The sequence below is a fragment of the Notothenia rossii genome (assembly GCF_949606895.1).
Source record: "Notothenia rossii genome assembly, chromosome: 5".
NCBI classification, from domain to species: domain Eukaryota; kingdom Metazoa; phylum Chordata; class Actinopteri; order Perciformes; family Nototheniidae; genus Notothenia; species Notothenia rossii.
This window is the reverse complement of record NC_136903.1, coordinates 93341278-93413366: the sequence shown is the minus strand read 5'-3', so window position 1 is coordinate 93413366 and position 72089 is coordinate 93341278. Positions and strand designations below refer to the sequence as shown.

The following is a 72089-nucleotide window of genomic DNA, read 5'->3' as shown; positions in this document are numbered from 1 at the left end:
TAGCGAGAGACCACGGCCTCTATAGGACACTTCCACGTGAAATACACACACACACGCACACACACACATATATACACACACGCGTGCACACACACACACACACACACACACACACACACACACACACACAGAGACACACGCACACACACACACATAGCGAGAGACCACGGCCTCTATAGGACGCTTCCACGCACACACACACACTTTACAGTTCGTACACAGTCAGATATTTAAATCACATGGAGTGTGTGGAACGTTGACAAAGCTGTCACCAAAGCCGTTTTTATTAAAGTTGCTGTTCAACAAAACATGTGCTCAAACGTGTGTGTGTGTGTGTGTGTGTGTGTGTGTGTGTGTGTGTGTGTGTGTGTGTGTGTGTGTGTGTGTGTGTGTGTGTGTGTGTGTGTGTGTGTGTGTGTGTGTGTGTGTGTGTGTGTGTGTGTGTGTGTGTGTGTGTGTGTGTGTGTGTGTGTCCTCAGGTGGATGGATGCTATGACATCAACCTTCTCTCTCTGACGTGACTCCGCTGAGTTTCTATCTGCTCATCACTCTGGAGGAGAGAAGCATCTGAGAGATCAGAGGAATACACACATTAGATATAAACACTGCATACAGGTGTCCAGGTTGTATCCTTCAGAACATGAAAGCATGACCTGCTATTTGTTGATCTTAAGTTACATAATAAATGTTCCCATGGTCACCCAAATACATTTTGTTTGTAGAACCTTTATTGACTCCATATGATTGACATGTGAACAGTCTGGGGATTAGAGCCAGATCCTGAGATGGATCTATAGAGACAGGAACCCCTTCAGCAGCTTCCTCTCTCACACCTTGTTAGATATAGGAAACTGTTGCGGCCCCTACACACGGTGGCGTGCGTTGAAGCTTGCCGGCGGGCATGTCTCACGCTCGACCAACAACCAATCACATCAATCTCCCGCCCCAGACACACAAGCAGCGGTTTGATTGGCTAGAGCAGGGGTGCCCAACATTTTTAAAACCAAGAGCTACTTTTAAAGTTGTCAGTCTGCCGAGATCTACCGGTCCAAATAAAGAGGCGTAGCCATTACTGACAGCCTCCTACCAGGTACATACACACTTCTACTTGTATAAAACTGACCTTTGAACGATGAATACTTCATGAAATACTGCAGATCCTTTATCTGACCTCTTTCTAATCTACACACACACAAGTATTTCACTGAAGCTACACAACAGTGTAGTTGATACAGAGTTGGAGTGTATTCACACATCACATACTACAGTGGGTCATGTTTTCAAGAAACATTGAACAGTGCTGCCACACATGACACAGAAAAAAAGAAAAGACTCTGAACCCTTTCTTTGCCATTATATAAAAATAGTGTTGCTACAAAAGTATAAATCAGGCTTACTAATAAGACAACTCAGATCTGAATAAAAGACAAAATTAATAGAATCAATCCTCAAAAGAATCGCCTTTCAAATAGGATGCAAGCAGCACTAGTTTCTTAACCTGAATTAATAATAGACTATAATCAATTCAAACAGAACAGATCTGAATGTTTGCATTCTTATACCATTTTGTACAATAATTATAATGAATAAGTTCAAACTAAAACTTAGAGCTGATTAATAACGGTATCTAACTTGAGTTTTTATTATATCAAAAACCTGTTGAAATGCTACTGTTATTTTTACTGTCCCCCAAAAAGCGCATCGGCAGCCTCCAGGAACACTTCTTTCACAACTTCGCCGTCTTTGAACGACTTCATGTGTTTCTCAAGAACGTGACTGACAGCTTTGATGCGTTCAAGTGCATTATTCTGGCACAGGAAGATTATGTTACAGGACATTAACGATAAAACTGAATATTGTTGTTCTATTTTTAGACACATCTAAACATTCCCAGATCGACGGGTTGGGCCCCCCTGGGCTAGAGCTTGTACTGGCATATGATTTGATTGGCTGATTCCGTCGAAGCTTCAAAAGTAGAACATCGCTCTACTTTCGAAGCGAGCAACGCTTTGCTCCCACAATGCAGTTTGGCGAAGCATGACGTCACCCCATTCAAAGTGAATGGGCAGAAGCATTGAAGCTTCAACGCACGCCGCCGTGTGTAGGGGCCGTAGATTTATGACAAAAAGTCTGAATTTTTATAAAAAGTCAACATTTTTAGGAAAATACCAACAAATTCATTTTGACGACTTCCATTGTTGAGAGGATCAGAAATACATCGATCCTGAGATTCTGTCAGGACCGAGGGTCGGAGCAGCTCATTTGCTTTACAGAATATTACACCAGGAAGTAAGTATTCTCTCCGCTTCGCTTGACAAACCCCGTGATAGTCCTCAAGCTCTGTGATTGGAGAGTGTGCTCCGAGGGTTACGCCGAGCGTCGAGCAGCACTTTGAAATGGGATGGAACCACGGCAGACTGTCCAAAACTGGATTTGAACGGGTCCACCCCGTCCCCCCCTCCCCCACCCCGTCCCCAGAACTACACATGCTGGCTATTGTGTGTTTTGAAACATGTTCTCTATCTATGGCACGTCTCTACTGGGAGTTGTAGTTTTAAAAGACGTGTTCGTATTTCCCATAATAAGAAGTTGCCAGTATTAAACTGTGAACATCCCTGGAGGTTTAGGGGATAGGAAACACTCACATTTAAAACATATCATTAATAAATGGGTGAAATTGCTTGTGTCCATAATGGGCAGCATTAATATATACCCACATGCCAGCTAAGGTCAGAAGAGCTTTATTTAACAGCTGCTCTTATGTCTGTGAACCCTCCTGTTGTTCATTGATAAGCCTGAAACATGCTCAAGGTTCAGAGGCACATTCTGCAAATCTGGCAGTAGCCATCGATCATCTTCAGATAAGATATACTTTATTGATCCCAAGTTGGAAACACTTGCGTTACAGCAGCATGTGTAACAGTTGTAAATATTCAGTGGTGTTTATTTGTAAATCATTTAGTATAATCACACAAATTCTGTGTTTTATATTTAATAATTCTGTGTTCTTTATTTATTTATAAATGTACGGTAAGGGCCCCCCCTTACGTTGGAAAAAGTCCACATGGCCGCCCCCCACCCCCCCTTGCATTGGAAAAAGCAAGGGCTCAACATAGGCTGGCCTGGGAGTGAGGATGTGTTGGCGAGAGACAGCCCCCTATGGAAAGCCCAATGTACCACTATTCATTTATGGAAAGCCCAATGTGCCACGAGTCACCCGTTTATTTCGCCCGTTTTTCGCGCGTTTTGAATCGGCGTCAAAAACGGACAAAAAACGTGCCAATATACGCCCCAATTTTTGCACGTTTTTTTAATATGATAATGAGCCCCTCCTTCTGATTTCCATAGCAACTGATCTCAAAGTGTCTGTAACCAATCAGTGAAGAGTAAAGCCAGACCAAAGCAATCTGTTGATGAAAAGTTCCTGACATTGTGAGGCTGTGCAGTGAATTGTACATTATTCCAGATAGGTACATGTAAATAGTAAAATTGAATCAAATCAAGTTTTATTTATATAGCACATTTTTAAAACGATTTTTGGTCAAGCCAAAGTGCTGTATATACAATAAAAATAATATACAATAAAAACACTTTACAACAAATACAACAGCACAAATGAAAGATCACATGCAGGCAGTGTTTCCGCCAGAACAGGGCTGAGAGGGCGTCCACCCGAGAGAGAGAGAGTCACGTGACTTGAATTTTGAATTGAGCCGTCCCTTATAGTAGATATCTCTTTACGTTAGTGATGGGAATTATGGCTCTTTTTAGTGAGCCGGATCGTTTGGCTCGGCTCACTAACAAGAAGAGCTGGCTCTTTTTGCCACAGTTTAACACGGAGCCTCAGTTTCGAGGCTCCGGCGCTTGCAGTTCACGCGCATGCTCCACCGCTCATCGCGTCCAAATCGTGCACGTTCCGTGTTGTCCTGTGGCACCGTGGGTTCAATACTCCGAAAATAATCCCAATAGGTTCCTTTGCCCCTCCAACAGAGGGATGTCCTTGTCCTTTTTCTTTTCGTCATTTCAAGGGATGTCTTTTCTTTTGGGCGCCCGCGGCTCGAGTTCAGGCCGTTCCGAGCTGAATAAGGCCGTCAAATGACGGCGAGGCGCCCCCTTGGCGGAAACGCTGCATACAGGGAAAAGTCAGGAGTCATGCTCCGCTCATACTAGAAGGCCAGGGAGAAGAAATGAGTCTTTAGTGTAGATTTAAAACCCCTAGGGTCTGGGCCGACCTCACATGGAGGGGCAGAGTGTTCCAGAGCCTGGGGCCAGCTGCTGCGAAGGCTCGGTGCCCTCAGGTTTAGAGCCTGGTCTTGGGCACTATCAGCAGAGGCTGGTCAGCAGACCTTAAAGCTCTGGCTGGGGTGTAGCGATGGAGGAGTTCAGCTATATATGCCGGAGCCAGCCCATTTAGGGCTTTGAAAACAAATAAAAGGATTTTAAAATCAATTCTGAACCGAACTGGAAGCCGGTGCAGTGAGGCCAGAGTTGGGGTGATGTGGTCACGCTTTTTGTGGCCAGTGAGAAGACGTGCAGCTGCGTTCTGCGCTAGCTGCAGGCGTCTGATTGAGGCCTGGTCCGTACCCACATACAGAGCGTTGCAGTAATCCAACCTCAAGGTAACAAAGGTGTTAATAACCCTTTCCAGGTCTTTAAAAGATAAAAACGACTTGGTCTTAGCTAGGGATGGGAACGATTAATCGAATATTCGAATATTATATGAGTTATTAATTTTTGAAATATTTTCCAAGGCCCATAACTTTGACCCAGTTTATCAGTTCATACTGTCCTGACTGAGCACAGGCACCTGTAACCTTGGCTGCTGTGCTCTCAGTGTTTTTTCTCCCTGTTCCTGCCGGTTAGCATCAGCTGATAGAGGTGTTATCATTCTATCTTGTTATACACAATGTTGATTATTCTCTCTGAACTAGCTAAATACATGGGTCTGGGGTAGAGTTCTTCACAATTGACGTGGCAACTCTACCGTGAAGTCAGAACCTCTGGCTCTTGGACTTGTGATGTGAATTCTCCGCCCGAAGCTCCTAAATAAACCATCAGTGTTTGACATCAAGGCTCCAGCTCTCCTCGTGTCTCTCTGAGTCCTGACTCTCCATTGCTACAGAAGTTTCCCTTACAGAGTGGAGGATGTTTTTATTGAGGGAGGCCAGCATTTCAACCGGAGAGGCTGGAGGTTGGGGTCCAAAAAAGATGACCTCGGTCTTGCTCACGTTGAGGTTGAGGAAATGTTGGCTCAGCCAGGATTTGATCTCTGTCAAGCAGTCCATCAACGGCTGTAGTGAGTTGGCATTTGCTTTGAGAGGCAGATAGATCTGTACATTGTCAGCGTAACAATGGAAGGGGATGTTGTGCTTTGTGAGAATTGAACATAGGGGTATGTACAGTAGAAAAAGGATGGGGCCCAGCATCGAGCCTTGGGGAACCCCACAGGTAAGAGGGGCTTTGGCAGCGGAGAAGGCACCTAGCTGCACTGAGAAGCTATGGTCTGTCAGGTAGGACCTGAACCATGCAAGGCCTGTGATGCCAGCGGACTGTTCAAGCCTTGACAACAGGATGCTATGGTCCACAGTGTCGAAGGCAGCTGTCAGGTCTAACAGCACCAGGACAGCTGGGCTACCTGAGTCGGCGGCTAGGAGCAGATCATTAAAAACTCTTCAAAGGGCTGTTTCAGTGCTGTGCATGGGTTTGAAGCCAGACTGAAACTTTTCATGGATGCCATGCGTGGTTAAAAACGACTGCAGCTGGGCGTAGACTACTCGCTCCAGGGCTTTAGATAAAAAAGGCAGCTTGGAGATGTGGCTAACATTTGTGAGAATGAAGGGGTCAAGATTTTTCTTTTTAAGTAGTGGCTGGACGGCATGTTTGAAGGCAGCTGGGACACATCCTGAGCTAAGAGAGGTGTTTATAAGTAATAAAATACTTGCTCCAACCAAGGGCCCTTGGCCCCCCCACTTTTCAGCCCTGCCCCACATTTTCGCAGCGACAGATGCCGCAGAACATTGTACAAATCCTGTTTCAATAATTCCCCTCTACTCTAAAGTCACATCTGAAATGCGATCTGAACTAGCTGTGTATATATTGTTATGTTTGATTGTTATATTCCTTCTCACGAGCTAGAGGCATGTTTGAAGCTTGTAAAGGGAAGGTGACAGCTCGCCTCTCACTGGCCACTCTGCTGTTCCTCAGCTCCGCTCCCCCTCCCTCCGGCTGACATTATGAATGTAGGCATATAGTAATCATAGATAACACGACAGGGTCCGTTACAGTTTGTTTTCATCTGATTTCAAATAAACAAAGTCTTGGCTTTCAAAATATTAAACTTGTTTCGGCAAATTCAGATGATAAATACAACTCTGAAGCTTCGGAATAATTACAAGCAGAGAACGGAGTAACTCAACGTCACAGCAGGCAGAACAACAGCCGGTGTTTCTCACACGAACGCTAAAATACACAAACACACACACGTATACACACTCACTCACACACACGGGTTTCCCCCAGACCAGTAATCCAAACGAAAATATCTTCCCTCCGTAGTATTTTGATCATTTGCTAATAACCAATCAGATCGATGGATTCCAGAGAGGAGGAAACTTTAACGGCCTTTTCTCAAAATGAGGACTCGGTGACAGTCATTATATAATGTGACATATTTAGCTTCATATCTGGAGAACAACAACAATCCTGATATCATTAGAAAGCTAGGAATCTCCTCTTTCCAGCAGTGTATACAACTCAAAATGTGTCTTCGGGTCAATGCGACTGATTTCGATGGAGCAGGTCACTTTGCATCAGGTCAAATAAAGCAGGCAGACATAACAGGAAGAATATGTCGATTTTAACCAATCAAATAGGACATTGTCACACCATTCAAATGTATCCGTGAAAATGACAACCAATAAAAAAGCTTAGATTTGTTTATTTGTTACGTTGTTTACTTTATTTGTTACGTTGTTCTGTGTGTGTCAGCACACAACAGCTGAGCGGAGCTTCTCCAGCGTCCGTCGGTTGAAGATGTTCCTTCGTTCAACTATGTCCGAGCGCCGCTTAAATCACCTTCTCTTCCTCCACATCCACAAAGATTTGACCGACGGCCTGGACCTCAAAAAAGTGCTCCGGAGTTTCTGCTTTGCCAGTGAGTGAAGGGAGGTTTACTTAGTAGATTTAGCCACGTGGGGATTTTGCTTTACCCTAATGTATTGTGGGACATTTGTTTGAAGGTTGCTCCACCCTCATCTGTTATTGGACATTTTAGTCATGTGATTTTAATTACACACATCACAGCTTGTGTAACTGTTAACAAGCTTGTTATACGTTCTTTTCACAAGAATTGTTGTTTGGTTCGGTTAAATAAATAATTGATGTCTTGAATTCCTTGAAATATGTTTCATGAATTGCATCACCTGTGGCCAGAGATACCTGACCGGTCTCAACGCTGTGTGTGTCCGTCAGGAAACACGCTGTTAACAAGTAGTTCCAGCAAACATCCACTGATAAACTGCGATGTTAACAACCTCATGATAACCTCATATGTTTTAACTTAGGATCATACCTGTGTTTAGTCTAGAAAAAGGTAAATGTGTGCATTTTATTATAAAGTTGTGTATATTTACAGACTGTTGCAAAAACTAAGAAGCTTATAAACATCAGGTTTCAAACTAAAAGAGCTTTACAAAAAAGTAACACAATGTAAGATGTTTGGAGTTTTATTTTAGTTATTAAATTAAACATTTTGTCAAAGAGATGCTGATTTGAAACCGTTGTTACATACAGTTACGGCATTTCCTGTTTCTGCCGGAGAGAGGGGAGGCCGTCCCAAAGCTTGCTGCTGTATTTACTCCCTCCATCTAGGAAGGAGCCTCATGTGTCACTCCACAGAGTTCACTCCGTCACGGAGGGGGAGGGGGTAGGGCGTGGTTTGGGATTGGGCCATACACACGCACTTTTTTGCCCCCCCCCTCTTCTAAAATGAATCTGGCGCGCCTGGTCCCAACTGATTCTAAAACATCTCTGAGAAGGCGAGAGGGAATGCTGTCTGAGGTGTATTACAGTAATAGTGTACTTGCATTGCGTGGGTGTAACATAGTTAAATAGGATGTAGTAAAATCCTGCTAAATGGGAGAACTACGCCATCTAGTGTGGTAAATGTGTGCCTGCTTTATTAAGACATGGCAGTGGATTTTAGGTAATCATCAATGCGTTGAGGATTGCTAATGGAACGTGATGCACAACATAACAGTGTCCTTTGTATTCATTTGTCCTCTGCCATGGAATTGGAGATGGAATAAAGCAGCTGTTTTCCAAAGCCTGACAATCTCCGAGTGATTCATCAAAAAGAGAAGACAGGGGTAACATGGGGAATACCGCAAAAATTAACTATAGGCTTATTGATCAATTTTTTGTTATCGATAGTCCTGAACTTTCTCTTGTGACAAAATAGACACTCCGTTAGTAAACGTTTACTAAACGTGTGTCGATGAATAACATCAACTTTTATTCGTCCCACACATATACACATAATGTATTTATATTTGTGTCTGTGATTTTATACTGTATGTAAAATAACTGGAAAATACCTGTGAGAGAGAGAGACTCCTGTCCCGCGCTCCATTTTATTTTGAGTTGTGCATTGTTATTTGTGCTTGAGAAACATTTCACTTGAACTTTATTTTAACAAACTTAGCAGTAATTATTGTCCTAAATGTTTTTTCAGATTTCACAGCTTACTGGGCCTAGCAGCAAGAACCTCCATTTGTCCCTGCCCCCAGGTCAAGATCTACCGTGGCTCAAGGGCCTTCACCAGAGCCATCACCACCAAGGACCAGAGGACCATCATCACTACATTGGCCTCCATCTCCCTCTGTGCCTGCCACCAGGTCAAGATACACCTTGGTACAAAGGCCTCCACCACAGCCATCAGGATCAACCCAGCCAGCAAAGAAGTCTCGCCTAGCAGACGTACCTCCGACACAGCCACCAGCATCAACCTGGGACAATCACACCTACCTCCCTCTAACACAGCCACCAGCAGCCCATGCACCATCACCCCCACCTACACAGCAGCCAGACCCACTGTCTTGGAAGACGGACAAAGACCATGACACTGCTCCCCCTGTCTTTACATTTATAATGAATAGTTGGTTGAAAAAGTTCTGATATTGTAAATATTGAGATATTACAGTTTATTTTGTTAACATAAATTGTTGGTTGAAAAAAAACTGACTTGCATTTATATCAAGAGCAGAGACTGTCCTGAACATTTTGATAAGTAACATATGCCATGTTATAAGAAGTACATTTAAAAGGTGATTTAAGGAGACTTCTACATATCGAGAAAATATCCTTATACTCCAGAGGGTTAAGGAAAAGGGTAAGGCAATTGTATTTTATATATATATATATATATAGATATATATATATTATATTGATACATTGTTTGATTTATTGATTATATTCAAAGGAAAATGAATACTTGGTCCCCTGAACCTGGAATAATGTACAATTTACAGCAAAGCCTAAACATGTCAGGAACCTTTCATCTACAGATTCTTTGGTCTGGCTTTACTCTTCACTGATTGGTTACAGACACTTTAAACTTAGTGGTTATTGAAATCAGAAGGAGGGGCTCATTATCACATTTAAAAAATATATATATATTTAGCCTTTATTTATACAGGTGTAAAATCTCATTGAGACACAAGGTCTAATTTTCAAGAGAGACCTGTTCAGTGGTAACACTACCACACAAAGTTACAGACAGACAGGACACTAGACACAGAGGCAACACTAAAACACAACATGGTAAAAAAAGTAGTCATTGAAATCCAGATGCAGTCAGATGTAGCAGGGGCAAACACCCACAGAGGATTTCTCCAGCTTTTTCAAAATGAGTTTAAAATCTGTGATGGGTATCAAAGTGGTCAGCTTAAGTTCCTGCTGAGGCGTGTTCCAGGTCGAGGGGTCGGAGTATGATATGGCTTTTTTCCCAAGCACCGTGCGTACTGAGGGGACGGACAGAGTGATGTCATTTTGAGATCGTGGTCTATAGCTGTACTGTTTGTGTGATATGTAAGTGGATATGTAGAGGAGCAGCAGTGCAAGCATAGCAGTATAGATCAGTTTGTAACAGTGCAGTGATCTGCGCATTGATAATGATGTCCAGCTGACTAAAGAGTACAGCGTGCAGTGGGTTATGACCCTCAGAGCCCCATGGTAGAGAGCGTGCAGTGGGGTGTGAGGGGGTTACAGTGGGTTATGAACCTCAGAGCCCCATGGTAGAGAGCGTGCAGTGGGGTGTGAGGGGGTTACAGTGGGTTATGAACCTCAGAGCCCCATGGTAGAGAGCGTGCAGTGGGGTGTGAGGGGGTTACAGTGGGTTATGAGCCTCAGTGCCCCATGGTAGAGAGCGTGCAGTGGGGTGTGAGGGGGTTACAGTGGGTTATGAGCCTCAGTGCCCCATGGTAGAGAGCGTGCAGTGGGGTGTGAGGGGGTTACAGTGGGTTATGAGCCTCAGAGCCCCATGGTAGAGAGCGTGCAGTGGGGTGTGAGGGGGTTACAGTGGGTTATGAGCCTCAGAGCCCCATGGTAGAGAGCGTGCAGTGGGGTGTGAGGGGGTTACAGTGGGTTATGAACCTCAGAGCCCCATGGTAGACAGCGTGCAGTGGGGTGTGAGGGGGTTACAGTGGGTTATGAGCCTCAGAGCCCCATGGTAGACAGCGTGCAGTGGGGTGTGAGGGGGTTACAGTGGGTTATGACCCTCAGAGCCCCATGGTAGAGAGCGTGCAGTGGGGTGTGAGGGGGTTTCAGTGGGTTATGAACCTCAGAGCCCCATGGTAGAGAGCGTGCAGTGGGGTGTGAGGGGGTTACAGTGGGTTATGACCCTCAGAGCCCCATGGTAGACAGCGTGCAGTGGGGTGTGAGGGGGTTACAGTGGGTTATGAGCCTCAGAGCCTCATGGTAGACAGCGTACAGTGGGGTGTGAGGGGGTTACAGTGGGTTATGAGCCTCAGAGCCCCATGGTAGACAGCGTGCAGTGGGGTGTGAGGGGGTTACAGTGGGTTATGAACCTCAGAGCCTCATGGTAGAGAGCGTACAGTGGGGTGTGAGGGGGTTACAGTGGGTTATGAGCCTCAGAGCCCCATGGTAGACAGCGTGCAGTGGGGTGTGAGGGGGTTACAGTGGGTTATGAACCTCAGAGCCTCATGGTAGAGAGCGTGCAGTGGGGTGTGAGGGGGTTACAGTGGGTTATGAGCCTCAGAGCCCCATGGTAGAGAGCGTGCAGTGGGGTGTGAGGGGGTTACAGTGGGTTATGAGCCTCAGAGCCCCATGGTAGGCAGCGTGCAGTGGGGTGTGAGGGGGTTACAGTGGGTTATGAGCCTCAGAGCCCCATGGTAGACAGCGTGCAGTGGGGTGTGAGGGGGTTACAGTGGGTTATGAACCTCAGAGCCCCATGGTAGAGAGCGTGCAGTGGGGTGTGAGGGGGTTACAGTGGGTTATGAGCCTCAGAGCCCCATGGTAGAGAGCGTGCAGTGGGGTGTGAGGGGGTTACAGTGGGTTATGAACCTCAGAGCCCCATGGTAGAGAGCGTGCAGTGGGGTGTGAGGGGGTTACAGTGGGTTATGAACCTCAGAGCCCCATGGTAGAGAGCGTGCAGTGGGGTGTGAGGGGGTTACAGTGGGTTATGAACCTCAGAGCCCCATGGTAGACAGCGTGCAGTGGGGTGTGAGGGGGTTACAGTGGGTTATGAACCTCAGAGCCCCATGGTAGAGAGCGTGCAGTGGGGTGTGAGGGTGTTACAGTGGGTTATGAACCTCAGAGCCCCATGGTAGAGAGCGTGCAGTGGGGTGTGAGGGGGTTACAGTGGGTTATGACCCTCAGAGCCCCATGGTAGAGAGCGTACAGTGGGGTGTGAGGGTGTTACAGTGGGTTATGAACCTCAGAGCCCCATGGTAGACAGCGTGCAGTGGGGTGTGAGGGTGTTACAGTGGGTTATGAACCTCAGAGCCCCATGGTAGAGAGCGTGCAGTGGGGTGTGAGGGGGTTACAGTGGGTTATGACCCTCAGAGCCCCATGGTAGAGAGCGTGCAGTGGGGTGTGAGGGTGTTACAGTGGGTTATGAACCTCAGAGCCCCATGGTAGACAGCGTGCAGTGGGGTGTGAGGGTGTTACAGTGGGTTATGAACCTCAGAGCCCCATGGTAGACAGCGTAGAACAGTGTGTATGAATACACTAGATACACACAGCAGCCTGAGAGCAGTATGAACAGTGTGTATGAATACACTAGATACACACAGCAGCCTGAGAGCAGTATGAACAGTGTGTATGAATACACTAGATACACACAGCAGCCTGAGAGCAGTATGAACAGTGTGTATGAATACACTAGATACACACAGCAGCCTGAGAGCAGTATGAACAGTGTGTATGAATACACTAGATACACACAGCAGCCTGTGAGCAGTATGAATAGTGTGTATGAATACACTAGATACACACAGCAGCCTGTGAGCAGTATGAACAGTGTGTATGAATACACTAGATACACACAGCAGCCTGAGAGCAGTATGAACAGTGTGTATGAATACACTAGATACACACAGCAGCCTGTGAGCAGTATGAACAGTGTGTATGAATACACTAGATACACACAGCAGCCTGTGAGCAGTATGAACAGTGTGTATGAATATGCTAAGATATATAAAGTATATAACATATATAGATATTAATTTCATGATGATAAACATTGAGGAACAATGATGAAAAATGTTAATGGAGGGGGCGACGTAAAACTGACACAAAACAACAACAAACTTTTGCCGAGCTAATTGGAGAGCTTCATCAGCAGCACGGGGTAAAACCCACCAATGAGCGCTCAGCTCGAGATACCAGCGAGTCGTTTCCCATCAAGCATTCCTCAGTCCGCGCCTTTCTCTCAAGGCTGCGAGCGTCTTTGTCCCGCGAGATTTCAACGTCTCATGTGAGCGAGCCTCCACAGCAAGTCGGACAAAATGACCAACCATCATGCAACGCACGAGCAAGACGTTGATCGCAACTGCCCAGGTCTGCGTCGGTCTCGCTGTCTCAAACAAGCCTAATCTGTGACGTTTTGCTCTCTCAAATTTGGGCCATTTTGTCCTCATGAGCCAATGAGCAGCTCTCAAAGGAAAGAACAAGACCCCGCCTCCCACGCTGTATCCAGCTCTTATTAAACATCCATGGAGGGAACCCATGCGCAGCTTACTTTCGGGTAAATACGTCATCCCTGTATGACGATATGAAATGCATCTTGTTTTGCAGTTTATCAGCAGATGGTTGCAGGAACAGTTGGAACGTGTCGACATGTTGACATCTTTACACACAGCCGCATTAACTGTCACTGAAATGTAAACTTAATTTCAATCCATATAATAGTATGTTTTAGGGATGCACCGAATATTCGGCCGCCGAATATTATCGGCCGAAAATGGTTAAAAAGGCCCTTTCGGCTTTCGGCCGAAAGGGTTTTATCACCGAAAAAATATCACCGAATGTCAGAGAACAGGGTTACGTTGGTAAGCTAACGTGTTGTTGTGATGACGTAATCAAAACGCGGCGACAAGCACGGCGCGCGACCATGCTCGCGGCTGGCTCACAGCCAACATGTCTGCCGCTTGGAGATATTTCAAAATATCAGAGAAAGAGGCGCAGATTGCGATTTGTAAAACGTGTTCAGCTGACATTTCTCGAGGGGGTGTAACTGCAAAGACTTTCACCACTTCGGGATTACTCCACCACTTGAAATCAAAACACCCGGACAAATATGCGGAGTAAGATCAAATCACAAGCACTGACAGCGAGAGACTGTTCAGCGCTGCCTCTCATGTGCTTGATGAGAAGAGGAACAGACTTATGGCTGATAAAGCAGAGAAGCTACTGTTCATTAAAAAGAACCTTCCACTTTTCCTTAATAAGTAGACAAGGCTGGTTTATCATAAGCTTATCTAGTTCTACATGTCTACTCTATACCCACTTTCCTGAACCATTTTCATGGTGAGTTATAATTCACCATCTCAGGTTATCATTAGAGGGAAATGACAGCAGCACAGTGTTCAATATATTCTACTTTCGGTATCTCAATGATACGATGTGGTTTACATTGCTCATGAGGACAGACCACCTTATTTGCAGATTCTTGAAATTGTAATTTAATTTGTAATTGATTGTGGATTGTGTATCCAGTTTTCACTTTATGTATCTTTATACAATGTGTACTACTTTGCTTATGAGGACATACAGCCTTATTTACAGATTCTTGAAATTGAATTGTAATTTCATTTGTAAAAAGTTACATTCATGTGGATTTATCCAGTTTGCACATTTGTATGCATGCACTTATAGGTGCATTTGTTGTTGTTGAAGGCCTGGCTGTCACAGTCTTTATTTACACTAGTTTATTGTAGGTCTACTGGCCTAGATGTTTGTTTTAAAGCACCTTGGCTTTGTTCTGAATGCACTTTGTTCTAGTTATCCTACAGAGAAAAGAAAATGCACTTGACTTGGAATGAATGTACTGTATGCATTCAAAAGTGCTGAATAAATGTTTTATGGACCCATAATAGTGATTATTATTTAAGTTACATTTTGCCATAATCATGTATTTTTCCATAATCAGGTAGCTGAACAACATTGGTAAAAAATGTATAGATCATATATATATATATATATATATATTTCTATTAATCATTTTCGGGCCTTTCGGCATTCGGTTTTCGGCCAACTGTTTCATATTTTCGGTATCGGTTTCGGCCAAGAATTTCCCATTCGGTGCACCCCTAGTATGTTTTAGTTTTCTATGTGTTCATTGTGTTAAGGGGTGTTACGGCTGTATGTTCCCTGTTGCTGTTTCCCTCTCGTTCCCCAGGTGAGCTGCGTTTCTGCAACGAGCTTCAGACGAGCTGCACCTGGAGGAGAGAGAGCTTAAAAGCTGCAGAAGAGAGAGGCCTCTGTTGCTGCTGGGTCTCTGCCGTGCAGCAAAGGACTGATGTTTCAACACTTCACATGTTAATTGTAGTGTGTGTGATTTTAAAGGTGTATTTTGTGTTGTATTTTGGGTCAGTGGTAGACAAGTGTTAGCCCCATTGGACCATTTTAAGGGTGTACCACGTCTGCCTGTACTCCACTGTCTGAGTTCCTGAAACATTTTTACTAGAAAGTGTAAACGGCACAAAACAACATGAACATGTAAGCAATTCCTTTGGAACCTTGAAATGCAGACATTTCTTAATCAGCAGACCATCACGTGGTTTCAGAAAAATAACCAAATGAAACGAGCAGATTTTAGTCGAGACGGTGGAAAGTTTGTCTCAAAACTCTGTGTAAAAAGAAGAGATCCACGAGAGCAGAGATTTGAGATCCACAAAACAAAACTCTAACACAGAAAATACCTATCTATGCATTTCTAGGCTCTGTAGCTTCATTGAATGCGCAAAGATGTCAGAACAGGAGCTATGTGATCCACTTTCTTAGTGTCAGTGAGGAACCAGAGTAAACACTTCAGAACAGGAGTGATGTGATCCACTTTCTTAGTGTCAGTGAGGAACCAGAGTAAAGACTTCAGAGCAGGAGTGATGTGATCCACTTTCTTAGTGTCAGTGAGGAACCAGAGTAAAGACTTCAGAACAGGAGTGATGTGATCCACTTTCTTAGTGTCAGTGAGGAACCAGAGTAAAGACTTCAGAACAGGAGTGATGTGATCCACTTTCTTAGTGTCAGTGAGGAACCAGAGTAAAGACTTCAGAGCAGGAGTGATGTGATCCACTTTCTTAGTGTCAGTGAGGAACCAGAGTAAAGACTTCAGAACAGGAGTGATGTGATCCACTTTCTTAGTGTCAGTGAGGAACCAGAGTAAAGACTTCAGAACAGGAGTGATGTGATCCACTTTCTTAGTGTCAGTGAGGAACCAGAGTAAAGACTTCAGAACAGGAGTGATGTGATCCACTTTCTTAGTGTCAGAGAGGAACCAGAGTAAAGACTTCAGAACAGGACTGATGTGATCCACTTTCTTAGTGTCAGTGAGGACTCGAGCAGCAGCGTTCTGAATCAGCTGAAGCTTTCTAATAGATCTTTTAGTGAGACCTGTGAAGACACCATTGCAGTAGTCCAGTCTACTGAAGATAAAAGCATGGACATGTTTTTCCAGATCCTGCTGTAACATCAGTCTCTTAAACCTAGATATGTTCTTTAGGTGATAGTAGGCTGATTTAGTAACTGTTTTAATGTGACTGTTGAAACTCAGAGTCCATGACTACACCTAGATTTCTGTCTCTCTCTGTTGTTTTGAACATTGCAGACTGAAGCTCAGTGCTAACTTGTATACGTTCTGCCTTGGCTCCAAAAACCATTACCTCAGTTTTATCTTTGTTTAATTGGAGAAAGTTCTGACACATCCAGTCATTGATTTGTTCAATGCACTTACTCAGTGTTTTGATTGGAGCATAGTCTCCTGGTGAAATGGTTACGTAAATCTGTGTGTGATCTGCATAGCTATGGTAACTCATTTTGTTGTTTTTCATTATCTGAGCCAGTGGTAGCATGTAGACGTTAAAGAGAAGAGGCCCCAAGATTACAAATATTACACACCAGAAAACACAGAAATATCCATGAGATAAACATACAGTAGGCTATAAACAATTAAAGGGATGATTGGGAAGGCATTACAAATGTAAATATATTTTAAATAATAAAACAATCCCCCCACCACAGGTATCTACAGGAGAAGAGGGGATTCTCTCCACTAAATGTGAATGCCCACGTGGAGAATGGAAATGCATTCATGCGGCTGATGAGCCATCTTTGCCATCCACACTTTCAGCTGCAGTGACACCCCCTGCCAGTGGAAGAAGCCAAAGACAGCTAAACGTATGCATTCAGTGGAGGATGTTGCAATGTGTGGTTGTTAGAGTGTTTCCTGTCAGCTCGTCTGTTGGGAAGATATAAAGTATAGTTTCATGGAAGTCACCCCGTCACATGTAAGAGCATTAAGACATACAGTACATAGGCTAAAACAAAACATCTAAAGATATAACCTTTACTTTGATAAGTCTCGGGAACTTTTTCACTATTTTGTCTTTTTTATAGATGAAAATTGAACTAAAGAAATAAATGGTAGATGAATCCATATTGAAAATAGGTGTCAGCTGCTACACTAATTATAATAGTTATATTTCTTCATTAAGATAAGATATTACTGTATTGATCCCAATTTGGGAAATGTTTGTGTTGCAGCAGCATAACAAGAAAAACAAAATATAAGTTATTATATATACAAAAGTATGTGAGGGATGGAATATTAAATTGAATATAAATGTAAAATGTACATGTGATTTTACGTCCAAGAGAAGCTATGGAGCAGAGAGTTCTCTGCCAGCCAGAGGTGATTTGTTATTAGTTCAATATGTCAAACTGATTTCCCTGACTACAATCTTTAGTGACATGGTGAAACGTTATGCTGCTTGTACTAATAAGACTTATCATATAAGCCACACAGGTTTTAATAGGATTTATTACACCACATTTATTATTTATTTAGGTAGCTGAACAACATTGGTAAAAAATGTAAACATTATATATATATATATATATATATATATATATATATATATATATATATATATATATATATATTTCTATTAATCATTTTCGGCCTTTCGGCATTCGGTTTTCGGCCAACTGTTTCCTATTTTCGGTATCGGTTTCGGCCAAGAAGAATTTCCCATTCGGTGGACCCCTAGTTATTAGATACACATTTGACTTCTTAGAGGAAGTACAGAAACACGTAACTTTGGATTTGTTTTAATGTTTGAGGTGTAATAAACAACAGCAGCTTTTTGGCATGTTAAAACTCTTATGTTCTGCCTCGCTCATGAGTAACAGCTGGAGACATTACAGCCTCGCCTACTAATTTCAAATGTGTGCTCTAAAATGATATTTATAAATGATTATTATCATTATTATAAGCAAGACAATAAATGACAAAGATATGTAGAAAATAAACGTATTTGAGAAACGTTCATAACGAACGTAACGTGGGAGAAAATACGTTTCTAGCTAAACGTAATTGGGAATGCAGTTTAGTTCTGTGGGAACGCCATTTTTAGGAGACAGGGTTGCCATAATACATTCTGACGAAAAATACAAATGATTATGAATACAAATGTTATTTTGAAACAACCCTTTCAGCAACCCCCCCCCCCCCCCCCCCTCCCAGTGAAAGCCAATGTCTCTCAGCTGCTATCAACTTGCACAAAGTTGATACAGGAATAAACAAAACAAACAATTCGAGCTCTGAAAATAAACAAAATAATAATGCTATGCTCTACCCGGGTAGTCGGTCGTTTTTTCGTTGATCCGGAAGGAGAAACGGGACCAATGATTGTAAATCCCTTTTCTGTTGATGTAATCCTCTTTCGTGCTGGGGAGAGGAAAACTCGTTACCCTTCCTTGGTAGAGTCTGTTAGTTCAGTTTTGTACCAGGGTTTCCGTTAGCAGGTAATTACCCTTTTTTAGCTGGTAAAATTGAATAAAAGCTGGTAAATAAAAAAACCTGCCGGTCAAAATGTCCGATGCTCCGATCGATTGGCCGCCGGTCATTATCGGCCGATATTCACTCTTAACAGTTTGATCGGTGCTCTCTATAAAGGCCGATCAGGAGAGATGGATCTGATCGATATGGACATAAACGTGAGTGAAGTATAACCGGACGCGAGAGAGAGAGAGAGAGAGAGAGAGAGATCAGCTGCTGCATAATCACCTGAAGCCCCGCCCACTGTTTAGCTCGCTGCATGAGAAACTGACGGGCTGTCAGGAGAGAGAGGGGAAAAGAGAGGATCCGTTTCTCCCGTGTTATTATTCAAAGTTAATTTAAACTTTTGAATAATGTGCTTCATCTACTACAAGTAGTTTCTTTGAATGTAATAATAATGATGTTTGTGTCACAAAATTAATTGATTCGTGTTCACCAACACGATTTTCGCATTTTCTTCGTGTCACACAGAACGATTTTAAAAGCAATGTATTTCTATTGGTAGTATGTTTCGTGCCTGCAGCACGTCTTTTTGTCCGGTCGGGTCTTAAAAGTTGTTTCGACGTCCACGAGGAAAATAAATGGGGCTCAGATCCTCAGAATACTGAAATCTGAATGTTTTTTATCTTTTTTCCTTTTAAGTTGGACACGAAAAAAATGGCGAAATTGAATCAATAGATTAATTTCTTGACTATAACACGAAATGCTTTGAGACTGGGTTGTATATTCAACTCTCCCAATCTTTTCAGCTACAGCTCCCGAGCACAGAGCAAAATCAATCCTACTTTGTGTAAGTTTACCTTCCACCACTTGTCTTCTAGAACATTTCCTAGCATCCAAATTCCTTTCCCTCCACACATCAATCAACCCATTCGCCTCCATTATTAGGGATGGGTACCGAGCCCCGGTATTAAACGGGCCCCGGGGCTGAATTATTAAAGACCGTGGTTCCGTTAAGCTCCAACGTTATCGGTCTTTTTTTCTCGGTGCTTGAGACAAGTAAAAAATATGTCATGTATTATTGCTACTCTTAGAGTATTCGTTGTTCCCGCGTCCCAGGAGAGAAGCTTAAAAAGTAAGACACAATGGAGTCTCTGAGAAAGGTCAAATTGGTTACTTTAATTAAATAGCGTGGTAATAAAACAAACAGAAGGTAGTTGGGACCGCACAGCTGAGGTGGGGGGGGGGGGCGGGGTGAAGAAGCAACCCAGTCTCATGGCAACACAATTTGTTTGGAATCAAGGGGAACACAAGTTGGTTAATGATGTGATAGTTTTGTCTATTTGAATAGGACTGAGAGTAAACAGCCATAATCAACCCAGCCTCACTGCACTTTGTCTCATAGTCACGAAATGTAATCTATTGATTCGTGTTCACCATCACCATTTCCCCCTTTTTTTTGTGTCACACAGAACGATTTTAAAAGCAATGTATTTCTACTGGTAATGTGTTTCGTGCCTGCAACACGTCTTTTTCTCCGGTCGGGTCGTGTAAGACCGGAAGCTGTGTGGTTCATAAAAACATGTTCTTACTCAATAAGAAAGCCACAATTCTTGCTTTTATTTTAAATCGTATAATTTCAAGCTTTTGTTTCCGTCTGTGAGGAAAATAAATGGCTCAGAGCCTCAGAATACTGAAATCTGTTTTTTTCTTCTAATTTGTTATTCTTTTCTAAATAACACACTGTTATTTACTCACCAATAACACACAATTATCCTTGCTTTTATGTATTGGTTTGATTCCCATAATCTCTGGCTTTTTTGGCGTCCGTCAGGAACTGAATTTCTAAATGAAAATAACCGGAAACAGACGTACGCATTTCGAGCGATTGCCCAAGATCCTCAGCTATGGTTTAAGCTCGCCGATTGGATGGTTTAACCGCAATGCATGCTGGGATTTGGTGTTTATATGATAGGAAATCGGAAAAATATTTTAAAATAATACTTAATTCAGAGTGTTCTTGCTTTTCTCTTTGAAAGTCATCACATAACAGCATTGTAATACACGGTTCGGCTGCATTACATATTACAGATCTGCCGTAGTTCTTTATTTATAGAGCCCTGATGAGAAGACCTTTGGAAAAACTGGAAGAAATGCAGCTGAAACTGAATACTTGACGTGGATCATAAATATATCAACAATTAAACAACATCTTCAATTTCTCTTCACACAATACGTCTCCTGGCAGGATCAACACTAATTCGGCTGACTTTTACATTTGATCTATTTGGTAGATAGGTTATATTTACACCATAACGGTGCACAGTTGATAGAAAAGGACTTGTAGTTTTTAAATATATTACTGATTTTCTTTTAATATAAGAATATAAATACTGAGTTTGAAATAGTATAGCAATTGTTGGGGCAGAATCTCTGCTCCGCGCCGTTCCTATATGAGCGGGTTCTCAAAAGAAGGAAAAATTCAAAGCAGCCAGGATAAGGGTTAAACAATAATCTGCTTTAATGGCAAAACATACAAATACATCACCGAATCACAAAGCACTCTGCAGAGTGGTCCGGGCTCAGGTTCTAACCCCGTGTGAGACACGTCTCAGGAACGGCCAGTCAGAAACAAGAGCCCCGATCTTCAAAATGATCACAACATTTATACACAGAGTTCACTTCTGAGCGAGCTAGACAGTGAGTTGGCAGTGTCCCATTGGTCGGTTTCACTTCTGGGCGGGATCCCAGGTAGTAAGTCAGTTTGTTGATTCCATGTTGCTTCTGTGCGCGTGTGTGTGTGTGTGTGTGTGTGTGTGTGTGTTTCTGTCCCTCTGCCCTTAGGCAGATCCCCCAATCAATGATTTGGAGTCATGACGGAGGACTCTTTGACAGGACACATACTCATTCCCCCTAAACATCTCCAACACAAACATCCTATCATGTATCTTTAACAGAAGTTAATTGTTCTTGTGGCTTAATGGCTTCCCTGAACTTCCCTTCACCCCAAAGTCAGCTTACTAGGAATGAATACATTTTATTGATAAGCTCAAAAGGACCTTTATCTCGTTTACTGCTGGGTGACCCAAGTCTCAAGGCCTCTTTTGGGGTCTGTAGGAGATAAATCATTAATTCTACAAGACTTTAACTGCCTTATATCTGAAAATGTATCTGGGACTTCCCCTGTTGATTGAGGACTATTGATGATTAACAGAGAGACCCTAGGGGCCTCGTCTTGGTATCTGCTAGGCGGAAGTCACTCAATGCAGAAATCACAAGTTTAACACACATTCTATATGAGGTGACATTAAAATGAATATACCAGATTGAACTTTCCTGCCATAACACGTTACTTTAATCCTTCAAATAATACTTCACAATATGCTGTAAAATGATGTGAAAGCATGAATAAAACTACACATCTTCAGATGTTGTACATACATAAGTGTCCTACACTAATAACACAAAGTTATTATGGCTGTGTGTACCGCCTAGTGGTTAAAGCACGTTATTGAATTATTGTTTTTGTGTGTTATATTTGATGAAACAAATCTTAAGAGTACAAACTTTCAGAGGGGGAAAGTAGAAGGTCTGTGATAGATATATAGAATAAAATCAAGAAGATACTGTAAGTGATCTCTATAATAAAACAGTTTAGTGCTGGATGTACAAATATATTAATAAGAGGATGAGCAAAACAGACAAACTAATTAACCTTTATTTAAACATTAAATAATACTTTAGATTAAGGTCTTCTTTTAAATAAGAAAAAAGCCATTACTTACAGTGAAACCACCCTTGAATGATGGGTTAGTATCCTAAAAGCTTTAGGAATCCAAAGTATAACATAATAAGTACCCTGTATCAAGAATGAGGCAAAACACACATAAGAAACAATACAGACTTCATCTCTTGTTGCTTTAGTGTTTATTTCACCTAAAAAAAAAAACACTCAATTAAAAAACAACTCGAATAAAATATAAACGCATGCACTCCACACATTTCAAAAACAAACTCTAATAAAATGTTAAAAGTCGTGAGAGACATGCTCTTCAGACTAGTGGGGGGGGGCAGGGGGGCAGCTCTGACCTGCCGGTCCCTGGTCCTCCAGCGGGTCTCAAGGTGACCCAGACCATCCCCTCCGCTGAGCTGTTCTTTGTGACGCCGCTCTTGGTCCTCCGGCTGCGGCGGACCAAGCACTGCCCTCTTCTCTCCACAGGGACCACCTGTTGATGTAGAAGAGACATGAAAAGAGGGGACACATGTTGATGTAGAAGAGACATGAAAAGAGGGGACACATGTTGATGTAGAAGAGACATGAAGAAGAGGGGACACATGTTGATGTAGAAGAGACATGAAGAAGAGGGGACACATGTTGATGTAGAAGAGACATGAAAAGAGGGGACACATGTTGATGTAGAAGAGACATGAAGAAGAGGGGACACATGTTGATGTAGAAGAGACATGGAGAAGAGGGGACACATGTTGATGTAGAAGAGACATGAAGAAGAGGGGACACATGTTGATGTAGAAGAGACATGAAAAGAGGGGACACATGTTGATGTAGAAGAGACATGAAGAAGAGGGGACACATGTTGATGTAGAAGAGACATGGAGAAGAGGGGACACATGTTGATGTAGAAGAGACATGGAGAAGAGGGGACACATGTTGATGTAGAAGAGACATGGAGAAGAGGGGACACATGTTGATGTAGAAGAGACATGGAGAAGAGGGGACACATGTTGATGTAGAAGAGACAAGAAGAAGAGGGGACACATGTTGATGTAGAAGAGACATGAAGAAGAGGGGACACATGTTGATGTAGAAGAGACATGAAGAAGAGGGGACACATGTTGATGTAGAAGAGACAAGAAGAAGAGGGGACACATGTTGATGTAGAAGAGACATGAAAAGAGGGGACACATGTTGATGTAGAAGAGACATGAAGAAGAGGGGACACATGTTGATGTAAGAGACATGAAAAGAGGGGACACATGTTGATGTAGAAGAGACATGGAGAAGAGGGGACACATGTTGATGTAGAAGAGACATGAAGAGGGGACACATGTTGATGTAAAAGAGACATGAAGAAGAGGGGACACATGTTGATGTAGAAGAGACATGAAAAGAGGGGACACATGTTGATGTAAGAGACATGAAAAGAGGGGACACATGTTGATGTAGAAGAGACATGGAGAAGAGGGGACATATGTTGATGTAGAAGAGACATGAAAAGAGGGGACACATGTTGACGTAAGAGACATGAAAAGAGGGGACACATGTTGATGTAAGAGACATGAAAAGAGGGGACATATGTTGATGTAGAAGAGACATGAAAAGAGGGGACATATGTTGATGTAAGAGACATGAAAAGAGGGGACACATATTGATGTAAAAGAGACATGAAGAAGAGGGGACATATGTTGATGTAGAAGAGACATGAAGAAGAGGGGACATATGTTGATGTAGAAGAGACATGAAGAAGAGGGGACATATGTTGATGTAGAAGAGACATGAAAAGAGGGGACACATGTTGATGTAAGAGACATGAAAAGAGGGGACATATGTTGATGTAGAAGAGACATGAAAAGAGGGGACACATGTTGATGTAGAAGAGACATGAAAAGAGGGGACACATGTTGATGTAAGAGACATGAAAAGAGGGGACACATATTGATGTAAAAGAGACATGAAGAAGAGGGGACATATGTTGATGTAGAAGAGACATGAAGAAGAGGGGACATATGTTGATGTAGAAGAGACATGAAGAAGAGGGGACATATGTTGATGTAGAAGAGACATGAAAAGAGGGGACACATGTTGATGTAAGAGACATGAAAAGAGGGGACATATGTTGATGTAGAAGAGACATGAAAAGAGGGGACACATGTTGATGTAGAAGAGACATGAAAAGAGGGGACACATGTTGATGTAGAAGAGACATGAAGAAGAGGGGACACATGTTGATGTAGAAGAGACATGAAGAAGAGGGGACATATGTTGATGTAGAAGAGACATGAAAAGAGGGGACACATGTTGATGTAGAAGAGACATGAAGAAGAGGGGACACATGTTGATGTAGAAGAGACATGAAGAAGAGGGGACACATGTTGATGTAGAAGAGACATGAAGAAGAGGGGACATATGTTGATGTAGAAGAGACATGAAAAGAGGGGACACATGTTGATGTAAGAGACATGAAGAAGAGGGGACACATGTTGATGTAGAAGAGACATGAAGAAGAGGGGACATATGTTGATGTAGAAGAGACATGAAAAGAGGGGACACATGTTGATGTAAGAGACATGAAAAGAGGGGACACATGTTGATGTAAGAGACATGAAAAGAGGGGACATATGTTGATGTAGAAGAGACATGAAAAGAGGGGACACATGTTGATGTAAGAGACATGAAGAAGAGGGGACACATGTTGATGTAGAAGAGACATGAAGAAGAGGGGACATATGTTGATGTAGAAGAGACATGAAAAGAGGGGACACATGTTGATGTAAGAGACATGAAGAAGAGGGGACACATGTTGATGTAGAAGAGACATGAAGAAGAGGGGACATATGTTGATGTAGAAGAGACATGAAAAGAGGGGACACATGTTGATGTAAGAGACATGAAAAGAGGGGACATATGTTGATGTAGAAGAGACATGAAAAGAGGGGACACATGTTGATGTCGAAGAGACATGAAGAAGAGCGGACACATGTTGATGTAAGAGACATGAAAAGAGGGGACACATGTTGATGTAAGAGACATGAAAAGAGGGGACACATGTTGATGTAAGAGACATGAAAAGAGGGGACATATGTTGATGTAGAAGAGACATGAAAAGAGGGGACACATGTTGATGTCGAAGAGACATGAAGAAGAGCGGACACATGTTGATGTAGAAGAGACATGGAGAAGAGGGGACACATGTTGATGTAGAAGAGACATGAAGAAGAGGGGACATATGTTGATGAAGAGAGCGGACATGTGTTGATGTAGAGGAGACATGAAGAAGAGGGGACACATGTTGATGTAGAAGAGACATGGTGAAGAGGGGACATATGTTGATATAGAAGAGACATGAAAAGAGGGGACACATGTTGATATAGAAGAGACATGAAAAGAGGGGACACATGTTGATGTCGAAGAGACATGAAGAAGAGGGGACATATGTTGATGTCGAAGAGACATGAAGAAGAGGGGACACATGGTGATGTAGAAGAGACATGAAGAAGAGGGGACACATGTTGATGTAGAAGAGACATGAAGAAGAGGGGACACATGTTGTAAGAGACATGAAGAGAGGGGACACATGTTGATGTCGAAGAGACATGAAGAAGAGCGGACACATGTTGATGTAGAAGAGACATGGAGAAGAGGGGACACATGTTGATGTAGAAGAGACATGAAGAAGAGGGGACATATGTTGATGTAGAAGAGACATGAAGAAGAGGGGACATATGTTGATGTAGAAGAGACATGAAGAAGAGGGGACATGTGTTGATGTAGAGGAGACATGAAGAAGAGGGGACACATGTTGATGTAGAAGAGACATGGAGAAGAGGGGACATATGTTGATATAGAAGAGACATGAAAAGAGGGGACACATGTTGATATAGAAGAGACATGAAAAGAGGGGACACATGTTGATGTCGAAGAGACATGAAGAAGAGGGGACATATGTTGATGTAGAAGAGACATGAAGAAGAGGGGACACATGTTGATGTAGAAGAGACATGAAGAAGAGGGGACACATGTTGATGTAGAAGAGACATGAAGAAGAGGGGACACATGTTGATGAAGAAGAGACATGGAGAAGAGGGGACACATGTTGATATAGAAGAGACATGAAGAAGAGGGGACACATGTTGATGTCGAAGAGACATGGAGAAGAGGGGACACATGTTGATGTAGAAGAGACATGAAGAAGAGGGGACACATGTTGATGAAGAAGAGACATGGAGAAGAGGGGACACATGTTGATTTAGAAGAGACATGGAGAAGAGGGGACACATGGTGATGTAGAAGAGACATGAAGAAGAGGGGACACATGGTGATGTAGAAGATACATGGAGAAGAGGGGACACATGTTGATGTCGAAGAGACATGGAGAAGAGGGGACACATGTTGATGTAGAAGAGACATGAAGAAGAGGGGACACATGTTGATGAAGAAGAGACATGAAGAAGAGGGGACACATGTTGATGAAGAAGAGACATGGAGAAGAGGGGACACATGTTGATTTAGAAGAGACATGGAGAAGAGGGGACACATGTTGATGTAGTAGAGACATGGAGAAGAGGGGACACATGTTGATTTAGAAGAGACATGGAGAAGAGGGGACACATGTTGATGTAGAAGAGACTGATCACGTTTTGTTCTACATTAAATCATCAGCAGTGACCCCACTGGTGATCTCTGAAGAGTGGACATGTCTGAGAAACGATGGTTGTTACCAAGTGGCTGAATAGGACTACAGAGGTCGTGGAGGTCGTTGTACGTCATTACTCCGAACACGTAAACACTCCTCTAAGTTAGTTTCTGTTCTGCTTGAAAGCAAGTCCCTGCCTCCTGCAGACTGTTCAAACAAACGCTTCAACTCCTTCCATCTAGAATCTGTGTGTTTGAATATGGATCTGAAGTTGGCGTGAAGTTGAAGTCGTGCTGCTGGACTCGGCTGTAGTTCCTCTGTAGCACAAAGTTAGCATTTAGTTTCTGGCCAGTAGATGTATGATTAGAAATGTATAAGAGTAGGGTAGACATGTGGAGATTATCCGGCTGAACAAAACGTGCATTTATCTAACAGTTTTGTTTTCCACAGAGGAAAACATGTGTTGTGTCTGCTCTGACAACCAGGCATGACAGGTAGTAGGTTTGTTTGAGACGCGTTGCGGCTCGCCTTGAAAGTAGACGAGAATAGCCGATTGCAGCCGGGGGAGGTCTCAAAAAGCTCGCCTGAAATCGGACAGCTCCGAGTCAGCTTCTTCTTTTTCTTCGGCTTCTTCTTCTTCTTCTCTCGGTTTTTTGGCGGATTGCAAACAGCTTGAAGGTGCATACCGCAACCTCGGGAGTCGGCTTGACTCGGTTTGCATTTATAAAGAATGCACACGTGTTTAATCGTTAATGTCAGATATGTACTAAGTAAATATATGTGTTCCTGCTCAAGATTAGATTCTACTTTATTGATATTGCACAGATTACAAGTACTGAGACAACGAAATGCAGTTTAGCTTCCAAACAGGAGTGCAACAAGCAATAAAGTGAAAAGTAATGTACACAATCTACAGAATAAAAGATAGAATGAAGTGAATGATGAATAAACAGTGAGGGGTATGAATACACTAGATACACACAGCAGCCTGAGAGCAGTATGAACAGTGTGTATGAACACACTAGATACACACAGCAGCCTGTGAGCAGTATGAACAGTGTGTATGAATACACTAGATACACACAGCAGCCTGTGAGCAGTATGAACAGTGTGTATGAATACACTAGATACACACAGCAGCCTGTGAGCAGTATGAACAGTGTGTATGAATACACTAGATACACACAGCAGCCTGAGAGCAGTATGAACAGTGTGTATGAATACACTAGATACACACAGCAGCCTGTGAGCAGTATGAACAGTGTGTATGAATACACTAGATACACACAGCAGCCTGTGAGCAGTATGAACAGTGTGTATGAATACACTAGATACACACAGCAGCCTGTGAGCAGTATGAACAGTGTGTATGAATACACTAGATACACACAGCAGCCTGTGAGCAGTATGAACAGTGTGTATGAATACACTAGATACACACAGCAGCCTGAGAGCAGTATGAACAGTGTGTATGAATACACTAGATACACACAGCAGCCTGAGAGCAGTATGAACAGTGTGTATGAATACACTAGATACACACAGCAGCCTGAGAGCAGTATGAACAGTGTGTATGAATACACTAGATACACACAGCAGCCTGTGAGCAGTATGAACAGTGTGTATGAATACACTAGATACACACAGCAGCCTGAGAGCAGTATGAACAGTGTGTATGAATACACTAGATACACACAGCAGCCTGAGAGCAGTATGAACAGTGTGTATGAATACACTAGATACACACAGCAGCCTGAGAGCAGTATGAACAGTGTGTATGAATACACTAGATACACACAGCAGCATGAGAGCAGTATGAACAGTGTGTATGAATACACTAGATACACACAGCAGCCTGAGAGCAGTATGAACAGTGTGTATGAATACACTAGATACACACAGCAGCCTGAGAGCAGTATGAACAGTGTGTATGAATACACTAGATACACACAGCAGCCTGAGAGCAGTATGAACAGTGTGTATGAATACACTAGATACACACAGCAGCCTGAGAGCAGTATGAACAGTGTGTTTGAATAAACTAGATACACACAGCAGCCTGAGAGCAGTATGAACAGTGTGTATGAATACACTAGATACACACAGCAGCCTGAGAGCAGTATGAATGCACTAGATACACACAGCAGCCTGAGAGCAGTATGAACAGTGTGTATGAATACACTAGATACACACAGCAGCCTGAGAGCAGTATGAACAGTGTGTATGAATATACTAGATACACACAGCAGCCTGAGAGCAGTATGAACAGTGTGTTTGAATACACTAGATACACACAGCAGCCTGTGAGCAGTATGAACAGTGTGTATGAATATACTAGATACACACAGCAGCCTGAGAGCAGTATGAACAGTGTGTATGAATATACTAGATACACACAGCAGCCTGAGAGCAGTATGAACAGTGTGTATGAATACACTAGATACACACAGCAGCCTGTGAGCAGTATGAACAGTGTGTATGAATACACTAGATACACACAGCAGCCTGAGAGCAGTATGAACAGTGTGTATGAATACACTAGATACACACAGCAGCCTGAGAGCAGTATGAACAGTGTGTATGAATACACTAGATACACACAGCAGCCTGAGAGAAGTATGAACAGTGTGTATGAATACACGAGATACACACAGCAGCCTGAGAGCAGTATGAACAGTGTGTATGAATACACTAGATACACACAGCAGCCTGAGAGCAGTATGAACAGTGTGTATGAATACACTAGATACACACAGCAGCCTGTGAGCAGTATGAACAGTGTGTATGAATACACTAGATACACACAGCAGCCTGAGAGCAGTATGAACAGTGTGTATGAATACACTAGATACACACAGCAGCCTGAGAGCAGTATGAACAGTGTGTATGAATACACTAGATACACACAGCAGCCTGTGAGCAGTATGAACAGTGTGTATGAATACACTAGATACACACAGCAGCCTGAGAGCAGTATGAACAGTGTGTATGAATACACTAGATACACACAGCAGCCTGAGAGCAGTATGAACAGTATGTATGAATACACTAGATACACACAGCAGCCTGAGAGCAGTATGAACAGTGTGTATGAATACACTAGATACACACAGCAGCCTGTGAGCAGTATGAACAGTGTGTATGAATACACTAGATACACACAGCAGCCTGTGAGCAGTATGAACAGTGTGTATGAATACACTAGATACACACAGCAGCCTGAGAGCAGTATGAACAGTGTGTATGAATACACTGATACACACAGCAGCCTGAGAGCAGTATGAACAGTGTGTATGAATACACTAGATACACACAGCAGCCTGTGAGCAGTATGAACAGTGTGTATGAATACACTGATACACACAGCAGCCTGAGAGCAGTATGAACAGTGTGTATGAATACACTAGATACACACAGCAGCCTGAGAGCAGTATGAACAGTGTGTATGAATACACTAGATACACACAGCAGCCTGTGAGCAGTATGAACAGTGTGTATGAATACACTAGATACACACAGCAGCCTGAGAGCAGTATGAATAGTGTGTATGAATATGCTAAGATATCTAAAGTATATAAAATATATAGATATTAATTTCATGATGATGAAAAATGTTAATGGAGGGGGCGACGTAAAACTGACAAAAAACAACAACAAACTTTTGCCGAGCCAATTGAGAGTTTCATCAGCAGCACGGGGTAAAACCCACCAATGAGCGCTCAGCTCGAGATACCAGCGAGTCGTTTCCCATCAAGCATTTAGCTTCCTCAGCTCGTGGAGAGAAGTTGAAAGCATCAATCTGGTGCAATTTGAGAGCAACATGAAGAGATCTATGGATACATCTCTCAGCACCCAGATGAAACACAACTGGAAGCAGATGTTCTTTTTCTTTATGGATATTTTACAAATCACTCCCCTTTCAAACTGTATTCTTGTTTTACTGCCATATAGTATTTCATAACTGTGTTTCATTTATTCTCTTGTTTTTTTTATAACTATAATGATCATATGAAGGTGAGCCACGGAAATAATCTTTTGAATAATTTGTGACCAAACCGTTTGAGACCCACTGAGATAACTTAGACTAAAGTGAACTATCTAAACACTCAGAGAGTCCTTTAGCTCACCTGAGCCTCTCAGTCTGAGAGGAGACTCTCCTCCAGCTTGTTGTGGAACAAACAGCTCCGTATGTCCGTTAGTGCAGCTAGCTAACCAGATGCTAACAACACGGTCCCTGCTGCTGGCACCGGTCCCTCTCTCTCTCCCTCTCTCTCTCTCTTCCTCTCTCTCTCTCACACTGTCACACACACTAAATGCGCTATTTCCACACACACGCGCACACGCACACACACAGAGCCGAGCTTGAATGACACAAGCACACTTTTATTTCCATGCAACTCTCTGATTGGTCTGGTGTCTTGCCTCTGTGAGCAGCCAGTTCAACAGACCTGGATATGTTTGAGTTATCTTAACTAACCCTAACAAACGAGATCTCGCTAAGCGGTCCTACGACGCTGGTTATCAACTCGGTAAATCAAGCCAGGGTTTCTCTCTCCAGCTGAGAGCGCGTTCACATGAAAGGGGCGGGGCTAGCTACATTTGACCAATCACAAACAGGGACAAGTGTACTGACAGCACAGCGTCATACTTCATTCATGAAAAGTAAACTAATATTAGACAAATATGAACTTTAAACATCCATGACTTAAACAAATAATCCAGGATAAGAGCCACATAGCTGCACCTGCAAGGTGAATACAGAACAACTGGTTACAAATTAACTACCAAGTGTTTGAAAGCGTACAACAGTTTTATGATATCACTGCCCCGTCTAGACACGATCTGACTTTAATTAAATTTTAGTTGAGTGTTTGGTCAACTTAATGTGTTGCTTAAAATAATACTTATGCATACAGTAGGCCATGTGACACTGATTGATGATGTGATACAATACAACTTTATTTATAAAGCACTTTAAACCTCCAGACCAAAGTGCTGTACAGGCAAATAAATAAAACAAAGCATACAAAAAAGTAACTCGGCTCACACACCATAAAACAAGTACAAGTAAAAACAATTTAAATGCAAAAAAGCAACACTCTAAAGATGTTGAAACGCTAAGGAGAAGAGGTGGGTTTTAAGAAGCGATTTAAAAGCAGGCAGTGTGGAGGCCTGTCTGATCTCCAGGGGCAGAGCGTTCCACAGTGTGGAGGCCTGTCTGATCTCCAGGGGCAGAGCGTTCCACAGTGTGGAGGCCTGTCTGATCTCCAGGGGCAGAGCGTTCCACAGTGTGGAGGCCCGTCTGATCTCCAGGGGCAGAGCGTTCCACAGTGTGGAGGCCTGTCTGATCTCCAGGGGCAGAGCGTTCCACAGTGTGGAGGCCTGTCTGATCTCCAGGGGCAGAGCGTTCCACAGTGTGGAGGCCTGTCTGATCTCTAGGGGCAGAGCGTTCCACAGTGTGGAGGCCTGTCTGATCTCCAGGGGCAGAGCGTTCCACAGTGTGGAGGCCTGTCTGATCTCCAGGGGCAGAGTGTTCCACAGTGTGGAGGCCTGTCTGATCTCCAGGGGCAGAGCGTTCCACAGTGTGGAGGCCTATCTGATCTCCAGGGGCAGAGCGTTCCACAGTGTGGAGGCCTGTCTGATCTCCAGGGGCAGAGCGTTCCACAGTGTGGAGGCCTGTCTGATCTCCAGGGGCAGAGCGTTCCACAGTGTGGAGGCCTGTCTGATCTCCAGGGGCAGAGCGTTCCACAGTGTGGAGGCCTGTCTGATCTCCAGGGGCAGAGCGTTCCACAGTTTGGGAGCCGCTACAGAGAAGCAACGGTGCCCTCTGAGCTTTGAGCTGGTTTTAGGCACATTCAGGAGCAGTTGGTCCGCTGACCTGAGAGGGCGGTTCGGCGTGTAATGCTTTAGCAGCTCAGCAAGGTATGGTGGGGTCATGCCATTTAGGGATTTAAAATGGATCCTAAAATATATTGGCAGCCAGTGGAGAGAAGCTAAGACAGGGGAAATGTGGTCATACTTCCATGTGCCAGTTAAGAGCCTTGCTGCGGCATTTTACACCCGCTGCAGTCGTGCGAGGGAGGACCCACTGACCCCCATGTAGAGAGAGTTACAGTAGTCTGGCCGGGTGGTGACAGAGGCATGGATTACTGTCTCAAACTGATGTCTGGAGAGAAAAGGTTTTACTTTGGCTAGCTGCCTCAGGTGATAAAAGCTTGTTTTTACCACCGACTTAATCTGGCTCTCAAGTTTGAGTTCACGGTCCATTTTAATACCAAGGTTCGTAATGGTGGGCTTGGTGTACTGATGCAAGGAGCCCAGGTCTGCAGAAGTGGTGTCAGTGGTGCTACCAAAAACCATTACTTCTGTTTTTCCTTCATTGAGTTGAAGGAAGTTGCACGCCATCCAGGCCTTTATGTCATCTAGGCACTTTAGCAGTGGGCTAATTGAGTAACCCTCCTTCTTTGTTAGAGGGACATACATCAGGCTATCGTCAGCAGAGCAGTGGAATGCGATGCCGTGCTTTCTAAAAAATTGACCCAAGAGGGAGCAAATAGAGGGAGAATAGCAGGGGGCATAATACTGAGCCCTGTGGGACCCCATACAGGAGTGGAGCAGAGGATGACTCGGAGTCACCAAGGCTGACAGAGAAAGTTCTGTCCTTCAAATATGACCTGAACCATTCCAGTGTTTTCCCCTCAATGCCCACCCACTTCTCCAAGCGGGAGATCAGGATGTCATGGTCGACTGTATCGAAAGCAGCAGTTAAGTCAATAAGTAGGAGCACAACGCAGTCCCCAGAGTCAGTAGATAAAAGGATGTCATTAAAGACTCTTAAAAGCGCTGTTTCAGTGCTGTGCATAGTTTTAAAACCGGATTGGAAAACCTCCAGTATGTTGTTCTCTTCCAGAAAAAACTTAATTTGACTGTAGACAATCTTCTCCAGGATCTTTGACATAAAAGGCATTTTGGAAATGGGCCTAAAATGAGCCAGAACTGTGGGATCCAGGCTGGGTTTTTTAATTCAGGTTTTCGGGGACCTTCCCTGAGAGCAGGCTGCTGTTTAAAACTGCCAGCACAGATGGTCCAACAGTGGGGAAAACCTCTTTAAAAAGTCGAGGCGCAACAGGGTCATTGAATATGATGTGTGATATGAATGATAAGTGCGACACGTCGGCGTCTTCCCTGCATTTCCTTTATCCTGTAATATGATTGATAGATTTAAACTCTGCACACTGAGCTCTGATTGTTCAGCAGGGGGTGCTTTCACTGAGTTAATCTCTCATCTATAGACACCGGAGGCGTGCAGCGTCAGGTACAAAAAGTGATTTAGCCTTCCCAAACCTGAGCCTCACGCGCCGCCTATGGGAGTAAGTACAAAAAGAGGCCGGCGCTCCAGGGTCTGGTTCTGCTGTGCGTTTTTCTGATGTAACGGTAAAACATTTCAGAATTCCTCCACGGGATGCCATTGTCATTGTACATCACTCAACCCGCGAAATACACACACTCAGTACATAGCTAGACCCAGGAATTTGCGGGCTGTCAGCCAGCCGCACAGCTGTAGCTACGTACTGTGTATTTCGCGGGTTGCTAAATGTTTTGTGCGTGTGTGTTTATGTTGACAAGGAGGTTTAATAACTGTGTGCTACTCAAAACGTGCAGTCGGTTTCATTTTCATCGCCGTTTGTAGTAGAGTTAGCAGGGTATTTTTATTTTAACTCTCGTCCCAAAAAAATTTTTTATCCTCCCTGACACTATTTTTTTCGACGACGGGACGTCCTTAAGCTCGAGCCCTGCCGAAATGTTTAATTACTCAAATCTATTCAACAAAACATTGTGCTGTAATATATATATACACTTTTCAGCATGCGATATGAATGAAAGTGATGATGATGGAATCAGAGCTGAACTGTTTAACATCAAAAGGCACACATGCTGAAAACCAAACCCCAGCAGGGGGTCTGGGGGAATTCTCCCCCAGGAGATTTTTCGAAATACTAACAAACTACTCATTCTGGTACTCTCTGAGAAGAAAATAAATAAATCTATTACTACCCGACATAATAATAATATTTTATGCCATTGTTTGTTTTTGACATCTTGCTGCGAGAAGAGTAAAGAGGAGATTTTGTGGATTAGGGTAGATAGCCTCCATTGTTCTGTGACCTGTCAATCATCAAACTGGGGGTCATATTTCATTATGTGTTCATTTGCATCTGAAGTTGTACCCATGGATGTATAAAGAATAGTTCTACCGCAAAGTTATTCTCCGTGGGGACTTGTATTGAGAAGATGATCACTACGTGACAGAAGTTTTCAAAACCGTTTATGGTCTCCGGTACTTCCAGTCCAACGCATAATGCATGCACAGCGTTAGAACATCGGGCCTTCACAATAAAAGTCACTCACACATCTGCGACCCACTCGAAACGGGCCCGCGACCCACCAGTTGAGAACCACTGCTCTATACTATGCGTTAAATAGGATAACCTTAGCCTTAGAGTTCTCCTTATGATCTAGCATCTTCTTCCAATTGACCAGCTGGTTCTCCTGCTTTCTCTTCCAGCGCTGCTCACTGAGCCTGAAAGAAGTGAAGCAGACAGGAAGTTAAAAGTGAAGGCTTATGAGGTTACATTTTTTAACCTCATAAGCAAGAACCGGGGATCGTGGGCTGAGCCATGTCGAGGCAGAACCTCAGCCCATGGCTCGACGCGTGCCTGGCGTTCTTCAGGTCCTTCCTTTCCGTCCTCGGCCCAAGGTGGAACTTTTGCTAAAGCCTCCAGAACTTTCTCTGAATAAACAAAAAAACAGGATGTATTAGTTGAACAATGGCTAAAAGAGCAAGTTCAAAAGGGAAGGGATCATCTGACTGTAACTGTAGTGACATGTTGTAATCAACAAATGTGTCTTGAGTAGGATAAGGATTTCATTCTTGATTGTGTGTGTCTGAAATGTTCCCTACAAAGAAAGGACAACTTACCGTAGAAAGAAGAGCCCTTCTTCAGTTTCACCACCAGCTCTCCCTTTTGGGAGGAGAGAGGGGCAGCGGGCCTCTCTCCTCCGTGGCAGAACAGGGTTAACAGCCACTCCATCTTCTCCTCCAGCTGTTGTAGACGTGTTTCCACATCTGGGCACTTGCAGCCGCAGTGCCCAGATGAACTGGCCTTTGCTGGTGGTGGGAGAGGAGTGGAAGAGGCACTGGGAGAGAAGGGAGGGGAGGAACTTACCAGTAGCAGGCTCCAAGCCTAACTTGGAAACCATCCCGTGAGGGTTGGACTCCCTCAATTGGGCCAAATATTTAACCAAGACGGTCCTCTTGGCCTGCTTCAGCAATGGCTCACACTGAGAATTACATGAAATGACATATTATACCATAAGTCTAGCTTTAAATGGAAAACAAGCAATATATTCAGCAAAAGTAGTTTTATTCACTCTTGACCCCATTCAACCCCTTTGTGTGTGTTTTTAGAAGTCTCTTAAACACGTTCGATTAGCTATGAACTCCGTACGTCTGTTAGCAACGTCTGATAGCTTCTGAGTGCTGTATCCTGGCAACGGACCGCCGCGCAATGCATCATGTGGAGTGTAGTTTTTTATTTAAACAGCCTTTCAGTGGAGACTACAAAAGAGACACACTGCCGGCTGGAGGTGAATAAATGAATAAAGAACCAATAGATAAAAACAACTGGAATCAAAGAAAATCATGATGATGATGATGATGATGATGATGATGATGATGATGATGATGATAATGATAATATATAGAAAGATACAGATGAGACGGGAATGACAGAATTTAATATTTTCGTCAAATGTTTTTTGTTTTAGTGAATACATTTTGCCATAAACATAACTTGCTCTGTAATAATAATTATTATTATGGACTCAAGATCTTTCTACATTACTTTAAATACATTAATAAATCCTTAGTAATGAATGAGTAATACATTGTTCAGAAATGCGCGACATACTGCTCTAATCTATACATTTATTTAAACATATGAATGTATTTCTGGAAGTGAACAAGCTACAGAGAATGATCAGCAGCATCTTAATGGAGTTTGATCATTTGATAATAATCATCAAAGGTGGGGTAGGTCATTTTGGAGAAACCAGCTCGAGTGCGCTAGAATTTGAAAATACACAACCAGATCAAATCTGCCACTTCCTCACAGAGCCCCTCCTCCAACACACACGAACAAGATAAATGTGTGCACAGATGGAAGGCTGACAGGCAGGTTGGCCATCCAGTTACTTTAGCCGGGCCGGCTCAGATGATTGGTCGTGCTTTTTACAGCGCCACGGCTTCCACTATGACATGTTTTAATGTATTTTTTGTCAAAGCACTTCAGATATTCATTGCTATCGGGATTTTAAGAGCATTCCGTGGAATATAACAAAATGTGTATCTCGAGCTGGTTTCTCAAACTTACCTACCCCACCTTTAATCTAGCACAACAGACGATGGGTCTGTTCCTGCGTTTCAGGCAAGGGGTCGCCTGGGAGGAGGGAGGTCATCTTCTTGGTCTGGGATAGCTGATGATCGCAAGCCGCCACGTCAAGGCAGAGTCCGAGTGTTTTTTTATTTTATTTATTTATTTTATTAACAGCAAACAAGGAACAAAGCAAATATATCAAGCCACTCTGTATTACCAAACAAGTTATAACTACAGTGTTTTTAAGGAACTATTTACAAGTCAGCGTTGGATTTACCAGCCATCGATGAGGGGTTTTGCTGCTCTGCGAGGGTCCTGTTGCGCCGACGCTTGAAGGCACCCAGGTTTCTTATTGGGGTTCCAGCCGCCTGACACAAAGGATGTGTAAGCATCCCTCAGAGAGGCCACTGGTTGTTGTGGTTCCTCCTCCTCCTCTGGCTTTTCAGCTTTTGTGGCTGGTTTAGGCTTTGCTGGTTGTTTGTTCATCCGGTAGGGGATGTCATCAGCCAGTTTCCAGATGCTTGTTCCCAGGACCTTGGGGAGCATCATTGCAGACTGGAGTTTTAGGACCTGCATCCTGGCCTGGGAGAATGGGAGCTCAGTCACGAGGGTTTTTAGCTGCTCATAGATAACATCGTCATTGTTCATCAGCATCCCAACGCAGGTCAGGAATGTGAGAACTTTGAGCTCTTCGGTTGCTTCCATTTTTTTGGGGTAGCCTCAGGAGGATGGGCTCCATCCAGGGCATGCCGTTATCTCTGTAGATCTCCAGGTTCCGTGAATGGGACAGATTCCTCCTTTCAATCTCAATGCAGACATCCCCTGTAAGAGATGCTGCTCTGGCTCGTTTGGATGATGCCTGGCCTCTCTGACAGAGCTCGTACCAGTCAGTTCCATTCCAGCCCAGGATTTTCTTTTTCCGCACGTCACGGAGAGTGAAGGCTGGAAAGAACTTTAGTTTGAGCTCCTGAAAGCCAAGCATCAAACACTCCGTGATATCAATACCCCGCTTCATGCACATGTTGCGAGCCCGACCAAAAGTGTCAGGTGCGTGGAATGAATCCCGTGTGGCTAAGTCCTCTACCACTTTGTCCACGTGCACAGAGCCCTTGAGCTTTCCGGGTGGTGTGGTTCCAGCCATTGCCCCAAGGGGGATGCGGTCATTCCTTTTGTATATGTCTCCAAGGAAGATCCGGATTATCTGTGCACCTACAAGTGAAGGAGCAGCTTCCAGGGTGTCACCAAGAATAAAGACCCTCAGTATGCGGGTCACCTGGAGCGGATCGTGGGTCCAGTTGCTCAGAGGTGGTGGCTCACTTTCGACACTTGCACTATTTGGTGGAGCCAGTGCCAGGAAACCTCTCATAAATGTCAGGCTGTTTTCACTGAGAGTGTCAGTGCCGAGACTGACACTCCATTTTTTATCCAAGTTGAACAGGGGATGTCCCCACAGGGTCTCCTCCACTGCCAGCTCAGCCTGGTAGGTAGTCCAGCTGCTCAGGAAGCCACCAACAAATAAATGGGAGTCAAACCCCTTCCTCAGTGTGATCCCCAGATACTCGAGGATGTCTCTGATAACAGTGGGCAGTCCCTCACCATTAGCTTCATCCAAGAAAGGGAGCACAAGAGGGATGGTGCTCAGAAGGTGGTCAATGGCAGGTAGACGGAAGAACTTTTCGGGAACAAAGATCGATGGAATACCATCTTCCTTTTCAAAGAGTCCCACCACTTCCATCCTTAGGTGAATTTGGCCAACCATCTTCTTGGCCATCTCCTCCACATGTTCAATGTAGTCCAGAGCCCTGGACAGCATTGCCTTGTTTGTGTCTTTGTGGCACAGACCACATGTAACAATGCATCCAGAAACTGGGTGCTTGTATGATAATGCGCTCTTAAGGTGGCTGTGGGGAGCATCGCAATAAAGCTGAAGAAATGTGACATTCACAGGGGTGAACAGGTTCCTCATCTTCTTCGACCACTGATGTGGTCTTCCATCCATATTTGAGGAATAGTTGACAGCCTCAAAAATGGATAGGGTGGAGTAAAGGGTACCATCATGGCCCAACTGATCCTCTAGTCCTACCCTGGACCACAGAAGGTGAGTATGATTGTCTTTGGCTGCAATCACAACAGCAGCATGGACAGACACCTTTGTTATAGCTCGCACATCGGCAACCTGGGACAGAATGAGAGGCTCATGCTGTTTTTGACCAAACTTGGTGATCATGATCCTGGCGAATAATTCTTGTTGGCCTCAACAATTGCCTCATCCAAGAGATGAAGGATGAATTCTTGATCTTGCGGAAGAATATTCCAATTTGAAAAGTCCTTCCAGCTATTTTTCCTCACTGTGTCCCTTGCCATGTCTGCTGGACCCAGCGCCTTAAGTTTCCCCCTAAAAGCTTCCCACACATCAGTCAGCAACTCTCCACACTTCTCGTAGCGACAAAGGCCTGTTACCCTGGGATCCGGGTTGTTGAGATCTAAAATCCTCAGAGACTATCGTGAAGTTCAGGAAGTAGCCCCCATCCAGCACAGACACATACAGGCCAAGTATCTGTTTGATGGCTTTTCATCCTTCATTGCTCATCCTCCTCAGATTAAAGTGTTTTTTCAGGATATGGTAGTGTCCTACCAATTTTCCTTTTGGATATTTGAGGTGCAGGTAGTGCAATCCTGCCTTGATGGCACTCAGACGATCCAGTTCAATGCAGACCCCATCCAGATCGTAGGTGTAGTCACAAACCTTCATTGAGTTCTTCACGGTGGACGCATTGAAAGGTGTCACAATGGTGCCATCAATAAGGAATGCCTTGTTGTCATCAGCAGCAGAATATGGTACCAGGATGCTGGATGTGTTGTCCTGCCCCACCTCTTGGAGGTCTAGGCTTAATGTGCTCCTGGTAGCAGTCAGAGCAAGAATGAGCAACAGGGACAAGGATGACCTATTTATACTAAATGTTTAGGGTTAGGTAATAAATAAGGGTTACCTAACCCAAGGGAGAGGCCCGGACACATGTTTATAGTTTTTTTTATTCAAACCAATGCTGTTGTACATATTGTGTGTTTCCTTTTTTAGGTTCCTGTTTATAAATACCTGCACTAAAGGAGGGGAGGTAAAAGGGGGGATGGGGGGAGTAGGGAAGACCCGAGTGTTTGGGTGTGGGGATCTGTTCAAATGTGGTGACAGAGGAGAGAAGTAATTGTATGGAAAGCCCAAAGGGCCACTATTCGCCCGTTTAAAACGCCCGTTTTAATCGCGCGTAAAAAAACGGGCGTTTTTTAATATGATAATGAGCCCCACCTTCGGTTTTGCATAGCCACTAAATGTATAGTGTGTGCAACCAATCAGTGAAGAGTCAAGCCAGACTAAAGCAATCTGTTGATGAAAAGTTCCTGTAACCTACCCCATTTATATAAATAGATAGATCGAAAGAATAATTGTAATGATTAAATCTAAATTAAACATTTACAGTAAATAATATAAAGTATAAACATATCAACAGTCACAACTTCATTATTGTTATTCATACTTTCTGTTATGTAGTTTATTAATGTTCCCGTGCTTTCAGTTTCCATCCAGTAATATAATCAGTGCTATTTTGAAGGTGTGTTCAAAACAATCTATGTAATGCAACTTGCTGTACGTACTGCTACACCTACTGTTGGGGAATCTGATGTATGTTGTAATGTTTGTGCCGGAGCCGCTTCAACAAAACAGTACTCCGGTTAGAGAGATGACACCTGACGGGAAATACAGTCTCAATTGGTACACACTGTGAATATGAAAGTAATAAATGCTTTTTAGACAATAAAATATATAAAGTTAACTCAACTAAAGTTGCTCAGTATTTTTTTTTATTATCAAAACTATTACTGCATAACTAATAGCTCACATCTGAAGGTTTAAAGAAAAGGCACCTTAAAATAAAGATAAGTAAACAATCTTCTAGTACCTTAAACATATTATGCACCGGAACGGTACTGACGGTATTCTTAATATTTTGTTTACTTATTTATACTTTTTATTTTCTAATTTATTTATTTGTTCATACATTTTGGTACTTTTCTTTTATGTCACCTATTCATGTTTGATTAGAAATTGACGGGACCCTCTAGAGGAGGACGGAGACAGGACCCTCTTGGGGATGGCCCATGGGGACGTGGAGCCGAAAAGGAGGCCTGGAAAATGTTTCCCGCTCTCAGTTATGTTCGTGGTGATCAACTGAATATGGGCCGCACTGTTTCTCCTGATGTAACAAATGCTTCTGTCTACATGGACCTTTGTATGGGGCAATCAAACAGTGTTGAGATCAGCTGTCTCTGCGGCAGCTCAGCAGCCTCTTCACATGCGTTAACACCTCCTTTAACTTCAGCCCGTACACCACGGGGTTCAGTACAGTAGGTACTAGCATCATCAGGATGGAGGTGATGAGGGTGGAGTCAGACTCTTTGTTGCTCTGCAGGCGGCGAAGCAGCAGGTCTAAGCAGACGCTGATGGAATAGTTAAAGAAGACGAGCAGGTGAGGAAGACAGGTTTGTAGAGCTTTGCTGCTGAAGCTACGTGAGCGCCGCAGACAGAGGAAGAGGATCCTAGCGTAGGAGAAGAGCACGAAGGCGGAGGGAAGGAATATGATAACTGCTGTGATCAGCAGACTGTATAATCCACTCAGCCGCGCTTCAGCACCACCACAGCTCAGGCTCACAAGGCTGTCGATGTTGCAGTAGGCCCTGTAAAGCTGCGCCCTGCAGAGCGGTAAGCGGCTAGCCAGCAGCGTTGTGACTCCCCCTAGAATAGCAGGCAGCATCCAGCAGAGAAGCAGCATCAGCACCACCTTGGCAGGAGTTACCAGCACAGCGTAGTGCATCGGGTGGCAGATGGACAGGTAGCGGTCAAAGGCCATGGCCGACAATAGCATGAAGCTAGCTCCACCAAGAGAGGAAACAAAGAAACCCTGGCACAGACACAAAGTCCAGGAGACCTGCACCAAGCCGGAGCCGGACAGCAACAGCTCTGACAGAAGTTTAGGATAAATCAGTGTGCTGCCTGTGACAGAGTTCAGCAGAAGTGATGCCACGAAGGCAAACATGGGCCGGTGAAGAGCTCGCTGCGAACAGATGATATAAATCACCAGAGAGTCACTGAACAACACAAAGAGGTACAGCAACAAAAACACGAAGAATAAGAGCGAGCTGTGGCCAGACAGCGAGGAGAAACCGACCAGCGTCAGGGACGAGGTCACGTTAAGCCCTGCTGACGTCATGAGGAGACCCCAACAAACACGCTGTGACCTCAGGTCAACAACAGTAACAATAAGTGTAAATGTCATTCAGTCAAAACTGAAAAAGCCTGTATAAACATTTCCCATGAATGGATTTAATATTTAACAGTATTGGATATATGGATCAGACACACGACAGACTGACGTCAGATCAACTGCAGGAATAAAGTCAGAACTACAACAACCTGTTTAAAACATTACATAAATGAATATAACCTTGGTTGTTATAACATTAATATACAACCTTAATGAAACACACATTTGTTAAACTTTCATAGATAAGACCTATACTTATAAAAGGTTGATATTTGTAAAGTAATCCAGAAACTATAACAACTTGAGTTTAACCACCAGATTAAAACGTGAACTGACTCAGAGCTGAATCCGCCTGTTTACACACTGATGTTCATATAGTTTAACAAGTCAATATAAATATTATAAACTTATATATAAAGACTCAGAAAAAGGTTATGATGGAATATGTGGAGAAAAAAGATGGGAACACAAAACCGAATTGAATGCACCTGTTGAAATATAAAGATGAATTTATAAAACATTAATGTCAATAGCCTTTACTTATATTATTAATCAACATGACAATTCAAGACATTCGAAAAACAATAATGAATCATATCACAAGGAACATGAAACACAAGGACAAACAGCTCTAACTGAATCTGCTTGGTCTTTGAAAATAATTGTACTAACATTAATATAAAGAACAATTATTGATGTAATAAATGGTGACGGGCATCACAGTGAACACGAAATAGGAGAAAGAGATGTGACTCCACCTGTTGAAACACTCATGTTTATATATAACACATATTTAAAAACTATTAATATATATAATTAATCCCAAACACACAGGAGCATCATGGAAACATGAGGGCAAACTGACCTGAGTCCCGCTCTTTAAACATTAGGCAGAAACCTCCTCACGTGAACCATAGACTGGATGTGAACACGGAACACGAGAAACAGACCTGAATCCACCTGTTTCAATATAACAACAATATTAAGAACATTAATATATATATATTGCATTAATAGGTGCAATTAATGATAACAGTCAGAAACAGTGTCACAAGAAACAGGAAACGTGAGAGAGAGATGTGACTCCACCTGTTGAAACACTCATGTTAATGTACAACAGTAACATAACAATATTAATGTTATTAATATATATATATATATATACAATTAATCAAGAACACACAGAAAAACCATCTCGGTTAACACGAGGAGAAACAGACCAGAGTCCACCCGTTTCAACATTAGGGAGAAACATCCTCACGTGAACCATAGGCTGGATGTGAACACGAAACATGAGGAACAGACCTGAGTCCAGCTGTTTGAACATGACCTGATAGCCCTCATGAATATACAACAACAATATAAAGAACATTAATATATCAAATTCATTTCATGAAATAATGATAAGTCAGGAACAGGAAACGTGAGAAACTGACCTGAGACCAGCTGGTGAAACATTAATATAACATTAATGTAGATATGATGAAGCACGTACAGACAGAGACAGCCTCTCAGTGAACATGAGGAGAAACTGACCTGAGACCAGCTGGTGAAACATTAATATAACATTAATGTAGATATGATGAAGCATGTACAGACAGAGACAGCCTCTCAGTGAACCTGAGGAGAAACTGACCTGAGACCAGCTGGTGAAACATTAATATAACATTAATGTAGATATGATGAAGCACGTACAGACAGAGACAGCCTCTCAGTAAACCTGAGGAGAAACTGACCTGAGACCAGCTGGTGAAACATTAATATAACATTAATGTAGATATGATGAAGCACGTACAGACAGAGACAGCCTCTCAGTGAACCTGAGGAGAAACTGACCTGAGACCAGCTGGTGAAACATTAATATAACATTAATGTAGATATGATGAAGCACGTACAGACAGAGACAGCCTCTCAGTGAACCTGAGGAGAAACTGACCTGAGACCAGCTGGTGAAACATTAATATAACATTAATGTAGATATGATGAAGCACGTACAGACAGAGACAGCCTCTCAGTAAACATGAGGAGAAACTGACCTGAGTCCAGCTGGTGAAACATTAATATAACATTAATGTAGATATGATGAAGCACGTACAGACAGAGACAGCCTCTCAGTGAACATGAGGAGAAACTGACCTGAGACCAGCTGGTGAAACATTAATATAACATTAATGTAGATATGATGAAGCACGTACAGACAGAGACAGCCTCTCAGTGAACATGAAGCTGTGTTGCTGCTTTTATCACCATCCTTCTTCCTCCGTGGAGATCATTATATATTCATTAAAGGTCATCGGCCAATCACAAATATCTTGTTGTTTGGAATGGCAGGTTCTGAGAAGGCAATGTCAAGTTAATGTAAAACAGACAAACATCTTAAAATAGTAAATATTGAAAGCGTCCCTTTGATTAGTTCAGTGCTTTGTTTGATGTTAGTAATATGTTCAGGTATCAGATACACACAGGGGTTAAGTTGGGCCCCGGCTCATCGGACGATGCTCTGACTTCCTCACCCTCACATATTTGTCATATGCAGAGATGGGGTTGTTACTAAAAAAATGTAATATATTACAATACTTCGTTACTATCTACATAAAGTAACTCGTTACTTTACTCGTTACTTTAATTGGCGAGCACGTACAAACTGCGCATGCGTGAGTGGCAATAACTCTCCTTACCAGCAGGGGGCGGTAGTGTGTATTTGTCATTCAAAACAGGCAACAACCGGAAGACAGAGAAGAAGAACAGACTGCGTGATATAAACAAACGACACATAGCGTGTGCGTTAGCTTCACCTTAACATGTGTTCTTTGCAGGTGCTTGTTGAGGACGTGGTGTTTACAGCAGTGGATAACAGCTTCTGGCCTGGACACAGTTTGCACCTCACCGTCACATTCCTGTCTATTCTTCGGACAAACTCAAAATAATGGGCCTACCTCCACCCCTCGAAAGTTATCGCTGACTCAGCCATGTTTATGCACGTGGAGATGTGGACGCGCAAGTCGCGCAGATTACGTACATATATAAACCTGCGGCGGAAACCCCTCTTGTCTGTCAGTGTGATTATGACTGATTTTTAGTAAGTAACGAAGTAACGCGTGTCGGGGCAATGTTAGTAACTGTAGTGTGATTACTGAATTATAAAAGTAGCGCGTTACACTACTCCGTTACCGACAAAAGTAATATTATTACAGTAACGCGTTCTGAAGACGGTTCTGTTTGTAATACTTTCTATTTTCATTGTGTTATTTGGTGGCATCAATGTGTGCATTTGATACAGGAGCAGTGTCTTTAGGGCCTCGCAGCCCTTAAGGTCAGAACAAACAGATCCTCGACCACGCACCGCATAGAAAGGTTCAAACTGTCTGGGAATGGATCAAAACATCTATTGTCTCATGATCCATCTATTTGCTGGATGATGTTTGGTTTTGAGTCTAAACGTGTTGAAGGAGGAACACGCGCTGTGGGCCGCTGGTTAGCATCTGTTCCCTTCATGAGCACATCCAGTGTGACTGACATGAACATGACAGGGAGGCGTGTGGCTCAGTGGATAGAGCCTTGGTGTTGGGATCAGGGGGTCACAGGTTCAAACCCCACTGCAGTCAGCATGTCGTTGTGTCCCTGAGGGGATTGTCCACAGTATTGAGTATGGAAGTCGCTTTGGATAAAAGCGTCTAACATGTGATGACAGAGCACAAATTTAATTAAACAAAAAACCCAATCTTTCACTTATTCGGGATGGACATGATCCTCAGAGACATTTAATTGTATTTCAATCATCCGTCTTTCTTGGTCATTGTCCAATATTACTCATTGTGGGGGGCCGTTCAGTGTTGCGGGCCCCCCCCTCTGGAATGCACTTCCTGCCGAAATCCGCAATGCTGTCTCCCTGGACATCTTCAAATCATCATTACAAACACGGCTGTTCACCCTGGCCTTCGGGCCCTGGCCTTCGGGCACTGGCCTTCGGGCCCTGGCCCTTTCTTGGTCCCCCGGCTTCCTTTATTTTTTGTTTGCCCTTTGATTGTGTGTCTGTTTTTTTTGTCCACCATGTACAGTGACCTTGGGTCCCTTAAAAGGCGCTATATACAAATATAATTTATTATTATTATTATTATTATTATTATGAATAAAAAGAAACACCAGGAGACAGCTCTTCGTGTCCTCGTTGCGGCCTCTGATGTAATCTGACTGGCAGCTCAACCCCCTCTCTCCATCACTGTGCTGGACAAAGACGACAGCTCCACTTATTTGACAAGCTTTTTACTTTAGAAATCCCAAAGAGGTGTTAATATGTGGAGATGATCCTGCTGAACTAAACGTGTAAGAATCATAAACATTTGTTTAACACGAACTTGGTGCGTAGGGGCTGACTTGTCTATTAAAAGTATTTTTGATGCACTTTCAACTGAGCTTGCAGCTAATTATTTTTACTGTACAACATGACCGGAGAGATTTATATTTACCATTTTTACATTCAAATTCCGGCTAACAGAAACACTGAGTATTTGAATATAGACACCACCCCACATGTATAGCTTTGTGTGGCGATAGGTTCACGAGAGGATCCGCAATCGCACTTTGTTGCGTAGCTTCAGTGTCGGAGCCGAGAAGCTGCTGATAGTGAGATGTGTCTACTCTCAACTGTTTGACCGGTACGATGCACCATCCAGTGCTGAGAGTGCATTTTAACATACTACATATTGGCCCTCATGCTCTCAGACAGTACATCCTAAAGTGAAGCCTGCAGGGCAGAGGGCAGGGCGGTGAAAACATCGTGCAGATGATGAAATGATGTTTGTGGTTCATGAGCTGCAGCTTGGACTCTGTGGACTAACGAGCTCCGGCCTTAATGAGAGCTGCTCTCAGGTGACCTCATTAACACGCTGACCTGTTTGCTTCCTTACATTGTGCTGCTGTAAACACCCAGAGGCGCAGAAGGCTAAACCTGCACAAACAAGACAGAACAATAATCAAAGCAAATGAAAGAGAGAATCTGTAAAGAAAATAACGTCAAAGCTCCTTTGGTGCTCTTTATTTAGTCAACACTTTTTTATCAAAACACACTGAAGGAAATACTCAGTTTGGGTTCAGAGTGGCAGAATAATCCACTTTAGGTGCTCTAGTGAGTGTTAGTGCGGCACATATTCTGAACGGGCCCAAGCTGTAAATATAATGATCATCAATAGACACGGACATGATACCTCATGTATAACTTGTGTCTCAGATCAGATCGGTATGCATGGTGCCATTTTGCAATAAAGGATATTCTAACCTGAATTACGTGATGAATTTGGGACCAGAAGTCATTTGAGCCACGATATAACGGGATCTCACAGCCTCGTAACATTAAAACATACATTGTTGTTTTAAATGATGGATGTTCATACCTCATTATGGAACTACAACTCGTTATACGTACCAGCCATAACTACATCGAATGCTTATTTGAACACAAACCCGCCCTCGTAGTTTGGTTTGAGGTGATTATAGGATATACTTTAATAACCCGTAAAGGAAGTTTGTTTTGATCCTGCAGCAACATTAACACGTTTAAAACTCAACAGACGATGCAGATCGATTTGATCCCTTCAGATCACATACAGGCTCGTAATGAACACACCACAGCAACACTTTGGTTTGGTGATAGATTTATTAGATTTCTGTGAGTTACTACAGTCGTAGTGTTCTCATACATGTCATCTGCAGTTCATCAAACTGATATATATAGAGAAGTATAATCTACATACATCTAATACAGAAACAAACCAGTCTAGGAGTGAGTCCACTGCTTGGTTTAGTTGTAAAAACAGTTACAAATTAAGTGCTGGCGAGAAGATCTGCAAGAAGACGGATGCTCAAAAGATAATAACAGAATTATGAATCTGTTAAATAGGTCTGAAAATAAAACATTCTTAGAAACAAAGAACTATCAAACACACAAACAGGCCCAGGTACATTAGATGGATCACACAAACACACAGCTGTGAATTCTCTTGGTCAGCCCTGAAACCTTTAAATACATGTTTTACAAACAAACGGCTGGAATGTGGCAAACTAAAAATAATCAAAGGTACGACTTCGACATCAGCGGGAACACGACCGAGCGTTAACTCCGGACACAGATTCTAATCACCTCCGTTTTTTACCACTTCAAACCTCATATGTATCACTTGTTGAAGGAACTGCGATGTTTGTCACTTTGAGACGAATCAGAAACTATCATCGAGAAGAATCTCATACATTATAATGTATGTGTACCTTGTGACTGTTAACGAACAGTAAAACTGATTTTCAACCTTACCTTGGTAACATTTGGACTGAAGTGTCCGAGGTGAGATATCAAACCAGAAAAAGGCCTGCCATCGACCGCAAAAGGACACACGTTGAGGTACCATTAAAGAAACATGAGTTTAAGCTTGGAGTTTGGATCTCATGTTTTTGAGATGCAAAGAAGTAATAGCAAGGAAACTCTCATATTTGTAAAAGGAGAATATCCACACATTTAGTCAAACATCATAACAATCAGGTATTTTCTTGGTGAGAAAGTAAATCAAGAGATCCATTAAACTTTAATAAATATAATATTCCTTTTGTGATTTGCATGAAATCTGTATCGATGTATTCTTTAATTTGGATATATGTTTCATATGGATCTCCTTACTACAAAATAAGAAATGGATAGCAAGATACAACAGTCAAATGAATAATAATATAAGCACCTTTCATGACTCAAAGCAATCCCAAAGTGCTACAAGGGGCATCAAATACATTCTTAGTGTAAGAAGATGTTTCTCTCTGGGGAACGCCACAGAGCTCCGTAGAAATACATGTTGTTCCTCCGCACAGCTGATTTTGGTCACTTCTTAAAAATGTTCCTCCAGGCCTTTTTATTGCTGCTTCTAAACCTAACTGTGGACTTTGTGAAGTCCAGAATACAACATGTTTAACCAATGTGTTTTCAGGCAGCCAAACAGTAATGTAGTCCCTCGATGTCACATGTGTGGTAGGAACTGTGAAAGTCACCCGGACGGTGATTCAAAGTGTCCCGGAGTAGCTCTAAGGCCACCATGGTTTAAGGCGGAGGTGATTTTAGCTGCTGTCGAAGTCAAAAATACAAACAAGAGAAGACACACGACTCTTCTCACATGCGTCAGATGCTAAGGGGAGATCACTCTTCATCACATGCTGGTTCTCATCCTGAGGCACATATGCACAGTCGCTTTGTAATTAAGGCTCTTGGATGTTAAACAGCTCAAAGTGGAAATGACACAACACTTTTAATTTGGAGGACTTCATTACCCAGAAACCCTATGTGGTTAAGTTAGCTTAACCTCTATGTGGACCAGACTATTACTTAGACTGCTTCCTGCTTCCTGTTTGTAAAATAATAAACCTTTTATCCAAGGCTATCCTCAAGAACGCTAACAATGAATATACTGTTAACAAATGAACTGACTGAAAACGAGCCGGCAGCTGTGCTATTGTTTTTCTGAACTGCACTCTCTTCACATTAACTCATGTTTGAGCCATTGTCTCTCAAAACAAAGCTTTATTAGCTTGTGGGCTAACATTAGTATAGATGACGTTAGCTAGAAATATGACTCAACATTAAAGTTGTAATTGTTCTGATGTTAGCTTTCCGGCTGCATCCAATCCAGTTCTTATCACCCCATATATTTTTATTTTACAGACTGCATCTGCTAAAGTAGCCAGAGAGCTGACATGAAGCCTGCACTCCCCCGGTGGAGGTTTGTGCAGAGAGAGGAAATCCGCACCTGATTTCGGTCTCCTGGTGAAAAGGCTGCCCGCAGACGCCTTAGACAAGAGGTTCTGTGAAAGCCGGAGCAGCTGAACGGACCTGGTGCCCCCTTGGTGGTTGATATGGGCAACGGCGGACAACGCTATCGAAGCAGTTCCTGCCGTTGCTACGTTTGTTCAAACCGTAACAACGGACTATTTTTCTTAAGCCCCTGTCACACTGTCCCGAAATGGACACCCGATGGACACACGAATATTGAATTGTGAATTTCGCACGAAGATGGCCCCCGAACCACACGAAGGCAACATTTACATTACAACAAAAGTATTATGATACTGTACTGATATTTTCCGACTTTGTTCTTTACTTTCTCCGTCTTTATATCTAGAAGATATTAAGTTTTCTCCGTCGTGTTGTTTCCATAGCAACAACAACTTCCTGTCAACTTGCTTTCAAAATAATATATTATATCCTTTTCAGTTTCACAGAACACAAATTGGGTTATTTACATAATATGTTTACATGATTTTGTTGTGCAATTAACAACCAGATGGACACGATAAAGGAAATGTTCAAATTCGGCTCTGATCGTAGCAACATCGGGTCATTTGTGAGGGCCTCTTAAGCCTTCGTATGACCACCGGTGGAGTTTCTCAGGCTCCGGCAGCAACTTCGTGAGCGGTGGCAAAATCTTTGGCATGCCAAAAAATTGCCGAAGGACCTTGAAGGTTCATTTTCGTGTTGAGTTTGTGTGTCAATTTTGCCCTTCGTAAGACCATCGTTAGGGCATCTTGTTATCATCGGTGCCATCGGGCATTCTCCCCAATCAGAGTGAGGGTGAATGCCCGATGACCTCCCGCGAGTGACCTAACCCTAAAACTAAAGTAGCATTGATAATATAGTAACGTTACTGGCAGGACTGTTGATACTGATCCATAACAGAAACTAATGCCAAGTATCAGCCGTATCTCTCGTTACCTAATGCAACTCCACACTACGGTGCTGTGTACCGGAGGAGAGAGAGAGAGAGAGAGAGAGAGAGAGCAGCGGATGGGGGGGGGGGGAGAGAGATGTAATACGGTTTCCTGATAAAGCTGTGGAGAGTATGTGCTGCAGGGAGGTGGATGCACAACGCACCCAGGAACCAACGCTAGCTCCGGTCCTTTTCCCGTGAGGGAAACTGTGGACTCGATGTCCTGACAGGCTGGAGTCTGTGCAACCTGCACAAACTCCAGCTCACCATGATTACAAATGCTGAATACAATGTAAAACTACCGAAAGAATAGGTAGATAAGAGGTGTGGTCGCTCCTACGGGGCATCGGGTTAGACTTCAATGTAGAATATGTCTCAATCATGTATTGTATTCTGGATGAGGGGATGGACGATAAACACAGGGACCTTTTCAGCTGGTAATTTGTATCACATGTATTAAGATCTGGAAGACAAGGTGCAGGATGATACTAAATCAGACGATCATAAACAGTGGCTCCATCGTGAAACAGGTTATCACTGAACTAAGGAGAAGAAAACCCCTGGACACACCCCAGACTCAGCCATGGGGCGTTTTGAGTATTATTCATGTAACTGGTGTATATCATGTACTGCCCAAATAATATAAAATAAAGTCTTCTAAAAAACAAACAATGAAACCTTTACAGAAAACCGCCGCTCCAAAGATAACACTGTTTACAGATGTGAGTTTGTGAAAAGGTGTCCGAGCAGCCACTTGGGCCTTTATAATAAACTCATCCAGGTGAAGTGCTTTGCAAGCAAAAGGGTGCAATACAAAACTGCTGAGGCAAATGCCTTTGTTGAGGGACTTCTTTTTGCTAAAAAAGGTAAAATAACACACATCCGTATTGTTACTGATTATTGTTACAAAGCAGGTCAAGAAGAGCTTGATAATTGGGAACAAAGGCAGTTCATAAATGTGAAGCGCTGACACATGCCCATCTAGTGAGGGTCTTATTGCAGAGTTAAGGGCGGGCATGGACCTAGAGTGGAGTCATGTCCGTAGCCATAGAGATAAGATCAAACTCGACTATCAGGGTAATAGAGAAGTCTACCTTGCTCAAAGCAGGGGACGAGTTAACCACCTGACTGCCTTATTCCCTAGTGTGGAAAAAGGGTGGAAGCGTTCACGTACCCCCTGGAGAAGCCCCTCAGGTGAAGTACACAGCAGTTCAGGCCTAGTTCGGATGAGAACATCCTCATACCGAAACTGTGACTGCACTTACAACACACACGATCAACACGTCTTCAAAGTGCAGAGGTGGAGGGGTTCAAGAAAGTTCATCCTGAACATCTAAAAATAATAGAGGAAGAACCACTAATCAGTTTTAGTGCTGACATAGCAGGTCCTCTTCTGACCCGCACTCCCAGTGGGAACAAGTATTTCCTTGTGATCTGTGATAACGGAGGGAGTCATAAACACGTTTATCCTCTGACCCGGGCAACAGGAACACAGTGTCTGATAAAATGGAGGAACATATAAGTATTTTTCCTAAAACTGAGAGAATGAGAATGGATAATGTGATTCACTTTAAAAATGAGAGTTGTGTCACTCTTGCAGGATAATGGAATCACACCTATCTGGTCTTTAAGTGTCAAACCAATGGGGTAGCAGAAAGAGGCGTTAGATCAGCCAAAGAGTGGATCATAAAGAACTCTAAAACAAATTGGGACATTCCAATCAATTTGACAAGACTCAACTTACAGTATTCCTATGTATGGAAAAGCTACCTAGGGCAAAGAGCAGGGCAAATCTAACTACCGCCCCTCTTCCGCCAAAGGTTGGGGATCAGCTGTGGGCGACCAGAAAGGGCCTCAGTCCAGAGAAGAGGTGAGCTTAAGACTAAATTAGAAGGTTTGTATTCAGTCTCTGGGAACGTGGTTTCCCTCCAGAAGAGAGGGCCGGTTCACCCGAGCCGACTAAAATTACAGTTTCTCGATTGCTAACACACTTTTTTTTTTTAATTGCTCAGTTTCTCAGAATGCACGAAACCACAGACCCAAAGTGCAAAACACCTCGTGTCTCCTGCTAAGTGAAGAACTGCTCTCAAAACTACATAAACACCTAGCACCAAATATAACACTAGATGGTTTGACCACACTGCTGAGCATCATCTAAAGCACTTCCATCTGTTATGGGCTGTGCTCTGTACAGAGAGGGTTCTGCTTGAGTTTACAGAAACACAGTAAATGAAGAAATACAAATGAGTTGTTGAAAACAAGTCACATTTTATTCAAAGATAACATAGTGCAACATGCATCTCAGCTCATAGTTGCTCTGCTTCGGATCTCTCTGAGTGTGATGCACTGTTTGCCAAAACCCAGTTTGTAGCTGCTGCTTCCTGCCTCATTGAACATCCTGAGCCTTCCACCTCTTTGTTTCTCAGTCCTTCAGATAAACAACAAATACATAGTCGTTGGTCAGTGTCTGTGTTGTTTACCACAGTACATTGTCAAACCATGGTTGATAACATTTCATTTCATGAGAGAGTATTCTTCTTTGTCCACGTCCTCTCCCTCTACCTCTACTTCTTCCTCCTCTCACTCTCACCCCAGCTCTTCCTCTTCCTCTTGCTTCCATGTTGGCTTCCATTGTTGCTGTAAGAAAGTTCTCACCTGTGGTCTTTTCATAGTGCTAACATCCTGATTGATGAGCCAGCAGTGATGCTACCAGGTGCCTGGTCAGGTGGAACGTGTTTCTTGATCATTGGTCCGTGTGTGAGGCATTTTGACCAACACGTGACTGTATGTCAGGTTCTTGTGTCTCACGTGGAGAGACGTGTGCAGTGGTTTGCACAAAGAGCCATGTTGATTTGCAAATTGTGTGAAAAGCTGAAACCGTGTTTAGAGTTTTGGAGATTTGAGCCAATGTTTTGCTCTTTGAGTGTCAGTTAAAATAATTGTGCTTTAAGTATAATTTTAATGTGTTGGCAATCGAGAAAAGTTGTAAGATCCAGATAGCAATATGACTACAGCCTACCCATCCACTGTTGATGAGATCAGTCTCACATCTGATGACATGTTTTTGCCCACACGTGGCAGTTTGTGCTTTCTTCCACAGGAGAGGATGGATGTTTGAGGGATCTACAAAGTATATTCCTTCAAAATGAATACAATTAAATAAATGTAAAGTATTTTGTAATGGCATTCTAGAATGTGGGAAGAGGTGGGCGGCCGCCACTGCTCCAGTCCATGTGTGTGGGTCTTAGCGGAGGTGACCTGAAGTCTGGTAGCTCTGTGCACAAATGTGCTCAATAATCAAAGGGTTGTGTGAAAATCAAAAAGGGAACATCTTCTGTAAATCAAAGATGTACAGAAATATTTAGCTGTATACGTTTTGACCTGTATGAACACAGAACATTTGTAGATGCAGCTTTGGGGCCCAGGAGTTCAAAAACGTTTAATCTCAATCAGATCCGATCGGATTTTGAAATCCCATTTTTTGTGATCCAGGATCAGACAAGTCGGCCAGATGTTGTCCCTGGAGTTCAAAGCAATTCAGGATAGGATCAGCCTGATCCAGATTACGACTTTTCAAGATGACTAGATCCTAAATATCAGTGCTTTAATCCAGGGGTTCCCAACCTTTATTGTGCCAAGGACCGGCAGATACATTTCAAACGATTCGCGGACCGGTTGTCAATTTTAACCGATTTGAATATTTACTCACCAGCAGGTGGCAACAGAGGCTAATTGTATTTAACAGCCTGAAGAAATACCAATAAACATATTAACAGTTTAAAACCAGGATACAATTAAAACAAATTAGGACCACTGTACACATATTGATATAACTGAAATGTCAGGGAGACCCCTGGGCTTGTTAGCCCGCAATAATAACGTCATACCGGGGCGTTCGTTCCGGTGCACTCCGACAGCATTTAGCACTACATCGAGATTAAGATTAAACTAACTTCTTTTGGGAACACCCACATACCTATGGAGTTGGCCAGATGTGTGTAAATTACTGTTCATGGTCATTTGAAAACAAATGCCGTTGTTGGACACACACAAACACACACACACACACACACACACACACACACACACACAGACACACACACACCGAACACACACCCACACAGCAGAGCTGAGCAGAGCACATACACACACACATCATGCGCCTTTGTGACCGGACATTTCCTTCATACAGCGAGTAATAGGGGGAATAATCGGACTGTTCGATGTGTGTGTGTGTAGAGGTGTGTGTGTGTGTAGAGGTGTGTGTGGTTGAGACGTAGCAGCCAGCAGTGGGGAACACAGTGAAGGCGGTGTGTACGCGCTGGTGCTGCACTTCTCAGAGGCTGCCTCCTGATGCTGCAGCCATTTCATGAAGTGAAGGAGGCTTTACAAATTAAAAAATAGCTCTACACCCCTGGCCCCAATGTCCTTAAAATGAAGTCTGAGTTTGAAATATATCTCAAATTTTTATTTTATTTTTATTTAACCTTTATTTAACCAGATAAAAAGCATTGAGATAAAATCTCATTTACAATGCTGACCTGGCCAAGAAGGCAGCAACGTTACACATAACACAAACATATAAAATACAGAGAACATAACTAAGAAAACAAAAGACGAAAAAAAGCAGTCACTACATTGTGCACATTAGGACAGTAAGAAAGGCACTACTTATTACTGCAAGAGCAGCTGGTGGTAAGGACTTCTGACAACTTCAATTTAAAACAGGCTATAGAAACAAGTGCCGTCAGTTTGAGGCGTGATTGAAGGTCATTCCAAGGACCATAATAAAAGAGACTCCTTTTTCCAGCCTCAGTCCGCACAGCAGGAACCTGGACCCGTATCCAGGCACTGGGTCTGAGGTTGTGAGAGTCACAAACTGGAGCAGATCTGGCACATATGTAGAGTGGAAGATTTCCTAAAATGGCTTTATACATTAATAAAAACCAATGCTGCATCCTACGCATAGTGAGTGAGGACCATCCAGTTAGGCTATATAGTGTGCAATGATGAGTCCTATAGGGTGCATTTGATATATAACGCAGTGCAGCATGGTAAATAATGTTTGCACTGCCATTTCCACACAAACATAACAGTCTGCGATTAAACGGTTGTCTCCTGTGTGCTCCACTTCCTATTGGCGCAACACCGGTAACTTTCTCTGTGCACGAGAGGCTGAGACCTTAGGCCAGGGGTCTGCAACCTTTTTGACCAAAAGAGCCATTTTGCTCCTTTTTCCCAAACATTTTTTTGTCTGGAGCCGCAAAACATATTTCATAGCTTGATAGCTAATAAAGTTGTATTAATTGTTATATCAGACAAAAACTACAGTTTGTTTGCATTTATTAGGCTTTTTATTACATTATATAAAACTGTTAACCTCTAATAAGAAACAAAGAACCCCTATAAGGAGAATTATAAATTAAACACAGAATATATAATTAAAATGGGCCCACTTTGAAATAAATAAAACATATAGCTGCACCCTAAAAATAGTTAAAGGGAGGGTAGGTAAGAATGGAGAAACCAGCTCGAGTGCGCTAGAGTTTGAAAATACACAACCGGAAACAATATACCTCTTCCTTCAGACTTTCTCACAGAGTCCCTCCTCCAACACACACAAAGGTGCATCATCAATGAGGGCACGAGATAAGTTAGTGCACAGATGGAAGGCTGACAGGCAGGTAGGCCATCCAGTTACTTTAGCCGGCTCAGATGATTGGTCGTGCTTTCTGCAGCGCTACGGCTTCCAGAGATTCATTTGTTTATGTATTTATTGTCAAAGCATTTCATATATTCATTGCTATCGGGACGTTAAGAGCATTCCATGGAATATAACAAAAAGTGTTTCTGAAATAAATGACATACCCCATTGAATTATGACTGAAGATCGTCAGCTGTCTTCCTCTCCCGTGTTGTTTCTCGATACGTAAAGGCTGCAGCACCTTTGACAACTTCTCTCTACAGATCAAACATACCGGTAAACCAGCATCGTTTGCTGTGAAAGCATATAACTCTGTCCACACAGAATTAAATCCTGTGTTCCTCCGGTACTGTTCTTTGATCTATCCATAGTTCGCTCATCGAGCCGGGGGTCAGGTTATTCACCCACAGGAAAAGGTGCTGGCGCGGGACCGTAGCAGGATGTGACGCATATTTTAGTTGACCTAATTAAAACCGTTTAGTTTTTTATTTATGTGTCACAGTATCACCTCAAAATACAAGATACCAAACATTTTCAACCGTGCAACAAAATATACATAGTCCTACAGATACTTTTATTTTATTTCCTTCTTATTTTTGTCTAAGCTCAAGGGAGCCAGAGGGGGGGGCTTAAAGGGCCGCGGGTTGCCGACCCCTGCCTCATGCAAACCAATTTTGATTCATTTTGTATTTTTTGGATGAAATAATATGACTGGTATAGCTACCAAAATGCAAAAGAAAATTGAATTTGTTTTTGATAAAATATTTTTATATATTTATAATTCTGCAAATGTTATGATAAACTCAGCTATTTCGCGGCCCGGCAGTAACACCTCCGCGGACCGGGGGTTAGGAACCCCTGCTTTAATCCTACCGAGCGCCATCTAGTGGATATGAAAAAAAGAATCCAAGAAAGACAAAGAGACCACATTGCAGGGACATCTATTGTCCGCAATTACTTTGGAAAGGTGATGACAGATGATGGACTTTTTTTTTGTTGAAGATATGTTTTCTTTAATCTAAATTACATTTGTACGGAGCCCCCTAGGGGACATGGAGAACAAAAATGTATTTGAACAAAAAAAAAAGAAAATGTTTTGCGAGATCTCGCAAAGCTCTCCTCCAGCTGCAGATTGTGACCAATTATTGATGTTTAGCTCGGATGACGGTGTGTATCGAACTGTTCTGATAAAACGACTCTGTAGCTCGTTGTCTACCTTGCTATGATTGTAAAGTCATGTTGCTTGTATTTTTACAACGTTATGTTCATGAGTTATTTATTCGCCAATTTCGAATCTGCCAATAACTCAGCTCAGAATATGCCTTGCGACGTGCATGTCCCCTCGCTCTGAGTGTTCTCTTGAGGTGCTTTTCACTTATGTGAAACCCGTGCCTGTTGCCAAGCACTGATGTTATATCTTTATATTCAAGGCCAAGCTCAAAGTCAAATCGATGAACTGCTCCATTGTTGTGGTTTCTGTGTTGCCGTAGCAGCCGAACTGACCAGGAAGTACATTGAGCTCAATGAAAAGTTTTGCGATATCTCGCAAAACTTATTTATACATTTTTTCTTCTTCTACATGACCCCTAGGGGGCTCCGTACATTTGTGATTAATAATATTTGTGGAGATACCTTTATGAGCATAAACATTTATGTCATCAACATTTGGTCGAAAACAAAATAGGCCACCACAAACGTGACCAAAAATGGAAAGTATTTCCCATGAAGGCTAAACGTTGTTTATTATTTCAGTTAACACACTTTGCCATCTTATTTAAATTGAAACATATTTTTAAATAAATTGTACAGTACATGTTTCTCTGGTGGGATCAGGGTAATCCTGATCCCAATCCTGTGTTGTCGGTTTGAACTACCCATTTTGAAGATTTGATCCAGATTAAAGCTTGGATGGATTTCCTGATCGGATATCAAAGTGATCATAATCCTGTTTTTTGGTTTTCAACTCCCCAAAATCCAAATCTGATCTGTTACGGACTAAAAGTTTTGAACTCCTGGGTCCTGACAATTTGCTCTGAAAAACTAAAGTAACAAATAAAATAATAAAGATCTTGATCTCAAACTACTTTTAGCATTTTATTCTTCCATACCTGCATTTGTTTTTCCACCTGCAAACACCCGCTCCCTGTTGGTGTCCACATGCCTCTAGAGTTTCATTCATTGGTTCACAAGTTGGTCAGACCTTTGTGAAAAGTTTTAGTGAGATCTGTGGAGGGTGAAGAATGTGATAAAGAAGAATCCCTTTCTGAGGTGCAGGTTACTTTACAGGAAACATTTCAAACGGGTTGTATGTTTTCATATCTTAACTCATGCATACTGCTAACATAATCTGCCTTGTTTTATACAAACTATTAATGGCTGGTGAATATAATAGGACATATATAACTCTGGATGGTCATGTGGAACTGCAGAGGTATAGATATCTGTATTTTGTGATCATGTTTACTGCGTATGTTCTGATCATCTGCAGTAATTCCACTATAGTGTGCATCATTGCTTTACACAGAAACCTCCATGAGCCTATGTACATGTTCATTGCAGCTTTGTTGATTAACTCTGTTCTGTTCAGCTCTGCCATCTATCCAAAGCTTCTGATTGACTTTGTATCAGAGAAACAGATCGTATCTCATTCAGCCTGTCTGTTTCAGTGGTTTATGTATTACTTCCTAGGCAGTTCAGAATTCCTCCTGTTGGCAGCCATGGCCTATGACAGATATGTGTCTATATGTAAACCTCTGCAATATCCAGTTATCATGAGAAAAACAACTGTTCAAATGCTCCTGATCCTAGCTTGGCTTCTGCCTGCTTGTCAGGTTTCAGTGCCGATTTTAGTGAGTGCTAACAAAAAGCTCTGTCACTTTAATTTGAAAGCAGTACTATGCAACAGCACGGTTCAAAAACTGTATTGTGTGACTTCAAGACTGCTGAATATATACGGCTTGGCTGCTCTCGTGAATGCATTAATTTGTCCCGTGCTCTTCATTCTTTGCACATACATCAGGATAGTCATAGTTTGCTATAGAAGCAGTCAGGAGGTCAGGAGGAAAGCTGCACAGACCTGTTTACCCCATCTGCTGGTTCTCATTAACTTCTCTTGTTTGGGTGCTTATGATGTACTTTTACTTCGACTTGAAACTGATTTTCCCAAAACTGTACGTTTAATAATGTCTTTACAAGTATTGTTGTTTCATCCTCTCTTTAATCCCATCATATATGGTCTGAAAATGAAGGACATTAATAAACAGCTGAAGAGATTGTTCTGCAAACGTGTCTAATGCGTCACAGCTGAGCTCAGTGAAGCTGTTGGGTCGTAATAATGCAGGGATGTGATTTATTTGATCAGTGCACGTTAGTTTGTGAGGATTTGTTTCTGTAATGCAGATGCAGTCTCTAGAGCAAACTCATAACAGACTCCTGATGAGGTCAAAACTCCGGCAGCTGTCCTCACTCACAACTTAACACCTTATTTATTATATGGTCATTCTGAAATGTACTTGTTGTTGTGTCTCTCGTTTATGTCTTCATTTGATATTGGTCAAAAATGAACATGTAATTTGGTGCCCATTACATTTTATTGAAGAAAACAAATAAACATTATTGTCCTTGTGGTCAAGTTGTTATTATTATAATTGAAATAAGTAATAATCCCCACTTAACATATCATTTACAAAACGTAGCTAGTAATTGTACGAGGACTCCTCATCCGTCTCATGAGATAAACTGAACCTCATGAGACTAAACATCTCTCCAGCCTTTGGTTATTGATGTGTTATTCTTGTCTTAATGCGTTCATTGTTGTACAGGACAACAGAACATTCAGGCAGTAGGTGATGATTGAAATGGTAAGCATGATGATGTGTCATTACGTATTGAAAAAGCAAAGACTCCCATGGCAGTAGACTGTGTTGAATATCTTGAAGTAAACCCTCTGGAGAGCTGTGTAAGTGAGACTGCTTGTTTTCTTAAAGCACATTAAACTATCGAGCATCATTTACCAACATTTGATTGAGTGCTGTCAGTAGATAGAAATATTTCATCGGATTAATCATAATACAATTCTGTGATTAATCTGATTCATCACAAGCTTAAAATAAATATATTTACTTGCAAAAAAAAATGCAGGTATGGAAGAATAAAATGCTAAAAGTAGATAGAGATCAAGATTTGTATTGTTGTATTTGTTACTTTTCACACAGAACTCTCAGATCAAGAAGAAGGAAGACAGATGGATCAAGTGCAGCCAAAGTGGGATCTTATTCAATGCAGAAACGTATACAGGCCAACCTTACAGAATCCTGCCTCTCTGTGTTCAGATGTTCTTGTATAGCCTTTACTTCATCTTTTATTGACCAATGTAATTCTTAATCTTGTGTCTAATGATATCAGAGTCATACAGGCAATGTGTGACGTCCCGAACACCTTCCACACTACACAATCCTAATTGTACTCTTGACAAGTTTTACATGTTCTCTCTTTGTACATAAACAGTTGAGTCGGGTTTGCTTCATTAAAGAGAGAAGGCAGGTATTCAGGATTCATAAGGGTGTTGCTAACAAATAGTAAGCCTATGCACCATAAGCACGCAATACACTAGTTGTTTTTTATCTGAAAATAAGTGTCCCCACCTACTTTCCACACAAAGTGACACCATGCCGGTGACCATACTGCGAGTTAAAGCAGTGGGAAGGGGAATGTCTCCAGGGGGGTATACTACGAAGCTGGTTCTCTTTTTAGCGGGCTAGATCTCCATGGTAACTGATGCTGAGCGGCTAACCTGCCCCGGAGCAGGTTAGGTTGCAGGCTAAGAGCTCAACTCAGTGAAAGCACTGCCTGCTGACCAATCAGAGCTCAGTGTGCGGAGTTTAAAGAGATCAAGTCATATTACAGGAGAAAGGAAATACAGAAAAGCTGCCGTTGCAGGAAAGACGGCCGGCAGAAATCAGCGACTGTGTGAACGTGAACATTAATAGAATATCACCTCCCATCTTCAGAGCAATCTGACTATTAGAACATTAGCGTTAAGAAAGCTTACTTAAATATCTGCCACAACATAAGTAACCGGATCAGAGTAACATTAAGTACAGTCCGCGGCATATCACATCATAATGTATCATCTCCTTATCTGAGTCAGCTGAGCCGTATCTGGCCGTGCAACACTCACAGTGTCACATACTGGATGCAGAAGTATTATTTGAAGCAACACATTAAGTTGAGGAAACACTCGAGTCAAATGTAATGAAAGTCAGATGGTGTCTTAGACGGGGCAGTGATATCATAAACCTGTTCATGTACGCATTCAAACACTTGTTCTGTTACCAGCTGTATTCACCTTGCAGGTGCAGCTATGTGGCTTTGATCCTGGATCAAGTGTTTAAGTCATGGATGTTTAAAGTTTAACTTCTTCATATGTCTAATATTATAGTTGACTTTTCATTCAGGAAGTATGACGCTGCGCTGTCAGTACGCTTCTCCATGTTTGTGATTGGTCGAATGCTCCAGATACCACCCCTTTCATGTGAACGCGCACCTAACTAGATAGGGCACGGCTGGCTTGAGCGATCCACTTGATAACCAGTGTTGTAGGACCGTTTAGCGAGAGCGCGTATGTTTTGGATTAGGCCAACCGGCTAACTCAAACATATCCAGTTAGGTTGAACCAGCTTCGTAGTATACCCCCCAGGCCTGGTGTCCAGTGTGAATACTGAGCGGTGTTGATAATTAGACCTTGCAAAGGAATCCCCCCATTACCTGCAAATGATTATAGGACAAACTACCAAAAGCGGACCAAGCTATGCATACATACACAAGTAGTACATTTTTTTAAATGAATATAGCTGGATAGCATAACAGATCACAACAATGCAAATTGACTCAAGAGTAGGTCTATGTTTTCTTTCTATTATCACTTTTAGTGAACACTTATTCATATTATCTAAATGTCCTGTCCTTAATCCAGACATGAACATTGTTTGAGTGTAAAAATTAGTTTTTCCCCATCTGTTTACACTCTAAAGATATGATGGATTAATTACTAATCCGTTTTGTACTTCTGATCACAATTATTTATGTGTAATGCTTTAAATATACAGATATGTGTTAAATGTAATCGTTCTAAATTTGAACACAGTGGTTCTAGTTCTGACTGAAATAATATACAATATGTCCAGCATATGGAGCCAAACCTTAATTTACCATTGGTCTCTGTTTATTTTGTGCCACACCCTGTTGGCCACCAGGTGGCAGCACCTGACCAGGAATGAGCTTCACTTCAGCCACAAATATCTCTGACTCCCTTTTTTCACTCACATACACTTGTTTCAAACTCATCTATTTTTCTGTTTTTTTACACCAAAAACAACGTAAATATCTTGGTATTTTTAGCAACCAAATGCTATATTTTCTGTTGACATGCCCTAAGCTGTCTCTGCCACCATTTTTAGGATAATATAGTAAGTTCATCGGAAGGAATGAGACAATTAAGCTGTCGTCACTCACTTAACGTAATCACCCTTTTAACCTGTTGAGCCTGTTTTTCAGGTCTCAGGCTCGAAAATGACATTCCAGAACAAATGACCATATCTTCCCTTCTAAAAGGGGAACATTAATAATCTTTTTTCTCAAAGCAATGATAAACATGTGAGTTGGATGTAGAAAAGTCAGAATCAATATAGATGTTTTTTATTTTAAAGAAAATTCAGATTGAACATAGTAAAAAACTGTAAGTTATAGTGTCCGTCCAAAACATATTTTTTACTTATAGTGAAAACTACCCTTGGATGATGGTAAGGTAGACTAACATAAGTACCCTGTATCAAGACTGATGCAAAACAACTGACATTTGACCTTTTTAGAGAGGTTTAGCAAAAAAAACTCCACCTCTGAGGTGATTTGGGTGGAAATGGGGGTTTTACCGTTTCTCTGGAACCCATTGGTCGATTTTGGTGATTGACATCTCTTTCTGACCGTTAGAGCCAATATAATCGAAGGGGAATCTCCCCACTCACACACATGCTAAAGCAAAAAAGGTGTGGGCTTCGCACACGCAGTTTTGCATCAGAGTGAAAATAGGCTTGTTTGAGACGAGCTGTGGCTCGCCTCGAAAGTAGACGAGAATAGCCAATCGCAGCCGGGGGAGGTCTCAAAAAGCTTGCCTGAAGCCGGACAGCTCGGAGTCGGCTTCTTCATCATCTTCTCTCGGTTTTTTGGCAGATTGCAAACCACTTTAAGGTGCATTCCACCACCTCCGGAGTCGGCTTGACTCGGTTTGCTTTTATAAAGAATGCACACACGTGTTTAATCGTTAATGTCAGATATGTACTAAGTAAATACATTTGTTCCTGCTCAAGATTAGATTCTACTTTATTGATATTGCACAGATTACAGGTACTGAGACAACGAAATGCAGTTTAGCTTCTAACCAGGAGTGCAACAAGCAGTAAAGTGAAAAGTAATGTACACAATCTACAGAATAAAAGATAGCATGAATTGAATGATGAATAAACAGTGAGGGGTATGAATACACTAGATACACACAGCAGCCTGAGAGCAGTATGAACAGTGTGTATGAATACACTAGATATACACAGCAGCCTGAGAGCAGTATGAACAGTGTGTATGAATACACTAGATACACACAGCAGCCTGAGAGCAGTATGAACAGTGTGTATGAATACACTAGATACACACAGCAGCCTGAGAGCAGTATGAACAGTGTGTATGAATACACTAGATACACACAGCAGCCTGAGAGCAGTATGAACAGTGTGTATGAATACACTAGATACACACAGCAGCCTGAGAGCAGTATGAACAGTGTGTATGAATACACTAGATACACACAGCAGCCTGAGAGCAGTATGAACAGTGTGTATGAATACACGATATATACACAGCAGCCTGTGAGCAGTATGAACAGTGAGAATGGGGCCTCACTGCAGTCTTCCTCTGGTGGAGGTGATGAGATTGCATGCGTGGAGTCTCAGCTTTAATCGGATATCTTGTTTGTGCAGTGACGATAAGTAATAAGCGCATTGCTACCGTGAGTGCTGTGCCAAAGTCCGTTAGCATTAGTTAGCATTTTTTCGCTCCATGCTAATTCAAAGGCTTGGTATTACTCTTGTTTCTTTTAGCTAAAAATAGTTCATATTGTTAGTTAGCTGAGTTTCTTATTGTTAAAAGGGTACGGAACATTAATAGTTTCATAAATTTTAAGAAGCCCTGAGACATAGTCTCGTAAAAAAACGGTGGGGGTCCACTGGGGGGACCCTAGGGCTTAAGAGGTTAACAGGGGCATGAGATTCTGTAGGGTGTGATCATCTGGGTTTAGTCCGTGTGGGAGGGCTTAAGTCCGGGGGCCCGGGGACTCACGGTGTGCAAGGTTATGGAGGTGCCCATGTCAGGGACACATGCTGGAGGTCTGTAGTCCATCCTTTGCGGGTCTTGGAGGGGCCACAGAGAGGTGATTTCCCCGGTCTCTGTCGTGGATGTGTGAAATAAACAGAGTCCCCATTTCAGGGACACATGCTGGAGGTCTCTCTCCCGAGAGTGGACGTCCATTGCCTCTAAATAGGGCTAAAATTAGGTCTGTCACTTTGGGTAACCGCACCACTGTCGGACGTCTCCGGAGAGTGGACGTCCATTGCCTCTGAATAGGGTGAGGGAATGCTCCGGTTTTGGGGCAAAATTAACATGGGATCACTCCGGTCATTGTACGTACTTCATCACACTGGAATATTAACGGTCAGATTGAATACAACATCGACCAAATTTCTCCGGTCAATGACGGGAGAGTTTTGAAAGTGACAAAACAATGTTTACCCACGATTCAAGCTCCTTTCCTGGGTTATAAAGTGAGATGAAGCAGCCTGTCCTCTGGGTGCAAGAGCCACGTGCTGCGAGGAGCTCTCTGGGTGAGCTCTGTGGGTCTCGCAGCCCGCTCCTCTCTGGCTGCACTCTGCCTCTATTCACACCACTTTCCCCCGCCTTTCAGAGACTTATTGCTGGGTAGAAAAGCCATGTGCATCACCCTGGATCTCTGCATGTGTGCCTGTGAGTCTGAGACCCTAACAGCAGTGACTCTGCTGTTTTTACCTTCTTGTACATTTCACCAGTCGAATGTGGACGAAATGGACATATTTCTGTCCATATCAGCGGCTGTTTAAGCAGTCAAATGCACATTTGAATTAAAACAGTTTTATGCATTTTTAACACATGTACCCACGATTCAAGCTCCTTTCCTGGGTTATAAAGTGAGATGAAGCAGCCTGTTCTCTGGGTGCGCTCTGTGGGCCTCACAGCCTGCTTCTCCGGGGTGCTGGAGAGTGATTTCCAGGCTCCTCTCCACAGTTGTCCCCCTACAAATGATTTGTAATCATTATCTTTGCATTTAAATGATTTATTTTATCATTAATATGGTTCTCTAACACAATGCACATAGTCTGGAGCTCACTGGGGTCCTGCATATGCTTTAATCAGGCGTTTTAACACTTTTTTCAATGAAAATGATTTTTATTCACTATCATGGGGCTATATAAATCAAATTTCGGGTAATTCGGAGCACAATTGTATCTTTTACTATTTAAATGTTTTTGTATTATATATTTTTGGGCTATAAAAGAGACATTTCTGGGTGACTTTGTCAGTTTATGGAGCTTAGCCCACAAATCCTGGAGGTTCCAGGCCGAGTTTGGGAGCTCATAGGCGGCCTGCCATGCGCCCCCACCCGTGGAAGGAAGACAAAAGTAAATAAAATGGTCAATTATATCTTAAAAATAATCCAAATTTTTTTTTTTTTAAATGTGTTGAAAACATTTGTAAGTGCCAACGGAGAAGGGGCTCAACAAAGCTCAACCCTTCGGCGCTTTGGGCCGAAGCCCCGGACACTTTTCCACTCCCCCGTTGCAACTTACAATGGAGAGGGGAATCCATGCCTCCCCTACTCCTTCAAAAAAATGATTCATCTTTTTCAGACTACTGTCTGCGCGAGATCAGAAACCCGGTTTTTGAGAGGACTCAGAAAAAAACAGCTGTTTCACTTCATGGAGGAATGTATCCGCTCCATGTGCACTCTGGCTCGGATGGATTTTTTACCCAGAGACCCCCCAGCATGGTTCTTCCCAAACTTTAAGTTTTTGAACTGTTGGAGGTATGTAAGGGGAGTTGACAAGGGACTCTACCCGGGCTATGAGGCACTATTTGCGGATACTTTTTTTCGTTGTCAGCCATTTTCACTGGTTCTTTTTATTTATTTTTCTGTTTTGGCCTGTTTCACCCGGTTCCTTCTACCGGGGGCACTGCCCGGTCCCGGGTGCCCCCCCACGGCCTGTGTCTAGCCGTTCCCCCCCCAATGATCCGTACATTACCGGATTTCTACCATTTTTGCTGCGTTCTCTTCCTCTCTTCTGATCGAATGGCAAACGTGACTCGCCATCGAAGGGCCTCCGCCGGCCCGGCCTCGTGTCGTTGCTCTGACGGTCGGTTCCTCCGAACTGCAGGTTCTTCTCCTCTGATCTCACTGATCGAATGGCAAACGCGACCCGCTATCGGAGGGTCTTCTCCACCGGTCCACGTACCGGTGCTCTGGCGGTCGGTTCCTCCGAACTGAGGGCTCGACTCTGATGGCCGGGAGGGTGTGCTGCATGGGGGTAACCCTGCGTGTCTCTTACCTCCCGGGCCGATCAGTCTATGGCCCATTCCCAAACCGCCCCCTACACCCTACCCCTCCGTTTGCGCGTTCACGCGGAGGGTCCGCCATATTGAGGGCTGTTCCAAACCAACAAGCTTGGAGGGGGCTATCAAGCCCTCAAACAGAGAGTCTGCATCTGTGCTGACTTGAGACCGGTCTCTACCTGACCGGTCTCAACGCTGTATGTGTCCGTCAGGAAACAAGCTGTTAACACTGTTAACACCAGAGATGTTTTATACCTAAAACCGCCACCGGGGTCAAATTGACCCAGCATTAGAATGCATTGATTTTCAAAGTAAAAGTATTGCTTTAAAAAGAAAAATGATCCTGTGGTATTTGTATTTTGGCCATTAATTTTGTTAAATGGTTTAGTATATTAACGGTACAACATAGGGTTTCGTGAGGCGGTTGTCGTTGTTGGGTGAAAAGCAAACAGCTGTTTGCTGCAGAGCGCAGCGCAAGCAGTCTCTCGTGAGCGGAAGCGCGCTCCTTCACTACAGACTGTTGCTATCAATCTATCTCTCTCTCTCAATCTATCTCTCAATCTATAAGGAACCGCAGTAGACAAAAGAAGTTGCTATAGCAACACGTCATGTTTATTTACACGCAAAATCAATAGCACGAAAAGGGGTGGGGTCAATATGACCAGCTTGGTGGAAATAGGTATAAATGGCAGTTTGTTTGCCGATTTCTTCAATCTGACTTCATATTGACAATTTTTAACAACATAGGGTACTACATAACACACTTTCAGGAAAAGTCACGGACTGGGAGACTTTAATATGTTATTAAAAAAAAGTTACATACAATAAAAAACAGCTCTGGGTCAAATTGACCCCGTTGGCGGTTCTAGTGTTAACAAGTAGTTCCAGCAAAACATCCACTGATAAACTGTGATGTTAACAACCTCATGATAACCTCATTTTTTTTTAACTTAGGATCATACCTGTGTTTAGTCTAGAAAAAGGTAAATGTGTGCATTTTATTATAAAGTTGTATATATTTACAAACTGTTGCAAAAACTAAGAAGCTTATAAACATCAGGTTTAAAACTAAAAGAGCTTTACAAAAAAATAACGCAATGTAAGATGTTTGGAGTTTTATTTGAGTTATTAATTTAAAAAAATTGTCTAAGAGATGCTGATTTGCAACCTTTGTTAGATACAGTTACGGCATTTCCTGTTTCTGCCAGAGAGAGGGGAGGCCGTCCCAAAGCTTGCTGCTGTATTTACTCCCTTAACCCTTAATGGAGGGAACTTCATTCAGCTGTGAGTGTGGTTCACTCCGTCACAGAGGGGTAGGGTCGAGGGAGTGGTTTGGGATTGGGCCTATGTGTTGAGGGGGAATTAGACACCCCTCTTCCTTTACAGCCATGGTCTGGTCTGACAGCGATCAGCTGTCTGCGACAGAGAGGAAGAGACAGATCACTGCATAAATATGCAAACCCAAACCTACAGTTAAACTTTAAACACACAGCTGATCAGCTGATCACCTGAGAGCTGCCGAGTTTCATTCAGACTATTTAAAAAAACAACGGTCTGATTTTATCATTGCACAACAATGAACTCAATGTGTGATTTTTATAGCAATAACATTAGACACTAATAATACACTAAACTATTAACACTGTAAATATTATTGTTTGCCCGTGGGGAGATGACGAGGCTCCATTAAAAATAAACCTATTTTTAGTGAATTACTGAGTTTAGGCACGTTAATAAAGTTTTAATGAAGTTGACTACAGTATATTCATATTTGTTAGTGCTTTCATGTCAATTCGGCGAACATGAGACATTAAATGATCGTGAGGATTACAAATCGTTTGTTTGAGCCGGGCTGGATTTCCTGTAGTCGCCAACGTGGATTAAACTACATTATTTTGTAGTAAGGTATATATTGTTTATATATCATTAGTAAGAGGCCCGGAAAAAGTATTTTCTTCATGGTGTGATCCAAACATGTCCAACATATTTTCAAAAGTCCAATGTGTCGTTCCAAAAGTTAAAAAAAAGGTAGAAGTCTATGAGAAAATGTTCTCTCTTGATTCATTGTGCTGGTGTGCTAGCATCCTGCTAACGGGTGGGTGTGCTAGCATCCTGCTAATGGGTGGGTGTGCTAGCATCCTGCTAACGGGTGGGTGTGCTAGCATCCTGCTAACGGGTGGGTGTGCTAGCATCCTGCTAACGGGTGGGTGTGCTAGCATCCTGCTAACGGGTGGGTGTGTTAGCATCCTGCTAACGGGTGGGTGTGCTAGCATCCTGCTAACGGGTGGGTGTGCTAGCATCCTGCTAACACACCCACCCGTTGTTTGTTCATTAGAGCTCACCAAGCAGCTGTTTCTTTCTGAGTGTTTAATAAATGATAACTGTTGTTGTGCAGACTTTCAGCACATTACAATGTATTTCTGATTCAAATGTTTTCTTTCAAGAACATGCATAACTTTTCAAACACCATAGGAGAACAAATAAACTGTTTAGTCAAAAATCTGAACTTTAAAGAAGGGCAATTCCTTAATATCTCTATTAAAAGTGGGGTAGGTACTTTTGGAGAAAGCAGCTCAAGTGCGCTAGAATTAGAAAATACACAACCGGAAAAAATCTGCCACTTCCTCACAGAGCCCCTCCTCCAACACACACGAACACGCACATGACCAATGAGGGCACGAGATAAGTTTGTGCACAGATGGAAGGCTGACAGGCAGGTAGGCCATCCAGTTACTTTAGCCGGCTCAGATGATTGGTCGTGCTTTCTGCAGAGCCACGGCTTCAAAGCACTTCAGATATTCATTGCTATCAGGATGTTAAGAGCATTCCATGGAATATAACAACAAGTGTATCTCGAGCCGGTTTCTCAAACTTACATACCCCACCTTTAAATTTGTACTGTCTTTGTTTTTAGCTGCATTTGAGAAATAGGAAATGGCAGAATTATCTTTAGGGTTCAGACGAAGGACTGTTTATCCTGCAGCTTTAAAGAGCTGTTTTGTCAATGGAAATAAAGTATTGTTATTATAAGTAATCTCTTATGAAAGAAACTTTCTTTTTAGCTGCTTATTTAAATATCGAATGTATTCACATGCACTTGGCGATGTAGTAAAACATGTACTTATCCAAGATCTGGATTCAAAGCAAAACTGGAAGTAAACTGAAGACTTTCCTTACAAATAATCAATTAAACAAAGTTGTGCTTTTTTTAAACGTTACCTTATTAGATTTACAGTTTCCTGTCTTTCTGGAGAACAACATGAAGAAGACAGATTCTTCAGAAAACTTGGTGCGCTGACAGAAGCTATCAATCATGCAGTATAATTTGTTATAATTACAGCGAGGTATCCGCTGCTGTGACAAAGACAAGTTGATGAATACAAATACAACATGTAGAACATTAAGATTCATTTCACGTCAATTAAGGTGTTTTTGAGGTCAAAAGGTAGCAGTTTAGGGTTGTTCATGTGACGATATATCACACACACGCACACGCACACACACACACACTAATACACACACGCATACACACTAATACGCACACTAGGGGTGTAATGGTTCACAAACATTTCGGTTCGGTACGTACCTCGGTTTTTAGGTCACGGTTCGGTACGTTTTTGGTACAGCAGAAAAAATTATCACAAAACATAAAATACATATATATTTTTTTTATTATTATTAAACTGTGAATAATGTATTCACTCAAATAAATACAAAATAAAATAAACATTAAGGTGAAGCATTTCGATGAACTGGAATAATCTGTATTTGAACTGTATTACATTACATTTAGCTGAGGCTTTTATCCAAAGCGTCTTACAATAAGTGCGTTCGACCAACAAAATACAAACTTGAAGAAAACCGAATCATATAAGTTCATCAGCTGGGGGCGTATCCTCCTGATGTTGTAAAGAGTGTATCTGCAGCAGCGGGTTGTAGCAGAGATGTTTGCAGTGAAGGACAGTTTGTTATCTAGGGTCACACCCAGATTCCTTGCAGTCTGAGTCGGGGAAACAACAGAGGGGCCGATGTTGATTGTTAGGTCAAGAGTGGGACAATCTTTTCCCTGAAGGAAAAGCAGTTCAGTCTTGTCAAGGTTGAGCTTGAGGTGATGAGCAGACATCCACTGAGATATGTCAGCCAGACAAGCAGAGATGCGTGCGACGACCTGGGTCTCTGAGCGGGGAAAGGACAGAATGAGTTGGGTGTCGTCAGCGTAGCAGTGGTATGAAAAACCATGCGGGCTAATGACTGATCCGAACGAGTTTGTGTACAGGGAGAAGAGGAGGGGACCAAGAACAGAGCCCTGAGGGACCCCTGT

General features: G+C 42.7%; 3 protein-coding genes across 7 annotated transcripts in view; 2 read left to right on the top strand and 1 right to left on the bottom strand.

Moving 5' to 3' along the window:
* The window catches only part of nicn1 (nicolin 1), an 18362-nt gene extending 15710 nt beyond the window's left edge, over positions 1-2652 (top strand). For 3 of the 5 annotated variants that reach the window (XM_079683479.1, XM_079683480.1, XM_079683478.1), the window contains one exon: positions 480-2649. In XM_079683479.1, the coding sequence (XP_079539605.1) occupies positions 480-521 (42 nt within the window). In that variant the 3' untranslated portion in view covers positions 522-2649. Of the gene's footprint in view, positions 1-479 lie in introns of all 5 variants that reach the window. The other 2 variants (XM_079683481.1, XM_079683477.1) reach the window with 2 other exon arrangements.
* Positions 2653-41638: 38986 nt separating this feature from the next.
* LOC307038965 (olfactory receptor 6N2-like) lies at positions 41639-42589 on the bottom strand (the record flags this gene model as incomplete). The annotated part of the gene is made up of 1 exon (XM_079680634.1): positions 41639-42589. One exon carries the CDS (start codon positions 42587-42589, stop codon positions 41639-41641), a length of 951 nt encoding a protein of 316 aa, XP_079536760.1.
* A 16865-nt stretch (positions 42590-59454) lies between these two features.
* On the top strand, positions 59455-60375 carry LOC307038964 (olfactory receptor 10K1-like; the record flags this gene model as incomplete). Its single annotated transcript, XM_079680633.1, has 1 exon — positions 59455-60375. One exon carries the CDS (start codon positions 59455-59457, stop codon positions 60373-60375), a length of 921 nt encoding a protein of 306 aa, XP_079536759.1.
* Positions 60376-72089: the final 11714 nt, after the last annotated feature.